The sequence below is a fragment of the Gossypium hirsutum genome, chromosome A07 (assembly GCF_007990345.1).
Source record: "Gossypium hirsutum isolate 1008001.06 chromosome A07, Gossypium_hirsutum_v2.1, whole genome shotgun sequence".
Taxonomy (NCBI): domain Eukaryota; kingdom Viridiplantae; phylum Streptophyta; class Magnoliopsida; order Malvales; family Malvaceae; genus Gossypium; species Gossypium hirsutum.
The window spans coordinates 35216041-35288129 of NC_053430.1; the positions used below are offsets into that span (position 1 = coordinate 35216041).

At 33.4% G+C, this 72089-nt stretch overlaps 3 protein-coding genes and 1 long non-coding RNA gene across 9 annotated transcripts in view; 1 reads left to right on the forward strand and 3 right to left on the reverse strand.

Annotated features, from left to right (window-relative positions):
- Nucleotides 1-26022: 26022 nt before the first annotated feature.
- On the forward strand, nucleotides 26023-26759 carry LOC107955805 (60S ribosomal protein L44-like; the record flags this gene model as incomplete). The annotated part of the gene is made up of 3 exons (XM_016891602.2): nucleotides 26023-26112; nucleotides 26391-26465; nucleotides 26553-26759. Coding segments are annotated over 3 exons (225 nt in total), but the record flags the coding sequence as incomplete, so codon positions are not given.
- A 23585-nt stretch (nucleotides 26760-50344) lies between these two features.
- Nucleotides 50345-52063, reverse strand: LOC107952903 (vestitone reductase). Its single transcript, XM_016888108.2, has 4 exons — nucleotides 51728-52063; nucleotides 51113-51643; nucleotides 50840-51029; nucleotides 50345-50750 (listed from the first exon to the last, which is right to left on the reverse strand). The coding sequence occupies exons 1-4, from the start codon at nucleotides 51846-51848 to the stop codon at nucleotides 50609-50611; spliced, it is 984 nt and encodes a 327-aa protein (XP_016743597.1). The 5' UTR covers nucleotides 51849-52063; the 3' UTR covers nucleotides 50345-50608.
- Nucleotides 52064-57068: 5005 nt separating this feature from the next.
- On the reverse strand, nucleotides 57069-65307 carry LOC107952901 (protein SET DOMAIN GROUP 40). Of its 6 annotated transcripts, XR_001698981.2 has the most exons (6): nucleotides 64862-65293; nucleotides 64517-64657; nucleotides 60998-61063; nucleotides 59244-59331; nucleotides 57987-58060; nucleotides 57069-57299 (listed from the first exon to the last, which is right to left on the reverse strand). XR_001698981.2 is itself a non-coding variant. In XM_041116951.1 (4 exons), exons 1-4 carry the CDS (start codon nucleotides 65015-65017, stop codon nucleotides 59296-59298), a joined length of 393 nt encoding a protein of 130 aa, XP_040972885.1. In that variant the 5' UTR covers nucleotides 65018-65297; the 3' UTR covers nucleotides 59096-59295. The 6 variants fall into 6 exon arrangements, 4 of the variants coding, with proteins under 4 accessions (XP_016743596.1, XP_040972886.1, XP_040972885.1 ...); XR_005930046.1 differs by lacking the exon at nucleotides 57069-57299 and having other exon boundaries at nucleotides 57306-58060; nucleotides 59244-59324; nucleotides 60997-61063; nucleotides 64862-65298; XM_041116951.1 differs by lacking the exons at nucleotides 57069-57299; nucleotides 57987-58060 and having other exon boundaries at nucleotides 59096-59324; nucleotides 60997-61063; nucleotides 64862-65297.
- A 6717-nt stretch (nucleotides 65308-72024) lies between these two features.
- The window catches only part of LOC107956473 (uncharacterized), a 1538-nt gene continuing 1473 nt past the window's right edge, over nucleotides 72025-72089 (reverse strand). The window contains exon 2 of the long non-coding RNA XR_001700115.2: nucleotides 72025-72089. This exon is cut by the window's right edge and continues 199 nt beyond it. This is a non-coding gene — a long non-coding RNA (uncharacterized lncRNA).

Here is a 72089-nt window from a genome sequence, read left to right on the forward strand (position 1 = left end):
GGACTCGACCATTTAGGCAGTATAAGCCGCACGGGCGTGTAGGTGATACGGGTGAACCACACGGACGTGTGAGTCTTAGGCCAAGCCATGTGATCTACACGGACAAGGCTAATTTGGGCTATGTGGGCCACACGGGTGTGTGGGCCCACACGAGCAGGGCACACGGGTGTGTGAGCCTAATTTTCCTAAAATATTCTGTAAGGTTGCATGGGTCGCGTAAGTCGACTGTGACCTGCCTATAGGGTTGGTAAGCGTTATTTAGATTTCATACTATGAATGATTATTGTGTTGTATGTAAAGTAGGTTACAGTAAGCATGTATATCTGCCTGATTTTATATATCTGTTCTGCTATGATGTGATCTGATTTCTATATATAAGCATGCCACGATATTTATGATGTATTGCATTGGGTTGGGTTGTTGTGAAGAGAAAGAAGTCTGAGAGGCGAATAGCCTATTATGGGGTAGTTACGCTGCATATATCTGTTATGTACTGTTTTACAGTACCACTTGGTGTGTAGGGCTGGGTGAGTCGATTTTATCCCCACATGGTGTGTTGGGTTGGACGGAGGTGGTGTGTAGGGTTGGTGGGCATGATTTATGTTCTCTGATATTTGATCTGATCTGCATGCGATATCTGTATGGCTAAGGCTGAATATTTGTATTCTGTTATCTGTTTGTATGCATGCGTTTGGGAGGATATACACACTGAGTTTGCAAAATCTCACCCCTTTATTTATTTTATGTCAAGTAATCCTCAGCAATAGATGGATCGATGTGGCGGAGGGCTCGATGGTGACCACTGTTAGACTCATGGATTTTTTAGTAACGTTTATTTCATCTGTTCCATTTTTTTCCTATATTTATTTTGGGATTTAATTTTTTTAGGAATTGAGCTATTTGTTTTAGGGTTTTTAAATTGTTAAGTTATTGATTTACAAATTATTGATGTTTTAGCTTCTGAGTAAAAGAACGGTTTTCAAATAATTAATGGAATAAGGATTTCCTGATTTCAGTAAAGATAATAATCTGAATGATTTTAACTTACTGCGCTTTTATAAAAGCACTCTCTCATGTAACACCGCCAGAATTGGCCATAACGTCTAGGCCAGGTTTGGGGATATTACATTTAGTGGTATCAGAGCCAGGTTCAAAACTCGACTGTGAATTTTGGGTTTGAAAATTTGGTTTTAGAATGTTTTCAAATACTTTGAATAAGTATGTGGTTCATTGAGTCTCAGGCCCTGATCCTATAAGTTCTCTTAAACTTTAATATATATTATTTGAAGCATGCTTAAAATGAAATATTATCTGTATTTTTCTGAAATTCTATGTATGCATTTGAGACTACTATAGGTAGTACTTTACTAAAAACACTTAGCTAGTGTAAACTGAAACTGTAGTGAGCTTATTACTCGTGATAATTGTCTCTGAAACTCTGATACTATTTTGCATAAAATATCTACTAATAATTATCAAAACTATAAACTGATGTGCATAAAACTTCTAAATATAGATCAATTTGAAATTACGATGAGCACACGTGGTACTAAAGGCCGAGGTAAAGGCCGTAGAGGGATTCGAGCTGAGTTCTTTGCATCTGATACGATGCTGAATCTGGACACTAGCGAGACGTCGGTGTCACCTGTTACTGAGACTGATGCTTAGTCTCAGGACCGTGCAACTGGGGATGACGCATTGTCCCAGGCCATGCTACAAATTTTGGAGAGGGTTACTGGAGCTAATGTTGGATCTGAAAGCCGTGGGTCGGTTACAAAATGACTCCAATCGAATGGGACTGAGATATTTAGGGGCATCGTTAGAGTTTCTCTGAGTGTGGTCGAGTATTGGATGAAGCCCACTGAGCGCATAATGGGTGACTTAGATTTTACTGTTGAGCAGACGCTCAAGGGGGCTGTGTCTCTGCTTCGCGATGAGGCATACCTGTGGTGGTTGACCGTCAAGGAGGGTACTCAACTTGATCGGTTGACTTGGGATTTGTTTAAGACCACCTATCAGAGCAAGTATGTGAGAGCTAGCTATATCGACGCTAGGAGGCGTGAGTTCCTGAATCTTACTCAGGGGGACCGTTCAGTGGCCAAGTATAAGGCTGAATTTTTTAGACTAAGTCGTTATGCGAGGGGTATGGCGATGACTGAGTATGAGCGCTGTGTTCGATTCAATGATGGTCTTCGAGATAGTCTGAGGGTTCTGATAGCTCTTCAAAAAGAGCGGTATTTTTCAGTCTTGGTCGAGAAAGCCAAGATAGTCGAAGAGGTGAAGCACTCTGAACTCCAAAACCGTGAGAAAGAGAAGGTTAAGAGGAATTCTGAGTCTTCTGGTACTGGGTTGAGGCCTAGGAAAAATGCCAGATCTTACGTGCCCGTGAAAATTGGGCCTACTGTTGCACCTACTGAGGTGGCAATTTGTCATCTTTGTAACAGACGCCATTCGGAAGAGTGTTGGAGATCTACTGGAGCTTGTTTAAGGTGTGGGTCGACTGAGCATCGAGTTAAGGATTATCCACTGAGGGGTAACCAGATGCAAGCTCTGATTGCTGAGATAGTGCAGCTGCAAAGAGGGGTACAACAGCCACCTAGGGGTCGAAGACAAGCTAGGGGTGGTAACAGTACGGGCCGAGAACAGAGAGCACCAAGCAGAGGTGCTGGGCCAACTAAGGTAAGGCATCCTACACTTGTCTATGCTGCACGTTGTCGTGAGGATAGAGATGCTCCGGATCATCATGGGTACGTTCTTAATCCTTAATGTACCTTATGTTGCACTGATAGACGTAGGCTCTACTCATTCTTATGTTGCATGTTCGGTGTCTGAGACCTTGGGGATTTTGCAGAAGAGTACTTCTAGTGAGATTTCTGTGGTGAGTCCATTAGGACAGACCATTAGAGTTAGTAAGTTGTTCAGGGACATTCCGTTGGAAGTCCAAGGGACAATATTTTTGGTTGATTTAATGGAACTTTCGTTTGGGGAGTTCGACTTAATTCTTGGTATGGACTGGTTGGTAAAGCATCGTGTAAGTCTAGATTGTGCTGAAAATTGGGTGGTTCTGAGGACTGAGGAGGATAATGTGGTAGTCGTGATTGGAGAACGACGAAATTATCTGAGCAATGTGATATATGCATTAGTGGCAGAGAAGTTGGTAAGGAAAGGATATGAGGCATTTTTGGCCCACATCAGTGTCTCAGATTCTGTGGACTTATCGGTTAAGGACATCCATACTGTGAATGACTTTCCAGATGTTTTTCCAAAGGAACTACTAGGATTGCCTCCGAGCCATGAAGTAGAATTTGGGATTGAGTTGATTCCTAGTACAGCTCCGATGTTTATCGCCCCTTACCGAATGGCACCGAATGAGCTAGGGAAATTGAAGGCTCAAATTCAAAAGCTGTTGGATCGTGGATTTATTCATCCCAGTGTGTCTCCGTGGGGAGCACCTGTTCTGTTCATAAAGAAGAATGACAGTACCATGAGGATGTGTATCGACTACTGTCGATTGAACAAGTTGACGATTAAGAATAAGTACCCACTTCCAAGAATAGACGACTTATTTGATCAGTTCAGAGGGGCTTCAGTGTTCTCTAAGATTGATCTGCGGTCAAGTTATCATCAGTTGAGGGTAAAAGAGGCCGATGTGCACAAGACGGCATTTAGGACTCGTTATGGGCATTACGAGTTTCTAGTCATGCCTTTTGGGTGACTAATGCACCGGTGGCATTCATGGATTTGATGAACTGTGTGTTTCAGCTTTACTTGGATCAGTTTGTGGTAGTGTTCATCGATGACATATTGATGTATTCTAAATCTGAGGGCGAGCACGATGAGCATTTAAGAGAGGTTCTGCAGATCTTTCGTGAGAAACAGTTGTATGTGAAGTTCAGCAAGTGTGAGTTCTGGCTTCAGGAAGCGACGTTTCTGGGTCATGTAGTTTCTGTTGAGGGGATTTGAGTGGATCCTCGTAAGATTGAGGTGGTGTTGGATTGGAAATAGCCAAAAAGTGTGTCAGAAATCTACAGTTTTCTAGGACTGGCAGGATATTACCGACGATTCCTAGAAAGGTTCTCGTTAATCGTAGCACCACTAATTAAGTTATTGTGTGAAGGAGTTCCTTTTGTTTGGACTAACGCACAGCAGGAGAGCTTCGAGAAGCTTAAGACAGTTTTGACTTAGGCTCCAGTTTTGATTCAGCTTGAACCTGGTAGGGACTTCGTGGTTTACAGTGATGCGCCGTATGTGGGTTTGGGTTGCATCTTGATGCAAGACGGTAAGGTGGTTGCCTATACGTCTCGACAGCTTAAGACTCACAAGGCTAATTATCCGATGCATGATTTGGAGTTGGCGGCAGTTGTCTTTGCATTGAAGATTTAGAGGCACTATCTTACGGTAAGAAGTGTACCATCTACACTGATCACAAGAGCCTCAAGTACCTCCTCACCCAGAAGGAGTTAAATCTTAGGCAGCGTCGATGGGTAAAGCCTCTTAAGGATTATGACTGCAGTATTGAGTATCATCCTGGTAAAGCCAATATGGTGGCAGATACGTTAAGTCGTAGGGTGATGACCGATTTGAGGGCAATGTTCCCTTGACTGAGTCTTTATAACGATGGGAGTCTTCTGGTTGAGTTGCAGGTTAAGCCGACGTGGCTGGATCGAATTAAGGATAAGCAGTTAGGAAATGAGTCTCTTCAGTTGCGATTTCGTCAAGTTGAGACTAGGACTACTATTGACTTTGGGATTAATAATGATGGGGTACTGTGTTTTCGAGGTAGGATCTGTGTACCTAATGGTGAGGATTTGCGACTGTCGATTCTGAGGGAAGCGTATAATAGTCCTTACGCTATGCATCCTAGTGGAAATAAGATGTATAAAGATCTTCGAGAGTTGTACTGGTGGGCAGGGTTGAAACGTGAGGTTACCGATTTTGTTGCTCGTTGTTTGACGTGCCAGCAGGTTAAGGTTGAGCATCAGTTACCTTCAGGTTTGTTGCAGCCAATAAAGGTACCGTTGTAGAAATGGGAGAGAGTAACGATGGACTTCGTTAGTGGATTGCCTTTAACACCCACTAAGAAGGATTCTGTTTGGGTCATCGTGGATCGATTGACCAAGTCTGCACATTTTATTCCGGTTAGGATGGACTTCTACTTGCAAAAGTTGGCTAAGCTTTACATTTTCGAGATAGTGAGGTTGCATGGGGTTCCTGTTTCGATCATTTCCAATAGGGATCCTCGTTTTATGTCTCGGTTTTGGCAGAAACTTCATGAAGCTCTAGGTTCTCGTTTGGACATCAGTACTGCTCTTCATCCTCAGACAGATGGTCAGTCGGAGAGGGTGATTCAGATCATGAAGGATATGTTGAGGGGTTGCGTCATGGATTTCCTAGGTAGTTGGGAGGAGTATTTTTCGTTGGCAGAGTTTGCTCATAATAACAGCGATCAGTCTAGTATTCAGATGGCACCGTATGAGGCACTTTATGGTCATAAGTGTCGCACTCCTTTGTACTGGACTAAGTTAGGTAAGCGGCGTGTTCTGGGTCCAGAGTTGGTTTCAGACGCTGAGGATAAGGTCCATTTGATTCGTGACCGACTGAAAGCAACTTCTAATAGACAGGAGTCCTACACGGATTTGAAAAGAAATGACATCGAGTATTCTGTAGGAGACATGGTTTTTCTTAAGGTCTCACCATGGAAGAAGGTTCTGAGATTTGGTCGTAAGGGTAAGTTGAGTCCTCGATTTATTGGGCCGTACCAGATTTTGTAAAGAGTGAGGTAGTTGCATATCAGTTGGAGCTACCTCTAAAGTCGGATCGTATTCATGATGTATTCCACGTATCAATGTTAAGACAGTATCGTTCTGATCCTACTCACATTATGCCTGTGGGGGAGATTGAGGTTAGACAGATCTGACATTCGAGAAGGAGCCGGTTCAGATTTTGGATTGCGATGTTAAAGTACTTCGTAGGAAGTCTATTCCTTTAGTGAATGTGTTGTGGCGAAATCATAGCACTGAGGAGGCTATTTGGGAGCCAGAGGATTCGATGCATCAGCAATATCCTCACCTTTTCTGATCAGGTAAAATTTGAGGACGAATTTTCTTTAAGGGGGTAAAGTTGTAACGCCCCAAATTTTTTTATTTTTGGCTTTTTGTGATTTTCAGGCTTGGAAGTGTCTGAATTTATGGTTCATGTTATTTTGGCTTAAATGTATGTTGGGTTAAGTAATTATAAGCTCTAGGGTGTGTTTGGGAGTTCCTAAGTTCAGGCTATAACTTGGGCTAAATTTAGGTTTTTAATTGAATTAAGTCTGACTTGAGGTCAGTGGGCTTAAAAGAAATTGTTGGTAAAAATTTAACAGAATAGGCCTGCTGGTTTAGTGGTTAGGTGACAAGGGATTACACTCAGGGTCAGGGGTTCGATTCTCTGCAGTGGCGTTAGGATTATTTTTTTTGCTGCAAGTTTTAGTAAGCGTTGGGCTTCATTAGAATTCTGGGTTGTGAGCTTTAAGGGAAAAACCTAGGGTTATCTTTTTGTTTTCTCCTTTGCGGCAAAATAGTTTTTACTTGCCGTCTTCTCTTTTCCCCAAAATTTCCTTTTCTCCTTCTCCTCTCCATTCGTTTTTCTTTCCCTTTCGTTTGGCTTGGTGCTTTGCTAGTAGATTTTGTCGATTTGGGGGGTTCAAGGATATGTGAATCATTAATCGGGGTTCTAAACAGCAAGGAAACATCGTTCTTTATTGAGGGTAAGTAGATCTCGTGTTTTGGGTTTTATCCAATATTAGGTAAATCGATTTAAGTGATTGATTTGGGCTCGATTTTGTCAATCTTAGGCTTTAGAGTGCTCGTGGTTGGATTAACACTGAAAATGAATCAGGTGTGTACTTCGATTGTACAGAAAACGAGTTTCGATGAAAGCCGAAAAACCAGTCTCTCGATGCCATAGGGGCGTGTAGTTTGCACGTGTGGTAGCTTGCGTCACGAGACACGAGCGCGACGGACACAGACGTGTGAGGCTGGCGAGGCCATGTGCGAGGCACAAGCTCGACCATTTGGGTCGTGTAGGCTGCACGGGCATGTGGGTCACATGGATGAACCACACGGGCGTGTGAGTCTTGGGCCAGGCCGTGTGATCTACACAGACAAGGCTAATTTGAGCTATATAGGCCACACGGGCGTGTGGGCCCACACAGACGGGGCACACGGGCGTGTGAGCCCAATTTTCCTAAAATGTTCTGTAAGGTTGCACGGGTCACCTAAGTCGACTGTGACTTGCCTGTAGGGTCGGTAAGCGTTATTTAGATCCCATACTATGAATGATTACTGTGTTGTATGTAAAGCATGTTACAATAAGCATATATATCTGTCTGATCTTATATATCTGTTCTGCTATGATATGATCTGATTTCTGCATATAAGCATGCCATGATATTTATGATGCATTGCATTGGATTGGGTTGTTGTAAAGAGAAGGAAGTCTGAAAGGCGAATAGCTTATTATCGGGCAGTGCCGTTGCATATATCTGTTATGTACTATTTTACAATACCACTTGGTGTGTAGGACTGGATGGGTCGATTTTATCCCTATACTTAGTGTGTAGGGCTGGGTGGGTCGATTTTATCCCCACATGGTGTGTTGGGTTGGACGGAGGTGGTGTGCAGGGTTGGTGGACATGATTTCTATTCTCTGATATCTGATCTGATCTGCATACGATATCTGTATGGCTAAGGCTGAATATCTATATTATGTTATCTATTTGTATGCATGTTGTTTGGGGGGATGTACACACTGAGTTTGCGAAAACTCACCTCTTTATTTATTTTATGCCAGGTAATCCTCAGCAGTAGATGGATCAGTGTGGCGGAGGGCTCAATGGTGACCACTGTTAGACTCATGGAGTTTTGAGTAACGTTTATTTCATCTGTTCCATTTTTTTTCCTATATTTGTTTTGGGATTTAATTTTTTTAGGACTTGAGCTATTTGTTTTGGGGTTTCTAAATTATTAAGTTGTTGATTTACGAATTATTGACATTTTAGCTTCAGCGTAAAAGAATGGTTTTCAAATAATTAATGGAATAAGGATTTCCCGATTTCAGTAAAGATAATAATCTGAATGATTTTAACTTACTGAGCTTTTATAAAAGCACTCTCTCATGTAACGCCGCCAGAATCGGCCATAACATCTAGGCTGGGTCTGAGGTATTACAATACCATAGGGAATTTTATATACATACGCGTACATGTCGACTTACCTATTAAGCCAACATATACATTTTGTAATTTCACATCACTAACAATTCATCAAAATTAGTTATTTATTTGAATTCACGAAAACAAAGCAAATCATGATAGTACAAACTAAAATATAAGTACAAAGTTAAAACCACACTTTCAATTAATCACTCATTCAATTTGTACATGATATGCATTCATTCAATTTAATCCTTATAAAATCTAATATATGATGTGCTTGTATTTCGCGATTTACCTAGTCAAATGTAAAATCAACTTCACAATTATAGTACAATGACCTTTTACAATCATTATTTATTATCAAACCTCAAAGTTAATAACCCTTATGCACGTTTACTTTTCATCAACCATGTAATGCCAATGAGAGAATATCATTTACCCATGTCTCGGGCTATGAATTCCACTATTGTGAATGACACTACATACTGTAGAAGTCGTACACCAAACGCACCAACTTTTGGTTCCTTGTCTATTCAAATTCAGGCTTTTACTTACATCAAAGTGTACGAGCCACGCATACATAGTTTGTTATCCACTCAGGATTTAGGTATGCCTCACTATGAACGTCACAAGTGAATAAATCCATAAACAAATTCAAGATCTATTTTGCTTGGGTCTAGTCTGATGTATTTTTAGTCCAATCAGTCACATCTATGTCTTTATCTTTTGTGAGTCATTCGCTTCGATGCCCAAGATAAAGCATCTCCCCAATTGAACTTGATAGACGACATATTAGCCTTTTAATCAATTTGCTCATTTCTGATTAGATTAAGGACATGATTAGGTTCATCTACTAATATAAGTTGTCTTTCTGTATTACGATCCGACCACGTAATACTACTTAATATTAGTTAAATATTAGATAACTAGTAAGCAACATTTGCTTCTGCTTTTTTTTTTGCGTGCAAAAACCATGTAAGGACATATACAAAGTATTAATGTAATTCAAGAATATTTTATTAACCAATCTGTTAAAAAAATTACAAGTGTACTTAGACGAAAAAATTACACTAAAGCACTAGATCCAACAATAAGTCCTTGTACTCTTTGTAAATTTGAAACTTAGTCCATGTACTTTTATTTTTGGGTTAGTCCTACTATTTAGATATCAAAATTCAGATTCAGTTGTTAGCATTATTAGAATTATTTTATTAAATCCATGTTCATTATAACATCATTTTTTAGTTACATGAAAACCGAGTATTTTTTATTGAAAAATGTGACATCAACAAAATTGATAAAAGAAAATTAACAATGTTAACAATTTGGCTTGATTTTCAAATCTGAAAAGTAGAGAGACTAAATTCTTGAAAATAAAAGTACAGGGACTAAATTTTAAATTTGTGAAAAGTACATAGACTTATCACATATTTTAACATTTATACTACTAAACATTTATTATTAATATATTTCTAATTGTAATAAATATTTATTATTAAAATATTGATATTGAATATTTTTAAATAACATATATGAAGAATATTATTTAACATTATTATTTTTAAAATTTATTATTAAAATAAAATTAAAATATTAAATCATTTATTAAAATAATAAATTATATTAATAATTTATTCTATGATTAAATATAGATAATTAAAAATGTATGTTTAATAATATTGAAAATTATAATATTTAATATGGGAATAAATTATATTAGGATGATCCTAACAAATATAGTTTTTAGGCACAAATAAAATAGTGACACGTCACAACATTTTAAAGATAACAAAGTATTATTATACATACATCTATATCTAAAATCTTCTCCAACTTAATTTAACTTTAACTCAATTACCTCAAATAATTAATTTTAAATTATAAACAAATATCTTTACTTCTTTTGCAAATTTTAATCATTTAGTTTTTTTCTCCCATAAGCTAATTTTTTTATTTTTGCGCAACCAATTTTAAAAAAAAAATTAGCAATTTTTGTGCAATTTTTTCCATGTCATTAACACATAATTTTGGTAATTATTTTACTCTGAACCCCGAACCCAAAATCCTAAACCTTGAACTCGAACCCTAAACCTTGAACCTCAAATCCTAAACTTTAAATTCAAAACCTAGAACCCAAACCCTAAACTCTAACTCAACCCTAAATATTAAACCATAAACTTTAAATCTAGAATCTCAAACCTTAAACCCTAAACTCTAAATCTAAAATATCAAACCTAGAACCCAAAACTTAAAAGCCCAAACCTTAAACTCGAAACTATAACCATAAACCTAAAATCTTAAACCATAAATTTAGAATCTCAAACCTTGAACCCTAAACCATAAGCCCAAACCTTAAACTCAAACCCATAACCTTGAACCCAAACCCTAAATTCCAAACTCATAACTCGTAACCCGAACCCTTAAATCTTTAACCCAAATATTGAACCTTAAATTATAAACCCTAAACATTAGGATTCGAGATTTAAGGTTTACGGGTAAAGGTTTGAGTTCAAAGTTCAAGATTTTGGGTTCAGGGTAAAATAATTATCAAAATTATGTGTTAATGACATGCAAAAATTACACAAAATTTACTAAAGTTTTTTTTTTAGAAATTGGTTGCACAAAAATAAAAAAAATATTAACATATGAAAAAAAACTCACAATGATTAAATTTTGCAAAATAAGAAAAGATGTTTGTTTATAATTTAAAAAATTAATAATTTTAAGTAATTTAATTAAAGTTAAATTAAGTTGGAGAAGATATTAAATATAGATGAGTATATAATAATACTTTGTTATCTTTACAATTTTATGACGTGTCATTATTTTATTGGTGCCTAAAAATTATGCTTTTTACGATCATCCTAATATAATTTATTCTCATTTTATATTAACATTTTATAAATTTTAAATATTTTTAAAAATAAAAATAAAAATTTATTATTAATATAATAATATTAAGCGTGAGTTAAGTTAATTTTTATATAAAAATGAAATCACCCTTAAAAGAGCTTTCTTTTAGAAAATAACTTCTACTTTTCAAAAAGGTATGTCATTTTATAAGAAAAATGGCTTATTTTTTGTTGACCTATAAGTAATTTTCCATTGACCAATCTGTTTTCTATGAAACAAATACAGGGAAATGCAGAAAACGTTTTCTAGAAGTCATTTTCAATAAAATAAACAGAGTCTAAATGAAAATAACGAGACAATGTCCCAAGTTAAATCGATTAATGAATCTTTCGCCATTTCAATTATTGGTGTTTATTAATAATTGGATACCCTATTTAGTTGAGTAAATTTACGGGTTTTATTTAAAATAAATATTCAACTTTTTTGTAGACACCAAAAAATATTGAAAATCATTTTCTTTCAAAATTCATGTTATTATATGTGAAAAATTTAAGGAATCATAATTAAATATTAGATATTACATTTTTAAATTTCAAATTTTAATTTATAATTTCTATTCACGTTTTACGTTGAGTTATTTTTTTTTTAAATATTAGTCAACTTTCAGCTAAAGAGAAGCCAATGGATGATTTTAATCTATAATTTCTATTCACATTTTAAGTTGAATTAATTTTTTTAAAATAAATTATAAACTAAAAATTTAAAAGTTATAATAGCTTTTAAGTTTCTATACTTTCGTATATTTGAAAGTTAGTTCTCATATTTTTATATAAAAGAATTTAGTTCATTTATCTTTTAAATTTAAAAATTCAGATTTAGTTGTTAACACTATTAATATTTTTCTGTTAAATTTTGTGTGACATTTTCAACCTCATTTAGAAAAACATATTAGAACCTAAATAACTAAATTTAATGATTTTAACAATTCTTAAAATTTACATAAATATTTTAACTAGAATAAAATATTTAGAGTCACTAATAACATTATAAAAGTTAAGGTACAAAATTATATATTGTAAAACTATAGAGTTTAAATCTCAAATTTGAGCATAGTATATAGGGACCAAAACTAAAATTTGACTATTGCTATATAATCTCAAAAAACTAAAGGGATCAGAATCGAAATTTAACCATATAAAATTTGTTATGTTGTCAAGACCTACAAAAATAAAAATCTACTTGAAAAATATAAATTAGTAGATAGCAGCAAGTAGGATCGTATCCACATAGACCGGTGTTAATTTTATTTCCTTAAAAGTAAAAATAAAGGGGTTAGAATTGAAAACTAAAACAAAGTAAAAAGAGATCATAAAAAAAATCAACAGTAAAAAACTCTAGCCAAAGATAAAATCTCTGTTTGATTCGTAGATTTGATCATTGACAAAAATATAACTTCAATGCATTTAATAAATTAGTTCTAGTTGCTGACTCAGCATCAGACAAACAATCTCTGATTACCTGTTTGGTAACCAAGAGGTAGTTCATTTGAATTTACTTCCTTAACCGACAAATAATCTTGTAATTTAGTATTCAAGATTTAACTTATCGACAATATTAAGTGTAGCGACGTAAATTTTTTTTGCTTTGGTCGCTAGTTGAGGCGATTATTTGAAAATTTGAAAATGGAATTTTGGTTTTAAAAAGAAAAGGAGTCGCCACCGATCTTTTTTCTAGGTGTGATCAGACACCTAATAAATCTTTTTTTTTTCAAAAAAAAATTATTTTTGAACAACAATGAAGGCCGAATTTGGGTCTACGCGAAAATCCAGAGAAAAATAGGGTTCGGGAGTCGGTTATGCACGAGGAAGGTATTAGTACCCTCGCGACGCCCAAAATTGGTATCTTGTTAAACATGCGTTGTCTTGATTTTCAAAAATGCGAGTTCAATATAACATTTAATCGTGATCCGATTAAAACACGAGAAATTTCAAGTTTTTTTGGTTTTTTTTTGAAGGATGTCCCTTTTTTTAACACGAGCCAACGTGATTCATCCAACATAGCGATGAAATCACAGACTTGATGTTAAAATCGGTACATTACCTTATTTTTAAAATTAAAATGTAAAAAAGTTTCTAAAATGATAGTAAAAAATCTAATAATATTATTGTAAAAAAATGCGAATAATGATGCGAATAATAAAATATATAAAATATAATATATAAAATATTAAAATATCAAAATATTAGAATAATATTAAATAATATTGACAAATAAAAAATAAAATAGAAATAAAAAATTGTACATAATATATATTAGAAATAATAATGATGTTTAAAAAACAATACTATTAATAATACTACATAAATATGTACATATATATTAAAAATAAGTACATAATAATATTAAAAGTATGTACATAATATAGTGTTAAAAATATATACATAATATAGTTATTAAAAATATATATATAAGATAATATAAAAATATATACATGAAATAGTATAAATATATATATAACTAATAATATTAAAAATATATACATAATATATATATATAAAAACATATACAATATATATATTAGAAATGATAATAATATGAAAAAAACTATTAATACACTACATAAATACGTACATGTATATACATATATAAATATTAAGTGAAAATCAATATTAGTACTAATAATATTAATAATAAATATAATAATAATAATAAATATATATATATATGCATATAATAATAAAAAACGAGACATTTAAAAAATATATCTAAATATAATATAATAATAATATAAAGAATAATAGTGATAACAATAATATATATAACATGAATAATATTTAAAGCTAAATGAAACAGAAAAAATAATATAAAATTCAAGATAAATACGAAAAATAAACGAAAAAAGGACTAAAATTAGATTAAAATCGAAGTTTTGGGGTAAATTTAAAATAAAATATAAAAAAGAGGACCCATTTGAACGCGCATGCAATTGCAGAGGGCCAAAAAAGCAATTTACTCGAGCCCTTAAAACGACGTCACTGAAGGGAGGACCAAATCGCAAAGCGCGATAAATTTCAAGGCCAATTTAATAGAAATAAAAACCTGATTGCAAAATATAGGAAAAGCGGAAGGACCGCGCGCTCAATTAGCCCCTAAGAGCAAAAACGCGCGAATCCTGAGTGGGTAGGGTCAGGTCAACCCGATCCAGGGCAAAACAACGTCGTTTTATGCCCTGGATCCCAAGGTCAAAACGGTGTCGTATTGCTTGGGTATTTAAACCCCAAAAACTTTCTTTTTTCTTCATTTCAACAATCTCAAACAAAAAATAACCAGAAAACCTTTCAAAAAAAAAATCTCTCCCCCACCCTTTGAATCCGGCCAAACTCCGATGGGACCTCCGCCACACGTTGCTGTCGCCGGCCACCGTACACGGTGGCAAGAAGTTAAAAAAGTAACGTTTTTTGTTTTTTTTTACTTTAATAATACATATGTATATGTATATTAAAAAAGAGAAAAAAACATAAAAAGAAAGAAAGAAAAAAAGATTCGAAAGAAGAAAAAAAGGATGCTAACCACCTTCTGTCGTTTCTGTATTTTATTCTTGCTTTTGGTTATCCTCTGTTTTAGTGTTATTCTCTACTTTGGTGGTTTGGAGTCACTTGTTTTGTGTTTAAAACTATGGTTTTATATTCATGAATTGCCGAATCCTTTACATTGTTGTTTTTGGTGGCTTTTATAGCCTTTACAATGTCTTTGTTTATTATTTGTTGTCTTTTCTTTTTGATTCCTTGCAGGTGCAAGTGGGCAACGGTGGCGTGTTGCAGGTGGCTGGTGATGCAGAGGGCAATTGGCCGAAAGTCAGGGGGTGGTTGTGGCGCCGCAAGTTAGGGGGCTAGGGTTAGATTTAGGTTTTCTTTTTCTTTTTTTTTTTTTGTTTGTTTCTGATTTTGGGTTTTAGTGTTTGGGGTATTGTTGGGTCAAAATTGTAAGGGGTTAATTTAAGTGTTGGGCTTCTGTTGGGTTTTGATGTAAATGGGTTTAAGTGGGTCTGATAGGTTAAGGGTTTTGGGTTGGTTTGATTCAATTTGGGTTAGGTTAGGTGGGTCAAAATTGGCCTGCAACATTAAGAATGAGAGAGAGTTAATTCTAACCAACAAACTCACATTAGCGAAATTCATTTAAATTAGATCACACATTCACACCACATAAACATAAATTATGACATAAACGAATTATGCAATTCATCACTAGTATTAAAATAAATTAAACAATTAAGAAATTAACTAATCTAATTGATAAGGTAACTCTTCGCAACCACATCTATCTCTCTTTTCTAAATATTCAAGAAATAAGTCCAACAACAATGAAAATTTAAGGAAATAAACAAATCAAATAACAAATTAAAACAGTCTCACCAAATTTTCGAAGTGGCTCCCTTTAGCTATCGTTGAAAATTTTCTTTTATTACACTCGATTTCAAAGGGAAAAAAAAGGACTGAAGCGAGTAAAACCACATTTAAGAGGTCAAATAAAGAGTATAATATCAAATATAATTTTTTTTAAAATACCAAAATAGCTTTAAAATATGAGTTTGGGCAGTCCACTCCAAAAAAAAATATCAAATCGAGAATGTCTCTGTTGGCACGAAAGCACCACCGCTGCAGGGGTGCGGACGTACAAGCCTGCAATCGCGCGTCAAGGCACCAAAACAAACAAGAGGGCCTCAGGCAAGGCTGAGAATCTAATTCCAGGGCACCAAGATTCGCACGCTAGGGGGCTACCCACCAACGCGGGGGCTCCAATACATCGAGCGTGCGTTAGGGTCTTGGGGGGAAATGAGGGAAGGGGCTGCACGGGATGTGGGAGCAAATGAGAGGTTGGGCATGCAGGGGAAGGGGAAACAGAATGGAGGACCGTGGGGTGGTTTTTCTCTTTTTAGTTCAAAACTTATTATTAATATTATTATAAACAACTATATGTATGTAAATATGAATATGAAATGTTTTGTTTGAAAAAATATTAAATAAGAATAAATTATATAATTCCCTTTTTTGTCTTGTTAAATTTTCTAGACTTCGTTGAATGCCTGATTCGCTCCTCTGACTTGATCTTACACACCAAAAATACTAAAAAGAATTTAAAAACGAAAAGACTTTAAATAAAATATAAATAAATAATGCAAATGAGATAAAATTAAAGTGCTATGTAACCTATAGATACATTATACATGCAAAGCAATGAAAACGAAAATTAAAAATAAAATAATATATATTTAACCACGAAGTTGCCTCTCGGTAAACACTTTTATTTAACGTCTTTGGTTAGACGTTATTAAATGTTATTTCATAGTTGAAAGACTCGAATAATGTCATGACTTTTACAGTCAGATATTAGACACAAATTGGAAGTTGAGGCAACTTTGAAGTGTTGATTCCCTTTCGATTCTTTAACCAACCAATTCCATATTTAATTATAATTCTAATACAGTAAAAGTACGTAATTGGGTTGAAGGGATGATGGTTGTTTGACGTAATCTATAGAAAGTGTAAAATGTCTAAACATAAATCAGATATTAAAACCAATATTGTAATATTTGTAACATCTCGAAATATGGCTTAGTCGGAACAGTGGTTTCAAAACCATAAATTTGAGGTCAAAAAATTATTCTAATATTATTTTCTGTGTTATAGCATGATTATATGAGTGCATGAAAATTTTGGTGAATTAATTTTAGCATTTGTGAGCTTCATTGCGAAAAAATGACTAAATCGCATAAAGAGAAAAAGTTTTATTTTACTACCCAAATATGTTAAATAGCTAGAGAACCAAAATTGGAGGTCTTTAAAGTGCAAATAGGTCATTTGGGGAGTGATGGTCGGCCATAGGGACAAGAAAATTTGAAAAGTCAACATTTGGTGGCATTAGGTGACTTGTTTTGGTAATAAAATAAAATAAAGAAAAAGTTGTCATCTTTTTCATTTCTTCTTCTTCTTCCATCGAAAATGGCAAAAAACATAGGGGTTTTGAGAGCTTAAATTTTCAGCCACTTAGTTCCCTTGCAAGTAAGTGATTTTGATGGTCATTTTTTATGATTTTTGTATTTTTGGAACCCTTGTAGTTTAATCTAGCTAATTAGGGGATTATTTTGCAAAATGGTTGAAAGTCTAGGGTTTTTCCATGTGAATATTTATGTTGTTTGCTAAATTTTTATGGAAGAAAATAAGTCATGGTTGTGTAATAAACAACTTTTGTGAAAGGATTTTCATGAAAAACACCTAAATGGACCTTTTTGTAAAGGTTGATAAAAAGGTGATAAGTGTGTGAAATGAATGAAATTGTGGGCTGCTATAAGCCTAAAATAAATTCGGCTAGGCTTGATTAATTAAGAAATTCGATAAAAATCGATTTACGAGCCTAGGGGTAAAATCGTAATTTTATGAAATTCTAGGGGCAAAATGGTCGTTTTGCCAAAGTATAAATTATGGAATGTATTGGTTAATGTGATGATTAAAGTTGTGAATTTTATCATTTTAGATCAAGGAACCGAGATTCGGGCTTAAATTGAAAAGTACGAGGTTATGGACTAAAATGGCATAATTAGCCAAAATTGCATTCGAGGTAAGTCCGTGTGATTAAATAAGCATGATATCCATGTTATTGTTAATATACTTGAAATCTTTCTTGCTATGATTGTATTGAATTTTATGTTGATGATATTGTATATGAGAAAGTGATGCCAAATGTTAATAACATTTATGTGATGATTGAATGCTTGGAAATTTGATGGAATATGATATTCCATTGAAAAGAGTAAGTTGTGCGTAAATATTACAGCTTTATCGTTATTATGTACTGAATGGTTAATTTTGTATGAAATGTTTGAATGTGGCTATGAGAAATGTATGATGAGACTTAACGTGATAAACTCCTGGCTGAACTTTGAGAATAGATTGGATATTCATGCCATGACATTTGGGTGACATGTGTGCTAGTGTAAGACATGTCTGAGACATTCATCGGCCACATTATGAAAGCCAGTGTAAGACCATGTTTGGGACATGGCTCGGCATTGAGATGAGAGCTAGCATAAGACCATGTCTGGGACATGGCATCGGCCTCGAGATATGAAAAGACCATGTCTGGGACATGGCATCGGCACCGACAGATGAGAGCCAGTGTAAGACCATTCTGGGACATGACATCGGCCTCGATATATGAGAGTCAGTGTAAGACCATGTCTAGGACATGGCATCAACTTTGATGTGTGAGCCAGTGTAAGACCATGTCCGGCACATAGTGTCGGCATCTTACCCTATGTTTGAGGCCTATTGAATATCCTATAGTATTCCAAGTGGTTCAACAGGTATTTCAAAGCTTGTGATGAAAGCGAGAAGGTAAGTATATGAGCATGTTGAAAAGGTACAGGTATGTACTCAAAGCTCAAATACTATTATGATCATGAAATGATGCATCTTTGGTAAAGATACAAATAAGTAAGCTATGCCTGTGAGAATGAAATATTGATGACCTTATGATTATGGTTCTATGCTTATGATATAGCGATATGTATTTTTACCATGATGTTTAAAATGGTTCGTAAAGGTGTTATCAGTTTAGTTACCATTATTTTACACTAAACAGTTTTGGGACAACTGCAATAGTTCAACTTGGAAAATACACCAAAAATAATGGAAATGGTGTTAAAGATTGAATGATATATGGAATTAAATATAATCGAGTCTAGTTTCTTATAAAGGAAATAGTGTAAGTAAAGGAATTTCATATTATGAGATATTTGAATTTGTGTGAAACAGAGTGAGAACAATTTTGAAATCCCCTATTCTGATTTGATAAAATCATTTAAAATTTTACAAAAATATTTATGGGTTGTAATTTATATGCTGAAAATTATTAATGAGCCTATTTTCAATAGAAATAGACGGGAACATCATCCAAGTCTCGTATTATGAGATAATTAATTTTTAATGAAAAGGGTTCGAAATTATCAGACAACAAAAAAGGGGTAAATTTAAGGAATAAACTGTACTAATTGGCTGAACCAAAAATTCTAAAAATTTTATGGTAAGAATATATGTGAGTCTAGTTTTTGGAAAAAATAGCGGATCTTAATTTGGAGTTCCGTAGCTCTAGATATAAATAATTTAGTGACTATGAATCGAGGTAACAACTTGGTCTAAACATAATTAAAAGTGCAAATATGGTTGTATTACCTTGAGGAACAAGTTGATAATTGCTTATTATTTTTCATACAGTCTTACTAAGCTATAAAACTTACTCCCTTCCTTTCCTTTTCTTTAGTGTTGTCAAGTTTGCTTGGAATTGGAGATCGTCGGAGGCAGCATCACATTATTAAGTTATCACCTTTGTAATACGGATATATGTTAAGCGTGTTCAAGTCAGCGGCATGTATAGGGAATAGGTTTTTATGATATGTGTTATTATGATTAGCCTAATGTATTGGTATATATTGAGTTATTAGTATATGTGCAAGTGGTGTGTCTCATATTAATTATGGTTTGTGAACCTATCTATCTATGCTATGTTCTAATGCTTGTGATGAGATGATGTGATTATGCTTGTTGGCCATATATGGTTGGTGTTATGAAATATGTGCATGATGAATGTTTTATGACCAATCTAAGTAGTCATGGCCATGAATTAAATGTGTAATATGGGAATAAAGATGTGAAGGATTAAGGGTAACTTAAAGGCTTAGAAAATAGCCTAAATGTTAGCCACACGGGCTGAGACACAGCCATGTGTCTCAACCGTGTGGGGAACACGACCTTAGCATACGAGCGTGTGGTTGGGCGTGTGGTTCAATTTATTCGCTGACATCATAGTCAGAGAGTTACACGGCCTGAGGACACAGGTGTGTCGAAGGCACACGGGCGTCTCACTGTGTCCACACGGGCGTGTGACTTTGTGTCATGGAAAAAAATTTCTATGTTTTCCCAAAACTTTCTAAGGTTCTCAGTTTAGTCCCCAACTACTTTAAATACATGTTTAGGGCTTCTTAGGCCCATGTATGGGACATTATGCATATGTATGAAAAGTTTTGATATGATTGAAATTTTGTAGCCAATTTTTTCATGTTTGTGAAAGATTAAGTCTAGTAATGCGTCATACCCTATTCCGGCATCGAACAGGGGTAAGGGGTGTTAAATTTAGTGATATCAGAGCTATGGTTTAGTCCGTTCTCGGACTAACCTAGCACGTGTAAAAGTCTAGCTATACATGCCACAGATTCGTGATAGTGTGATGTCTCCCAGCGCGAATGAGAACTATCTTGTGTGGACAAGGTACTCTCCAACCGAGCTACACCCGATCACGTAGATAGAGATACGAAGGTATTCAAATAAAGTGCTGTAACACCCCCAACCCTATCCATTGCCGGAATAGGGTACGAGGCATTACCGGAGTTTACTAAATATTTTCAGATAATTTTGAGTCATTTATTATTCATATTTTGAAAATAACCATAATGTTTCTCTATTGGGCCTTCGAAGCCCTAAACATACATTAAAAACCAACCGGAATTAAATCGGGATCATAAAAAAATTTTGCAAAATCTTAAATTATATTTTCATCTAAGTACTTACCATTTCAATGCTCCTTATAATTAAACATGTTACCATTCAATCAATAGCTTGGCACTTGTCTAAGCACCATACAACAACATTGTTAGTATACTTGCACATACTTCATATAAATTCAACAATGATATACCTATTTTCTCAACATATCACACTTAAGTTCAATAATAGTCTCAACTTACATAATATCCTTATATCAACATATCAAAGATAATTATATATGTACATGTCACAAAATATATTATTCTCTTACTATTTCTTCATAAGCATATATCATTCATTTCGTTATATCAATATTTCATGCATCATCATTTCCTTATATCTTATGTATATTTACTTTGGTAATAGTTCGTATTAAACTTAACATAAATTAAATTCCATGTATCTATACTTATTTAATTTATCTATCTTCTTAATTATTTCATACAACTATTTTGTACATATATTTCCATATGACCAATTCTTGTAAACATTTCACACAACCATTTTGTACAACCAATTCATATAACTATTTGTCATCTGGTACATATTACCTGAATATTAGTTGTTCAACAGATATCTTGGCGTCTCTCTTCCACGGTCTTATTTATCTTTGACATGATGCCATAGTGTCTTTCAACTATGGTCTTACTCATTTTCTGTCATGTTGCCATGGTATCTTTCAACCATGGTCTTATTCATTTCATGTCACGCTGCCATGGTATCTTTCAACCATGGTTTTACACATTTCATATCAGGCTGCCATGGTATCTTTCAACCATGGTCTTACACATTTCATATCAGGTTGCCATGGTATCTTTCAACCATGGTCTTACACATTTCATATCAGAGAGCACACTCCCGCGAACCTCATCCTTAAAGTGGGATTACCAGTCTAGGCTAAATCCCCTGTAATATAAACTCATAGAGTATTGTCGGGATTACCAGTCCAGGCTAAATCCCCTGCAATGACAATTACTCTAATGAGCTTGGATCTGAATTACCAGTCTAGGCTAAATTCAGACCCTAATTTGGATTAACCATCCGGGCTAAATCCATTTTTCACATATTCTTCGGGAGGGCTATATCAGGATAGGTCACCCGTCCGGGCTAGATCTTTTTTACCACCAATTCCTTTTCAGAGATCCATCGAAATTTCCTTTCATTCAACCGGAATTTCTTCCCATTTTATCAAATATATCAATGTTTCATCAATTTTCATACAATGAACATTCAAATCATATTCACATCAATAACATATATTTCAAGCATTAAAGAATATAATTCAAGTTACATAAACTTACCTAGCGAAATTGTAGAAATATCAAGATTTAGGGACATTTTGGTAATTTACCATTTTCCCAATTTTCACCCGATATTAAATTGACAATTTCATTCAATTTATTAATTTAGATAATAAAACAATTCATTCCCTTCAATTTGATCATTTTGACATTTTTACAAAATTGCCCCTGAAGTTTTACTTTTATTCAATTTAGTCCTTAAGCCTAAAACATGCAAATTAGCCATGCTAGCTGGATATTCATATATATTTTTCCTTCTCCTCCTCTCCATTCCACATCCTTAATGTATATAACACACTTGTAAGTAACATCATCTATAATTTTTATTATTTACTTTTATGAATATTCAAGCTGTACATTTGTGTCATAGTCACTAAATTATTTATATCTGGAGATATAGAACTCCAAATTAAGATCTGCTAATTTTCCATGAAACTATAATCATATATCTTCTTACCATACAATTTTCAGAATTTTTGGTTTAGTCAATAAGTACATTTTATTCTTTAAAACTACCCCTATTCTGTTGTCTGACAGTTGTGACCCTTCTTCACTAAAAATTAATTATCTTCTCGTACAGAATTCGAATGATATTCCCGTTTATTTATATTGAAACTAGACTCATTCAAGATTCTAAACATATAAATTTAAGCCAATAATTATGTTTATCCAATTGTTTATGATTTTTAAAAGTCAAAACAGGGGAACCCGAAATCATTCTGATGTTGTCTCACAAAATTTATTATATCTCATGATTTACAAATCTATTTCTACGCCATTTCTTCTATGAAAAACTAGACTCAATAAGATTTAATTTCATATTTTTTTCATCTTCTAATTCGATTTATACAATTTATGGTGATTTTTTAAAGTTAGTCTACTGCTGCTGTCCAATATTGTTTTAGTGCAAGTTGTTTATTACCATTTTTCCCTTAAGCTTTAATAAATAACAATTTCGTCCCTACTCAATTAGCCTCTCAATTGAGCTGATTTTTCTCAATTAAAACTTTATTCTATCACTTTAAACTACTCTACAACTTTTGGAAATCATAATTTCAGCACTAGACTTTAATTCCAACATTTCACAATTATGTCCTAAAATCAATTTCCATTAATTTTACTAACTTAATTCATACTCTATTTCTATTCAAGTTCCATCCCAACTCAAATTTAACTACTAAATTTTCAGCTTATTTAACTAGTTTCAAAATTTCCTCAAATTAGCCCTTCAACATAAAACTTATGAATTACTTTACAATTCAATCCTTATTTCATTTCTAACTTGAATTTCTATCAATTTAACCCTTATTTCATCATTTTACTCAATTTAACCCTTATTTCATCATTTTACTCAACATGAACAGTATCTAAAAATCTAATATCTTTCAAAATATCAACTTAATTTCATCAAAATCTTGTCCAAAGCTTCTAAAATATCAAAATTAAGTAAAAAGGGCTCAATTGACTTACCTATTAAACTTCTAAGCTTCACACCTTTGATTTTCCCTTTTCTTCTTTCTTTTCTTTTTTTCTTTCCTTCCTTCCCCTGCTTTTTCGTTTGCTTTGTTTCTTTATTTCTCTCCTTTATTTCTTTTTCCTTTTTTTTCCCTTTTTTTCCCTTTTTTATATATACACACATGTATTTATACTTGAACAATAAGTATTATTTATTTATTCATGTGTATATTATTAGTACATTTGTATCCATTTATAACCATACATTTGTCATTATTTAATATATTTATCATATAAAATCTTATAATATAATTATTTAATTAATAAATATCTATTTAATATCTAATACATGTATTACAAATGTATGTATTTTTATCCATACACTTGTATATTTTATTTACTATACATTTGTCTTTATATTAATTTGTTTATCATATAAATATCTTATAATATAATTATAATAAATTAATTTAATATAATTTATTACTAATATATATATTAATTAAAATCTAAGTAAAAATCTTACACCATGTTTGGTTGGGTGTAATGGCTAATCCATTACACCCCGATTCGGTGGCCCCACCTAATAGCCGTTTGGTTCACCGTTTACCTAGTCGGAGGTTTTGCTATTCCTTGCCTATTCCCTCAGCAGCTGTAATAGGTATTCCTGGGTTTTAGTTTGTAATAGCTATTCACCGTTTTCTTCTTTAATTTTGAGATCAAAATAACCTGCCTTCTTCTCCCCAAAAATTTCCCGTCGATTTCATATCCTCAAATCAAGCCGAATCGATTCACCTTCACGTTTTCACATATTCTTCCAGCCAAATCGATTCGCCTTCATCTTCTTCCAGCCAAAGGTACGCTGACAGCCAAAGGGCTTCACCATTCTTCCGCTTCTTGCAACGACTGAGAAACAGTAGCGGGAAGGGAGGTAATCTTTTTCTGCCCTCATCAAGCTTCATCCTCTCCGACGTTTCCCTTCCATTGATTGCAGAGGTAAACTTAAAACTGATTTTTGCCCTCAGCTCCATCTTCTCATACGTTTTTGCTCTTTTTTTTATCAAGACCCAAAAATTTCATCACTTTCACAGATTTGAACTTCCAGCACCGCCGCCTGCGCCTCTACTACCAGTGAGAATACCTTGTCTCATTTCCTTTAATTTTTACGCTTCAGATGTTTATCTATGTTTCCTGATTAGTGTTTTAAATTTATTTAGTTTAAAATTTCGATTTAGTGCATTCCATTGTTTGAAATTGAGTTAGAATTGTCTTCTAAAGGCTGGGACTGATCTAATTTGCTTTCTGTCACCTGATCAAAATAGCAAAATTCTCTGAGGGACAAGGTTTTAGTAACATAAAAGTAGAAATAATGTTAAAATTCCTGGCATGCATAGTCATATATCATTTAAGTTTCATCTTAGGCCCTAAAGAATGTTAGGTCCTCTCCTCTGACATGCTAAATTATTTCCATTTGATCAACTAGCATAGATGATATATGCTAAATTATTTCCATTTAAGTTTGAATGAATTGCTTCTATTTTGCTTGTTTGTATTCATGTTACTTTGGTTATCCTTTGTTTTGCTTATCCTTTGTTATATTGTATCATAATTCATACATTATGTCGTTTACGTCGATTCGATATATGCCTTACATGTTCATTGCAAGACAGAATCTGTTCCCCGTTTAATATTCGGTTTTGTTTGAAACATATTTGTACCATGGGGTTGCAACGAATATTCTATTTTCGTGTTTAAACCGTTTGCAACAATGCTTTCATTAGAGCAAGTTTTCATGTTTGCTGATAGAGAACAATTTGTAATGCTTTCACTTGATGACTTGTTTATACCGTTGCTCGTACAAATCGTATATCGGTTTTATCTTATCATCTAGTATAGGTTTCAGCTTCTTCTATTGCAGCTTTCAGTTGCATGACCTTAGTCTAGGCCTATAGGGTTCTCACTTTTGTGGCATATTAGGCATGTTTCTATGCTAAGGCTGTTAATTTTCGAACCTGGATGAAGTTGGAAGCTATGAAGCTTTCTACATGTTCACTATGACACTGCACTATGGTCAGTTAGAACCCAATTCTGCTTCTTTGCTTGCTTTATATACAGCTTGAAATCGCAATCAAGTTTTTGTCGTAAAGTTGCACCATATTCATTCTTGTAGAATCAAACCTCTATTCAATAGGCCTAGATGATTATACTTTGTTGCAATGTTATGTCTTAAGGTTTATGTATGCTATCTGGTTTGCTTATCCCATGCAAAAACATGGTCTTATTACATTTCGCAGCATGGGATTCACATTCTGTTGCTTGTTCATGGATTATACTACCTGTTTTTCAACCCGATTCTTATCATTTTCGTTCTTGCATCAATAATCAAATCAGTCTGTTAACATGCTCAGAACCCTTTCAATGCCACACTATGGGGTTGAAATTAATACATAGATATCTTCAGCCTTAGCTTGATGAATACAAGGTTTGCTTAGGTCAATATATTCCCTAATGACGCAATAAATATTGCGTAACTAAGCTCTGCATGATTATTTAATTGGTTATTATTAATTAACAGCCGACTCTCTCTTTTTCTTGTAAATGTTTAATGGCAGTTGGTTAAGAACATCAAATTGGCATTAAAAATGCAGTAGAAATTTGCTTAAAAAAATCAGGTTATGGTGGTCAGACCAAACCAGTGTTCCACAAGAAGGTAATTCCTCTTCACTTTTCTTTTATATCTTGCTTGGTGTTTAGTTATATAACCAAAATATCTAGAATTCTTATGCTGCATCTTCTGATACTAGTTAGTAAAGGATGTTTAGCTATTGCTATTTCTTGATACACCGAGAGAGGATCTAATATCTTATGTTGCATCTTCTGGTACTAGTTAGTACCAAGTGTTAACTCATTTTGTCATTCTGATCATTGCTATTTGTCAAGACTCCTAGCATGTTATATAATATTAATGGCATTGTATGGTTTGAATAGGCCAAGACCACCAAGAAGATTGTGCTGAGGCTGCAATGCCAGGGTTGCAAGCATGTATCCCAGCATCCAATCAAGGTTTGTGCATTGAGAAAAAACCTTTGTTGACCAATGTGTTTGCTTGATGAGCTAATGTGTTGGTGTTTGTGTCTTGTGTTGTTGCAGAGGTGCAAGCATTTTGAAATTGGTGGCGATAAGAAGGGGAAGGGAACATCTCTTTTCTAAATGGTGTTTATTCATTTCATTTCATGTCATGTCATGTTGTTGGGAACTTTTTAAGACAGTATGGAATTCTAGTTTTTCTAATGTATTGTTTTCTGAGGGATATGGTGTTCTTTAAGCACTTAATAGTTAATGGCATCGTTTGATCTATTGTCGCCATTTGTTTTAAATGCTGTATTTTAATTTAATTGTTTTTGGTAACTTCAGTAATCTCTGCTTTACTTTTCATGAACGAGGAATTTAATTCAGCACTCTTGATCTATTTTAGCTCTGGAAATTGAAAGATAAATAAGATCTCAACGCAAAGCAATCTGATTAATTAAGTAAAACAGTTTGATATTTTATTTCTTTTTGCAGAGTTAGATCTTTTTGGAATTTTTTTCTCATTAAAGTTTTTTTTTTGGTTTAATTAAATTTGATAATTTTTCTCCCATTAAAAGTTTAAACTCGGATGTAAATGAAAAACTCTCATTACATAAATATATATATTGATGTATTTTATGGCTAAACAAAATCAGTCCCTTGATTAGTCAAACAATTAATTCGTTTCGTATCCTGTATCTCCAAATAACGTGGGGGGAATTATATATTTTTATTAAATTATATTTAATAATAATTATTTTAAATTATATTTTATAGTATTATGTATTATGATTTTAGTAAATTTTATAGTATCATATATTATGATTTGAGTAAATTCATATAAGAATATTGATTATTAAGAATTTTATTAAATTATATATTTTAATTATAATATATTTAATAATAATTATGTTTAAATATGATTAAATTATTTATTATTGATAATAATAATCTTATTAAAATTTAAATAACAATAACAATAATCATTTACCAAAACAAATTTATGCTAAGGGTATTCTAGTTATTTTAGTTTTTTCCATTATGCTATTACACTTCTATTCCATTCAACCAAACACAAGATTACTACTACGCCTCTATTCCATTACATTCAACCAAACAGTTGATTTGCTATTACACCTCTATTCCATTACACCTCTAATCCATTACACCTCTATTCCTTTACGCCTCTAATCTAATACAGCGAACCAAACGTGTTGTTAGATTTTTATTTTATATGCTGCCTCACTTATGCTAAATGGCATAATTGTCATTTTGGTCCTTTTTATTTTCTTTTAATCTATAATTAAACTTTCACACTTTATTCAATTTAATACTTTTATCCAATTATCCTTAATTAAGCTAAATTCACTTAATTAAACTCTAATTAACCACTCTGAACTTTTTAAATATTTTTGATAAATATTTACGGATCTTTTTTTTTAGTAACGAAGACTCGAAAATACACTTTTCCGATAACCGCAAAATTCGGGTTATTACAAGTGCAGTTATGATGAGTTGAAACTCGGAAAGGTAAGAATAAGAATTCATGAAACGTATATATATATTTGTGATATGAGAAACATGAAATAGAATGTGTACATAGCATAATGAGATTATCTATGGTTGATTGACAATCCCATGGTGTATATGATTGATTTGTTCGACTGAATGCATGTGTTTAGATAACTTACTAAAAATACAGGTAGAACGAATGTTCATGTATAATTATTTGAATGATATGATTGGCAAGCTCGTATAGCTTAAGTAAATGCATTAAATTGTTCGGATAGATTTATATGATTGTAATGACATGCATATGATGATATGCGAAATCAAAGTTTCGATTGTAATGTATATTCATCCATGTTTGTTGATATGTTTGATTAAGTGAATATGATGAGAAAAGTTGTCTCGAATTCATAGAATGTGTGCATAAGTGAATTTGAGTGAATAAGATAATCAGAAAATTGTGAAATACAAATATGAATGATAATTTTTCCTAAAATGAATGACATGATTGTGATGGTGTCGCTATGATGATGAAAATTATGTCATATACATATGTATATAAGAGTCGAGTCAGAGGCCCTACGACCTCACCCCCTTATCAGAGTGGTGTTTTGTGATGGAATTTCGTGAGATTTACATTAAATAAACTCACAAGTGTGAAACCAAATAGTTCAGTGGAGGAATAACTATAAATATGATTAGAGATTGATAATGAGTTGATAAGTAAGTCAGAGCTAGAAAAGTATTAGGTTGACAAAAAGATTATTTGAGTATTGCACTGTCACAGTTAGAGAAGAAATTTACTTTGGTAAATCAAATTACTAAGGTACGAGGCCAAGAAAATGTAATGATTGAGATCTCCTCAGAACTGATCTTCTTTAGTGAAAAGATTAATATGGGATTTGTGATGACAAAAATAGTTAATGAGGAAATATGCATGAAGCTATGATTCTGTTTCTTCTGGATGGTACTCTGTTTCGGTACATATGTATGAACAGGATGTGGTCCTTGTTGTATTTGATTCCAGTGAGTCTGGGTAGTATCCTCTGCTGGATTTCTTTTCTCTGGGGGATCATTAAGATCTTTATTATTTATTTCATCTGGACTATGATTTCAGAAATTCTGTATGTCTTCATATCTTGAAAGTAAATTCTCGAATCTTTGGTCATTCCTGTTGTTAATATGTATCAAACATGGTTCATTGTATGGGATATTCTTGGGTTAGAGTTAAAAGTGTTTATTATGATTATATCTTTAGCCTGATTACGAAAATAAGGTGATATTGATGTAATGTTTTCTAGTTTTGTAAAAAGGGTTGAAATTTACCAACGTATAGATTGTGATAGCTCAAGTCCAGATTGTGTAATAAGTTTCATTTACTGGTAATCTTGATTTCTATTGGGATTAGCAAGAGACTATATGGTCCGGTTAAACAAAACCAGTTCATAAAGAATTTTGATTTGTGCTATGAAAGAATCATAAAAGGGTTGTATGTTCGACTTATTCTGTTATTAGTATGAAGGGATTTCTTGAATTATTAATGATTGATGATTGAGGGCGATTCAGTTGTTCAATCTGTGCAGATTACTTGCTCGAAAGGTTAAATGAGATATTTATGTCCGAGTCTCTTTTCAAGTCTCAGAACAAAATTTCATTTCTTCATGGTAAAAAGATAGGTAGTCTGAAAAAGAATGCATATTTTAGAAGACCATGACATGAGTTAAAATTGTTCTAATTGATAAAGTTATCACTTTCATGGGAAATTAAAATTGTCTATTATATACTAGCAGAGTTTTAAATGGTTGGAAGTGTTGTTAACCGAGGTATTAAATTTAGTTTAGATTAACTCGGGCAGAGAGTTCTCGATTTTTTTCAATGATGTGTCATTAAGTGGATTATAATGTGTTTTGAGACTATAAGACAATGTGATAGTTTAAAATATCCGATGTCATGGATAGAGATCTGAGTCTGAGGTATCATAAGTGTTTGGTTAAGAAAACCCCGTTTACTTTGAGAATGATGGTTACACGGTTGAATTTGTTTGTTGACAAGATCGGTCTTAGCTGAATTCAAGATTGAAAATTGAAATTTCATTACAAGTCTGTACAGTTGAGAAAAGTGTTAGTGAATTGTAAGCTAAACGGGTACAGTGAGGGTTGACATCTGGTTGTAAATTTCAAGTCAGACCTGATGAATGATATTATATTAGAGTAAATATTTGTGTAACAGAAAACCCAGAACCTATACAGAAATAATGCAAGAAAACTCATAGAAATAATGCATTAGTGATCGAGTTTGGGACTCGACATTTCAAATCTTGTGCATGAATATTTGGAGTAATAACATGACTAAAGTCGAATATCAAGTGTCTTCAGTACTACTTCAGCCAGTGTTGGCACCAGAAGGAAGCTGAGAAAGAGTACTATAGAATTCCTATCGAGATAATTCATGTCTCTAGAAAAGAGAAGTGTTATGTGGGTTTATTATTGAGTAATTGACGAGATCTGCAAATTATTTTAGTATGTACAGAATTCTCGTTTAACAGAGTAATTGAATTGCTTGTGTTTGACGTTGTCAGATTTCATATTAAGCTTTGAATGCGTGGTTGTGTTTTGGCACCGCCATTTCATTTTCGGTTTGATCGGTTCAGATTCTTGACAATATGATTTATTTCTGTGTTTCAGAATTTAAAAGTAATTGAGAATTGAATTCGTAAACATTGGGGTCGTACGACGTAATAGAGTATAAGGCCAGTGATTTATTAACTAGCTTCACCATGCGAATTTGAGAAGATTCAAGTGTGTTATGTGTATATGTAAAATGACAGTATGGATCGTACCCTTTGTGTATATAAGTTCTCCGATATAGATTAAGATTAAGATAATGTGTTGTATGATGAAGAACTGCTAATGACTTCGGCACGAAAGATTGAAGTGTTAAGAACTAAAAGTTCAATCTTAGGGGGGTTCTCTAATAATGTTGTGAATAATGGAGCCTATGCGAATACCACCTCATTTTCGATAAGACTTTCGGGGACAAAAGTCCCTAAGGGGAGAATTGTAGTATCCCAAAATAAGGCTTAGTCGGAACAATGGTTTTGAAACCACAAATCCCAGCTCAAGAAATTATTTTAATATTATTTTCTGTGTTATAGTATGATTATATGAGTGCATGAAAATTTTGGTGAATTAATTTTAGCATTTGTGAGTTTAATTGCGAAAAAGGACTAAATCGCATAAAGGGAAAAAGTTTTGTTTTACTACCCAAATATGTTAAATAGCTAAAGAACCAAAATTGGAGGTCTTTAAGGTGCTAATACGCCATTTGGAGAGTGATGGCCGGCCATAAGGACAAGAAAATTTGAAAAGTCAACATTTGGTGGCATTAGGTGACTTTTTTGGTAATAAAATAAAATAAAGAAAAAGTTGTCATCTTTTTCATTTCTTCTTCTTCTTCCACCGAAAATGGCAGCAAAACTGGGGGTTTTGAGAGTTTAAATTTTCAGCCACTTAGTTCCCTTGCAAGTAAGTGATTTTGATGGTCATTTTTTATGATTTTTGTATTTTTGGAACCCTTGTAGTTTAATCTAGCAATTAGGGGATTATTTTGCAAAATGGTTGAAAGTCTAGGGTTTTTCCATGTGAATATTTATGTTGTTTGCTAAATTTTTATGGAAGAAAATAAGTCATGGTTGTGTAATAAACAACTTTTGTGAAAGGATTTTCAAGAAAAACACCTAAATGGACCTTTTTGTAAAGGTTGATAAAAAGGTGATAAGTGTGTGAAATGAATGAAATTGTGGGCTGCTATAAGCCTAAAATAAATTCGGCTAGGTTTGATTAATGAAGAAATTCGATAAAAATCAATTTACGAGCCTAGGGGTAAAATTGTAATTTTGTGAAAGTCTAGGGGCAAAATGGTCTTTTTTCCAAAAGTATAAATTATGGAATGTATTGGTTAATGTGATTATTAAAGTAGTGAATTTTATCATTTTAGATCAAGGAACTGAGATTCGAGCTTAAATCGAAAAGTACGAGATTATGGACTAAAATGGCATAATTAGCCGAAATTGCATTCGAGGTAAGTCTGTGTGATTAAATAAGCATGATATCCAAGTTATTGTTAATATACTTGAAATCTATCTTGCTATGATTGTATTGAATTTTATGTTGATGATATTGTATATGAGAAAGTGATGCCAAATGTTAATAACATTTATGTGATGATTGAATGCTTGGAAATTTGATGGAATATGATATTCCATTGAAACGAGTAAGTTGTGCATAAATATTACAGCTTTATCGTAATTATGTACTGAATGATTAATTTTGCATGAAATGTTTGAATATGGCTATGAGAAATGTATGATGAGACTTAACATGCTAAACTCCCGACTGAACTTTGAGAATAGATTGGATATTCATGCTATGACATTTGGGTGACAGTGTGCTAGTGTAAGACATTTCTGGGACATGCATCGGCCATATTATGAGAGCCATTGTATGACCATGTCTGGGACATGGCATCGACATTGAGATGAGAGCTAGTTTAAAACCATGTCTAGGACATGGCATCGACCTCGAGATATGAAAGCTAGTGTAAGACCATGTCTGGGACATGGCATGGGCTTGATATGTGTCAGTGTAAGACCATGTCTAGGACATGGCATCGGCACCGACAGATGAGAGCCAGTGTAAGACCATTCTGGGACATGACATCGGCCTCGATATATGAGAGACAGTGTAAGACCATGTCTGGGACATAGCATCGATTTTGATGCGTGAGCCAGTGTAAGACCATGTTCGAGACATGGCGTCAACATCTTACCCTATGTTTGAGGCCTATTGAATATCCTATAGTATTCCAAGTGGTTCAAAGGGTAGTTCAAAACTTGTGATGAAAGCGAGAAGGTAAGTATATGAGCATGTTGAAAAGGTACAGGTATGTACTCGAAGCTCAAATACTATTACAATCATGAAATGATGCATCTTTGATAAGGATACAAATAAGTAAGCTATGCCTGTGAGAATGAAATATTGATGACCTTATGATTATGGTTCTATGCTTATGATGTACCGATATGTATTTTTACCATGATGTTTAAAATGGTTTGTAGAGCTGTTATAAGCTTAGTTACCATTATTTTACACTAAATAGTTTTGGGATAACTGCAGTAGTCTAACTTAGAAAATACACCAAAAATAGTGGAAATGGGGTTAAAGATTGAATGAAATATGGAATTAAATGTAATCAGTCTAGTTTCTTATAAAGGAAACGGTATAAGCAAAGGAATTTCATATTATGAGATATTTGAATTTGTGTGAAACAGAGTCAGAACGATTTCGAAATCCCCTGTTTTGATTTGAGAAAATCATTGAAAATTGTACCAAAATAGTTATGGGTTATAATTTATATGATTAGAATTCTTAATGAGTATATTTTCAAGAGAAATAGACGGTAACATCATCCGAGTCCTGTATTATGAGATAATTAATTTTTAGTGAAAAGGGTTAGGAACTATCAAACAGCGAAAAAGGGGTAACTTTAAGGAATAAACTGTACTAATTGGCTAAACCAAAATTCTAAAAATTTTATGGTAAGAATATATGTGAGTATAGTTTCTGGAAAAATTAGCGTATCTTAATTTGGAGTTTCGTAGCTCTAGATATAAATGATTTAGTGACTATGACTCGAGGTAATAGCTTGGTCTGAACATAAGTAAAAGTGCAAATATGGTTGTATTACCTTGAGGAACAAGTTGATAATTGCTTATTATTTTTCATACAGTCTTACTAAGCTATAAAGCTTACTCCCTTCCTTTCCTTTTCTTTAGTGTTGTCAGGTTAGCTTGGAATTGGAGATCGTCGGAGGCAGCATCACATTATTAAGTCATCACCTTTGTAATACGGATATATGTTAAGCGTGTTCAAGTCAGCGGCATGTATAGGGACTAGGTTTTTATGATATGTGTTATTATGATTAGCCTAATGTATTGGTCTATAATGAGTTATTAGTATATGGCCAAGAGGTGTGTCTCATATTGATTATGGTTTGTGAACCTATCTATCTATGCTATGTTCTAATGCTTGTGATGAGATGATGTGATTATGCTTGTTGGCCATATATGGTTGGTGTTATGAAATATGTGCATGATGAATGTTTTATGACCAATCTAAATAGTTATGGCCATGAATTAAATGTGTAATATGGAAATGAAGATGTGAAGGATTAAGGGTAACTTAAAGGCTTGGAAAATAGCCTAAGTGTTGGCCACACGGGCTGAGACACGACCGTGTGTCTCAACCGTGTAGAGGACACGGCCTTAGCACACGAGCGTGTGGCTTAACCGTGTGTTCAACTTATTCTCTGACATCATAGTTAGAGAGATACACAACCTGAGGACACAGGCGTGTCAGAGGCGCACAGGCGTGTCCCTGTGTCCACACGGGCGTGTGACTTTGTGTCATGGAAAAAAAATTTCTATGTTTCCCAAAACTTTTTAAGGTTCTCGGTTTAGTCCCTAACTACTTTCAATACATGTTTAGGGCTTCGTAGGCCAGTGTATGGGACATTATGCATGTGTATGAAAATTTTTGATACGATTGAAATTTTGTAGACGATTTTTGCATTTTTGTGAACGATTAAGTCCGGTAATGTCTCATACCCTATTCTGGCGTCGGACACGGATAGGGGTGTTACAATATTAGTTATAACCCTAAAATTTCTTGAGAGTGCCCTCTTGGGTATTGCCGAATAAAGTATTTTTGTGATAGGAATGAAGTGAAGCAGTGAAAATTTAAAAAGAATTTTAGGATGCGTTTTGACACTACAAAGTAATTGGATGAAAATGTCAATGTTATGGTAGTAATTACAAGAAAATGTAATTTACTGAATAGTTTTGGTAGACTTGAGTAAGTTATATCTTAGTTCCTCATATTGTGTTTGATAGTAAAAATTTCATTTATAAGTTACATAAATTAACTTTTTTAAATATTAATTATTATAGAAAGTTATTTCAGGTTAAAAATTCTAAATAAGTAACAAAAATTAAAATTAAATCATTGTATTCAATATGTTAATCCAAGAAAATAATCGACAATGTGATTACTAATAAAAATAACAAGAAAAATCAACATAATGTGCAATTTTATCCAATTGCTCTAACATTTCATATTTGTTAAGTTATTCCCTTTCTAACATTTAACATATACTCTTTATCTTTACTCATTGGTCCCTCATCAATTTCTTCCTCATCAGAATCAGAATTTGTGTCATTAATATTATCAAGATTTTCTTCTTCCATGTACTCTTTAAAGTATTAATCATCTCAATTCCATTTATGAATGAAGTTATGAAATATGCAACATGTTAACGCGATCTAGTCTAACTTTTTTTATACTATACTAAGGTGGCGGTGTTAATATGAGAAATCTTTTTTTAGAACAGTAAACTTCTTCTCATCCACATTTCGAAGTTTTGAATATCTCAAATTAAAAAGTTTGTGAGTTGTCTTTCTATTCTCCCCAATAGCATCATACCTCATAATATGATGCAAGAAAATCTTTTGTATTTACATCATCAATATCTACTATATAATATTTTTCTACAAATAATAACATATAACAATTTGAATAATTTAGTAAAAAATAAAATAAAATAAATGAAAAGTGATGATTACCATATGTATTTTTTTTGTGAAAAAGAAAATATCAAACTAATTACATAGTGGTATTCTGAAAAAGACAAACATTCAAATTCTTATCCAATTCCATAAATGAGCGCGTCATCGGAAATGGAGCATCGAACACTTGCCAATTATCAGTTCTGATCAAAGCTTGTTTTACTAGATAGTTTGTAACTTGATTTTGATCTCTCGGAATGTACTGCAAAAACCACTACTTTTCTTGAAATAAAATACTTTGGATACGCCTAATTAATGTTGAGTTTGCTTCAGTTGAGGAACTATCAAGTATAGCTTTAACAACTTCCATACTATCAAATTGTATGATAATTTCATCGTGATCCCTTCTTTGAATTAACCTAAGTCTCTCCAAGATACCCCAAAGTTCAGCATTAAAAATAAAACATTTTCCAAGGTAGCAGTTATACCCAAAAATCCAATTTCCATTGGCATCACGAACCACTTCTCTAGCAGCTGTATTTCCAGATCCTAATTGCACTGCTCCATCAGTGTTGAGGAAGATCGGGCCCTCAAATGATTCCTTTTCAGCGGGTGTTTTAAAACTAGCCTTAGACTTTGCTCTCGAGGCTGAGAAGAGCTGATTCGCCCTGTGACACCCCTAATTTGACCCTAGTCGGAAAGTGGTTTCGGGACCACAAAACCGAGTTACAAAAATAATTAATTGTTATATTCTATGCTTATTATTTGTGAATAAGTATGTGTGAAAATTTCATGCTTTAATTTTGTCATTTGGATGTGAAATTTAGCTAAAAAGGGCATATTTGAGAAACTTTAAAAATATGATAGGCAAATGTCCAAGTGATTAAAATGTTAAACTATTAAAGTTGTGGGTTTGCATGTCAAAGTACCCAAAATTTGACTAGTGGCCAGCCATGCTATGGGTTAAAATGTATTATAAACATTTTATGTTAGTGTTTTATGTTAGAATTAATAAAATAAAGAACATGGGTAATAAAATAATAGTGGTTAGTAGGGGAGAAACAAAAAAATGAGCTAGGTTGCTCCTCCATTGCCGTGAATGGAAGGAAGAAGAAGAGGGGAAGTTCGGCCAAGGTGGTTCTTGAGATTAAGGTATGTTCAATGTTGCTTTTGGAGGTTTACACATCCTTTGGAGGGTTAGCCTACTTCTATTTATCTCATGGATGAAATTAGAGTTGTTGGAGAGTTAGGATTCGGCTAAGAGGCTTCAAAATTTTAGTTGATGCCTTGATACTACTAGAATGTTAGCTATATGGATGTGTTAAGTTACTTGAAATGCTAGATAAATTTGAACTCCCTACCAAATTCTTTAGGCAACCCATGTTAGAAATTTCGGTATTGAGATGTCTAGATCTTTCGGCCATTGTAGCTATGGAGGAATAAAGTTTTTGTTTCTTGTTAAATTGGATGAATCTTGTTGTATGAGTGCTTGAACAAACTATGATTAAATGGATGCATAGATTCAAAGTGGGAAGAAATGGGCTATTATATTTGATGCTAATGCCGAATATGAAGATGATGAACTTGAATAAATAATATTCAGCTAGCATGATAAGTTATGAAATATTAAGTAGATGATATAATTGATTGATGAAGTGGCTAATAGGGATTTCTAATGAAATTGTTGCCAAGGCCGAATGTATCATGAAGTAAATAAAAAAATTCTAAATGTGCATTATGTGCTTATATGTGTATTCGGCCAGGGAAGTTTGACATGAAACTTTGATAGGTTTGAGAGATGAAGGACCGAATGAGCTAGAGGTTATGTATGGAAGAATTTTATGCACATGTGTGTGTGTGGCATTAGTAGCTAATGGCATTCGGCATTGTTTAATTAAAATTAGAAATGAATGCTTGAAAGTTAAATAGGTCGCTCTAATGACCAAATATGCTAAAAGCTAATATATGGACAAATGATACGAATGAATTGGTTTTTGAAATGTATATGGTTGTCGTATGTATGTGTTTGATTGAGAAGTAAATTTGTTTGATTTAGCTCAAGAGCCTAGAGGATCAAACTTGGATAAGGGAAAGGAAAAAAGTGATCGAAGAGCCATCGTAATCGTTCGGCAACTTCCGAGGTAAGTTTTAAGTGATTAAACGTTGAGTAAATTCAATCATAATAGGACATAATGAGTTGATTTAATAAGATATGATGTGGCCATGATATGTCTTAAACTCAAATGGTAAGTTCATAAGTGTTTGGACTTGGAAATTTAAGAGCAAATTGTAATAATTTGCTTTGGACAGCGGCAGTAACGTGATTTTAGAAAATCACTATAAATTGTTGGTGTGGAATTATAGGCTGAATAAAATATGTAATCAAAGCTTAGTTAGTCTAGTTTCTTATAAAAGAGACCGTGTAAGGAAAGAAATTGCCTATAAAGAGATATTTAAAGTTGTGCGGGACTGTGTCAGAATGACTCCGAAATCCCCTGTTCTGTTTTTAGAAAATCATTATAAATTGTACAAAAATGGTTATAAGATAAAATTTATATGCTTAGACTCCTTAATGAGTCTAGTTTCAAATGAAATCAAATACAACACATTTTGAATTCTGTAAAATGAGAAATTTGATTCGTAGTGAAGAGTGGTCAGATTAGTCAAATAGTGAAACAGGGGAAACTTTAAGAAAAATCTGGTATTGATTGGCCAAACCTAAAATTCTGGAAATTTTATGGATGGAAGATATACGAGTCTATATTCAGGAAAAATTAATGGCAAGTGATTTGGAGTTTTTTAGCTCCAGTTATAAATAATTTAGTGACCATTACTCAGGAAAACAGCTCGTAGTGAATATGTGATTTTGTTGTAAACATGGATAAAACTTGTTTTAGTTGCTCATAAGCTAGTGATTAAACCCATACTTGAATTCTAAATCGTGATATTGTAAGCTTATGAGTATTCTAATATGAAATGATAGTATGGCGTAAAATTGAATTATTCATTGGAAAGTGATGGATGTAGATTCGGCCAAGACCAAGTCTGTACATGATAGTATATGTGGTATGTGAAGTATATTTGAATAAATGTGAAAGTGTATATATGTGATAAGGCCTAATAGCCGATGTGATGAATGTGAAAGTGTATATATATGTGATAAGGCCTAATGGCCGATGTGATGAATGTGAAAGTGTATATATGTGATAAGGCCGAATGGCCAATGTGATGAATGTGAAAGTGTATATATATGTGATAAGGCCCAATGGCCGATGTGATGAATGTGAAAGTGTATATATATGTGATAAGGCCTAATGGCCGATGTGATGAATGTGAAAGTGTATATATATATATGTGATAAGGCCTAATGGCCGATGTGATGAATGTGAAAGTGTATATATATGTGATAAGGCCTAATGGCCGATGTGATGAATGTGAAAGTGTGTATATGTGATAAGGCCGAATGGCCAATGTGATGAATGTGAAAGTGTATATATATGTGATAAGGCCTAATGGCCGATATGATGAATGTGAAAGTGTATATATGTGATAAGGCCGAATGACCAATGTGATGAATGTGAAAGTGTATATATATGTGATAAGGCCTAATGGCCGATGTGATGAATGTGAAAGTGTATATATGTGATAAGGCCTAATAGCCGATGTGATGAATGTGAAAGTGTATATATGTGATAAGGCCTAATGGCCGATGTGATGAATGTGAAAGTGTATATATGTGATAAGGCCTAATGGCCGATGTGATGAATGTGAAAGTGTATATATGTGATAAGGCCTAATGGCCGATGTGATGAATGTGAAAGTGTATATATGTGACAGGGCCGAGTGGCCAACGTGATGGATGTGAAAGTGTATAAATGTGATAAGTCCCGAAGGGCATTTGTGTCAGTACTATATTCGGGTTAAAACCCCGCAGGCTTTATGCGAGAATATTATCACTGATTAATGTCCGTAAGCTTCATGCTCGTACTATATCCGAGCTCTAAAGACCCGATGACTACGTGTGGAGATTGTGTTCGGGTAAGACCCGATGACTACGTGTGGAGATTATGTCCGGGTAAGACCCGATGACTACGTGTGGAGATTTTGTCCGGGTAAGACCCGATAACTTCGTGTGGAGATTTCGTCTGAGCTAAAGGTCTCACCGATAATCCGAGTAGAGGTTAAAGCTATAAGACTTCGTAATAAGAATTGCTTATAAATATATTCAATGCGAAAGGTTAAACAGGTATGTACTCCAAGTTTATATGTGAGCTTGATTTGCACTAAATCATAAGGTAGTTATGTGATGCATACGAGAGCAATCTATGAGACTATTCCTATGATTATGTGACATTGGATCAGTGTGAGAGGTTATGTGAAATCATACGATATATCTATGTCACATGAGCTCACTTTTATGTGAAAGTTTATCTGCCTATTGTATATGATGAGATGTGCATATTCGGTAAAGGGATATGCCCGAAGGAAAAGTGAAATAAAAATACGAACAACTATGTTATAATTTGATTGTTATCTGTTGACACTGCTTAAAACTTACTAAGCATTGTAATGCTTACTCCGTTTACTTTGTTTCCTCTGTTTTATAGATCTCATTGCGAAGCTACAGGCTCGGGGATCGTCAGCAACTAGTCACACTATCACTATCCACTGCTTGTTACTGTTATGTTTAGAACTATTTTATGGCATGTATGGAATAGACTAATGGCGGAAGAATATTTTTGGTTAATATATATAAGCCATGCGAAAATGGCATCTTTTGAATGTTTACTTAGTGAAGTTTAAATTTTATCTCTGGCTGTGCTTAGTACTTATTTAAATGAATGATCTTTATTTCAAGAAAAAGTTTAAAATTTTCCTGTTCTGACATGAGTTACAAGTCCGGTAATGCCCCTTACCTATTCCGGCGACGGTTACGGGATAGGGGTGTTACACGCCCAACTTGAAGAAACTTGAACCATCTCCATCGAGTTCCAAGATCTTCCTTGAAAGATGGATAAATTGTGGTTCTTCCAAAGGCTCCAAATAAGAAGGCCAAAAAGACAAGCCCAACTGGATCCTTCTTCGTGAACCATGCTATTATCCTGCAAGTTAGCAAGAAGCCAATCCTGAAAATTATTAGAAAAAAGTTCGATAGATGATTACCTGGGACAACTTGGTTCCAAACATCACTAGCAACAGTGCAATCTCTCAAAATATTTAAAGCGTCCTCCAAATGAAAACCACAGATGGGACAAGAAAGGTCAGCTGCTAAACCCCGTCTAACCCGTTCCATATTACTAAGGAGCCTTCCTTGTAGAGCAGTCCAAATGAAAAATCGAACTTGTTGATGACCTGGCAGCTTCTAAACACTCTTCCATTTTTCATCTTTTGGATTCCAATCGCCTTCCTTTTAACATCTTGTAAGCTAATTTGACTGAAAAACCTCCAGCCGAAGTGTGACACCAGGAAATTTTATCAAGACCAGTAGATGGGTGAGGAGGCGGAATGCCTTTAATAAGCTGAATCACATCCTCAAGAAGCCAAACCTGAAAAGATCAAAGTTCCAAGAACCATCCTCAGTGGTCATCTCATTAATGAGGCAATCCGAATCTTGAAAAATATTATTCGGAATATATCGAGTCAAAATCCCGACATTTGGGATCCATTTATCCTTCCAGCAGTAAATTTTATTCCCATCTCCAACAGATCAGAAAATATTTTCACGAAGTAACGGCCTAGCTTTAGAAAGAGACCTCTAAAGGAAAGCACTTCTATCTCGAGTAATGCACTTTGACAGATCCTCCTTCATATGATACTTCAAATGAAGCACGCGAACCCATAAAGCATCCTTATTAGAAGTAATATTGAACCCCAATTTTAAAAGAAAAGATATGTTTTGATCGCTAAGTCTTCTCAGCCCAACACCACCACACCACTTAGGTTGACAAATTGAATCCCACCCTACCAGCAACATCTTTTTTTCTGTTATCCGAAGATCCCCAAATAAACTGCTTCACCAAACTTTCAATCTCATCGCTGATTTTAATAGGAATCATCATAGATTGCATAAAATAGCTAGGAATGGATAAAAGAACCGACTGAGCTAGGGTAACTCGACCAGCAATAGAGAGTTTTTTGGAATCACAATTTTGAAGCTTTCCATGAACCTTTTCAACCACAAAATTCATAGTGCTATTCGTTACCCTTTGATGAAAAAGAGGAACCCCAAGATAACGTCCAAGGTCGTGAACTTTTTGAAATCCAAATAAGGAGCTGATCAAATCAGTTAAAGAATCTTCCACCCTTCTAGAGAAAAAAATGTTTGTCTTTCTAGCATTAATAAGGTGTCCAAAGAAACCACAAAAATGATCCAGAATATCTTTTATGATCTTACCATGCACCAAATCCGCTTTGCTAAAAATAACTAGGTCATTTGCAAAGAAAAAATGTGAAATATACGACCCATGTTGAGAAATTCATATGGGGCTCCACTTATCCGCTGAAATGGTTGAATGAATCGAATGACCAAGCCATTCCATACAAAGTACAAAAAGATAGGGAGAGAGTGAACACCCTTGTCTAATACCTCTGGCAGGTCTGAATTTAGACAAAGGTACACCATTCCACGTAACCTGCATAGTAGAATTCGTAATGAAGGATATTATAACTTTACTAAGATAAAAAGGAATACCTGAAGCTTGGAGAGAAGCATGTATAAAGTCCCATCTCACTTTATCATAGGCTTTCTCCAAATCAATTTTCATCGTCACCCACCTTTTTTTCTGACATCTCATAGTTTGAATTACCTTCTGAGCGATAATAATGCTGTCGGTTATATTCCTACCTGCAATAAAGTCAACCTGTTCCTGCGTAATAATTTTTGGGAAAACAAGCTTAAACTAGTTAGCAATTACCTTCATTACTAGCTTATAAAAGACAAAACAAAGGTTAATTGGACGAACTTGTCCAAAACCTTCAGGATTCGCCACCTTAAGAATAAGAACAATCAGGGTATTATTCAGTTCAGCCTCAATAGAAACCCCATTGAAAACCTTTCTAACCCAATCACAAATTGTCCCCCAAATTTTACTCCACTGATGAAAAAAGAGGGCATGAAATCCTTCACTACCTGAAGCTTTAAGAGGAGCCATGTCAAAAAGGGCGTCTTGAATTTCATCATTAGAAACTGGCTTCCCTAGAAAATAATGTCGTTACGCTCCAGCTGGGGAAACTTACTAAGAGGAAAATCACCGATAGTACTAGGACATTCCCCATAGAGCTTTTGGAAGAAAGAATTTTCCTCAGCTTCAATAGCTTTCGAATCAAAAATCCAATCCCCATCATTATTCCGAATAGCAGTTATGCAATTTCTTTTCCTTCTTTGCAAAGTTCGAGAATGGAATAATTTTGTATTACGGTTGTAACACCCTAAACCCGGCCTAGACGTTATGGCTAAACCTGGCGTGTCACATTGAAGTGTTTTTTGAAAACCTTGTTTTCACTGAAAACCCTTCTTTAAAATAAAAACCTTGAGTAAAATCCCAGCTTGTATTTGTTGCTTTCAAAGCGAGGTGTATTTTAAAAAAAAACTATTCCTTCTTGTATGATAATAATTACTTTGTAAAATCTGTTTTCAGTTGCAGAAGCTTTATTTAAAACAGATGATCTATGAAAACTTGTCATTTAAAAATTAAGTTGCGGAAATGTAATATTTAAAAAAAATAGTTATGGTTTAGGAAAAACCATGTTCTACTTCTAACAAATATAAAGCATAAAAATAATAATAATCCTAATTTGAAATAATAACCAGAGGAAAGGCCTTATTACACCCCAAATCAAAAAAAAATTAAAACCAAAATATTAAAAATTATATAAAAGAATAAGTCTAAACTTTTTACTAGTTGGCCACCTCCGAATCCCTCCATCCGTCGAACCGCCTACTAAGGATCACCTGAAAAATTTAAAAGGAGGGGGAGTGAGTTTCGAAAACTCAGTGTGTACAACCCTCAATGAGTATAAAGCAATCATCAGTCATTTTGGGCCTGAGCCCAATTTAATAACAGTGGCCTTTGGGCCTTAGCCCATATTAGCCTTAGTTGGGCCGAAGCCCACATCGCAATAATATCACAATAATATCATACATGTAATGCTGTGCACCCCACCCCAATAATCCAACCGCTACACACCAACTCTGTCCCCCGGTACACATCATGTGGGGATATAAATATCGACCCACCCATTCGATACACATCAATGGTAGCCTGGTTGCGGTACTACCTTTATTGCAACAAGCTGCTAATCAAATATTGTGCTTAATAGCCATCGGTGGATCTACAGTCGTCAAGCAACCATGCGATCCTCATATACTTCCTCCGTTCCATAATTCCCAACCCATATGCAACCTAAACAGAATATCATGTAAATGCAGCAGGTATACATGTAACATCCATAAATTTTACATTTAACAGGTAGAGGTATTTTAGTCATTTTTTGCCCTTAAGGGCATTTCGGTAATTCCTCTTTATTATGGGTTTATTACCTATCTCGTCCCGTTAACAAGTCCCCGTTGGCTAAAGTGAATAGATATTATGCACCAAGTATGATTCCAACGAATAGGAGGTGAGTCATTAAGACCACTTAAGTACCATGCTTTCCCTAAACCCAATCCTAGACATGCATATACCCCTTGCCACACTTTAACCCTATGACTTGTCCACAGTCACGATTAATTAATTAATTAAGTTTTATGTCTGTTTAAGCAGTTATCAGATACTAGGCTTACAACCCCTTACAAAGCCCAAACAAGTCTACATACATGCATATGGCCCACTAGGCCCAATCTCATTCATATGGCCCATTAGGCCAAAATCACATTCATATGGCCCATTAGGCCCAAATCACGTTCATATTGCCCATCTAGCCCGAATCAATTCCAAGCCATGTAACCAACATGACTAGTTCATCACTTATTACCAAATCAAAAAATTCGCTTATTTTGGGCCCACGACCCGTCGGACCAATTTAGCTCATTCTGGCCCAGATGGCCTAAGTATGGCCCAGATCCATGAGATCGCTTATGGGGCCTCTGCCAACGTATCAATTTCCCCATTACGAGTGTTCACGCACTCACAAGACTATCATAGCCAGACTTTTGACTTTTCGGCATTTCGGGATTTGCCGATCTAACGTGTGTGCAATGTATGTGCAGACCTTCGGCTTTATATCAAGCTATCATAGGGTAGAAGTACACACCTTATCACCTGGAGTACTAAGTATTCATAATCGGCCAAACCTATATTCAATATTATACTCCATTAGTCACATTCCATTAATTAAAAATAAATCCACTACTGACCGAAGAACAACCTATACTTGCCTTGACTAGATTGATGGCAGCGATCTGCCTTCGTAACTCAAAATCTGACGTAGTCCCCCTTCTGCATCCAGGCGGAAAGTCCCTAACGGCTGATACCTTCGTCGCTTAAACTTGGGAGCCTCTATCCCAACCTCTCTGCTAAAACCCCATTTTTCCATCAACTAATATTTAGCCAGCGATCACACTCATGAATGAGAAGGAGAAAGAGAAATAAATAGAGAAACCATAGGTTAACGAAAGTAATGGTATTGGAAAAGATAAAGAAAAATCGGCTTTTAAGAGTGTAGAAACGAAAGAACTTAGAAATATTTAACAAAAGTCGAAGAAGATCTAATTCACTTATCTATCGCGAGATCGCTTGCCAACAGAAAATCAGCCCTCAAAGTGTATGAATCGGCTCTTAAATGAAAATGGAGCAACCGGCTAAGTTAAAGAAAGAAGAGGTTGATTTGATTAAAATAGAAGAAAAGATCAAGAGTTTGGCTTAAAGAAAAGAGGAGATGAAGGATTTGAAATTACTCAGGTATTTGCAAAAAAAAAAAAAACAAAAGAGTCAATAAGTTGAAAGAAATTTCCCCTAAGAATATGCAACTGAAGCACACAAAAACAACAAATGCCCTTACTTGCCCATACGACACACGTATATATACTAAAAAAAAATACAAATCTACACTCCCCAATCGACTTAAACTCATCAAGTTAAATTCCCTTCAATTTCTCCAATTTTATCAACATCATATCCACACTTAATCGTTATCCTTATCTCCACCGTAACCTTGATTTTAGCCAACAATTGCATTCAAATTGCTTCCACCGAATGGCAATCCTTCCTTACGTTGCATAGGAAAAATTGAATTCCCTTTTGAGCATGAAACCACTCGAACTCCAGCCCTCCAACTTCCTAACACACTGCTGGCCACTGCACTGCCACATATCTTGTGCTACCATTCGATCAAAATTAACTATAAGGCTTATATGCCTAAGTCTCAGTTTCCTTAAAGAGTAAAAATTTAAAACTTTTCCAGGCTTGGGATTCGAACCTGCAACCTTTCAAATCCATAGCATGCTTCTCGCCATTGCCCGAGGGCACTCTTGTGCCATATTTCCACCAAACATATTTATAAGGCCTAAACACTAGCTTCCTTACTAATCATATGCGCAATAAAAATTTTCGCCGAGGCCAAGACTTGAACCCTAGACTTCCTACTTGCTACCAACACCTTTTGCCACTAAGCCAAGCGTTTCCTTGTGTCAGATTTTACCAGGCCTTATTAATAAGCCTTCCACCTAATGCTCAGGGTCTTTTAAAAAAAAATTCAAAATTTTGCTAAAGCCCTAGATCGAACCCAGGACTTTTTCCACACTACCAACCCTTCCTAAATCACTTCACAATTAAACTAAACATACAATTATAAAATATTTAAACACATTTAAGTTATTTAAGCCGCCTTCTAACCGATACCAAACTCAATGCCCATTACTTCTAGGCCCAAAGTTCAGGGTGTTACAACGGTCTCCCAAGTGCAGCCAATCACATCTCGTTTTTTGCTTCCAAAGGAGTTCCTCATGATGTAAAACATTCTCAAGCTCCTGTCTAAGAATCAAATCCACCCGAGTTAACCAATTTGAACCAGAGAGATCCATTCTACTCTGAATATTAGCAATTTTACGCACAAGGTCTCTTTTTGGTAGTGATATACCCGTAAACCTACTTATTCCACTATTTTAAATTAAGAGTAAGCTTAAATAAAGAATTAGCCATGTCTCCAGTGAAAGACCAATTAGCATTCATAAAATTATCAAAATCAGAATGTTCAGTCCAACCTGCCAAGAAACGAAAGGGTTTCCCTCTAGGTAAAATAACCTCTGGATTTTGATTTAAAAGAAGAGGACGGTGGTCAGATTTGATCTTAGGTAAGTGAGTGACCAAGCTATTGGGGAAAGTACGAATCCACGCTTTATTACCCAGTGCGCGATCCAACCTTTCAAAAAGTGCCCTCCGATGCCAAGTAAAAGGAGAACCTCTAAAGCTCAAATCATGCAGCTCAGCTTTCTCCACAAAATCACGAAATTGGGGACATCTCCTACCATTAGTAAGACCACCAAACTTTTCAGAAGAAGAAAGAATTGTATTGAAATCGCCAATAGCAATCCATGGAAAATGGCCTGACGAAATCGAAAATCTTAAGACATCCCAAAGGTCTTTTCGTTTTTTCCGATTAAGGCTAGCATAAACGAAAGAAATAAAAAACGGACGTGTAAAGGACATAGGCCAAACTTTAATTAGAATAAATTGAAGATGACTACAAACAACCTCCACACGAAAAGAATCTTTCCTCCCAATCTAAATACCTCCAGAGAAGCCAATCGCCTCAACTCGATGGGAGTAATGGAACCCTAACTTTGCAATAATGCAATCAGCTTTAGCCCCACTGAATCTTGTCTCAAGCAAGCAAACTATATCCGGTTTATGTTCCAAATTATATTCCCGAAAAATTCAAGAGAATTTAACACTAGCACAACCCTGATAATTCCAAAAAAAAATAGTTAAATTCTTAATAAAAACAGAATGCTAGAAAACATACCAATATTACTGAGGGACTAAATCCCCAGCCACGTGTAAGTCTGCTACTCCCGCATCCTCAGTACCCTTATGACTAGATTTCGAGTAGAAAGAATATTCGTCAACACCTCCATGGTCTCTGTTATAGGAATTCGTGCACTACCAGAAGATTTAAAACGACTCCCACGTCCCCAAAAGCATTAGAATTTTTGTGGCTACCACGGTTTTTATTAATTTTTATGTCACCCTTACTAATAATAAAATTGGATTTGTCCACACTCGAACCTGAAACTAAAGTGATACCCAACTTCTCTACTGACCGGTCTCCAGATTTAGCCTGTTGATCAACAATAATATTTTCCTTAAAAGACACCGCAGAATGTTTCCCGGGATCAAGGGCACCTTCAGAAATTTGGATATCAACTGTTTCAGACACTTCGAAAGCTGAATTAAAATGAGCCTTAACCCTTTCTAAATTACCAGAAATTAAATTATTCGTAGCACCAAAATTTAAAGAATTTTGGTTAACACCTTCCACGCCCAAACCCATTAAATCAGAATTATTCTGTTTGTTACCTGCATGCACAAACGAAAAAGAAAAATTGGCATCCTCATCAAAAAAAAAGAAAGAAAGAAATATTGGCATTAGAATTGAAAATTGGGCCTTTATTGTTCTCGCCATTATTCTCCATCTCCATAGGCCTTTTCCCCCAAAAATTATCCAAATTAAAATTATTTTCCTGGCCCAAAACATTTGCTTCCAAGCTATCCAAAGAGGAAACCGTAGCAGGCCTTGAAGATTTACTACGGCCCGAAATCTTCCCACGGCCTGCTTCAAAATAAGGCCCATATTTTTTAGAAACACTCTCATTAGCCCTACCCTTAAAACTCCCAACACCAACAGCCTCCCTTTCCTTCACTGTCTCCTGCGTAAAATCTTCAACAGCTGCCCTTAAAACACTCCACAAATCTCCAACCTGATTAAGTGCCAAAAATCTAAATCCAAAAGACTCATTGCCGGATTTTTCTGCGCCACTAGCCTGAAGACCGAGTTGACCAAGCCTCACCTTGCGCTCCACTAGCATCCATGGCCCGAAATCCGGTCTCTTGTCGCCACCAGTTCTGCCTCTATTGTCACCTTGAGCTTCAACCACCACGTTCGTCGGTTGTCCCTGACTTTGATCAGCCACAACCATCGGACAAAGCTCTTTAGTATGGCCATATCTACCACATGAGAAACATACCGTCGGGAAAGCCTCCTACTCAACTTGTTGGCCGGTGCCGTCCACCATTACCTGCGAAATCAAGGGTTTGTCAAGATTAATAAAAACGACGAGACAAGCGAACCGACCTCTAGTTCTATTGTCGGTTTGAAAATCAAGCTTGACAACTTTTCCAATGAGTCCGCCAATAACTTCAATAATTTTCCGATTGTACAGGTATCCCGGAAGCCCCTGCAATAGGATCCAGGCCAACACCACCTGGGATATGGCTGCAAAGGATTAAAGTCTTTAGTTCATGGTTGGATGGTAAGATATTGTTTGTAGATAATCCAAGGGCCTTGAGTTAAAACTTGTTGTAATCACCAATATCCTGAAATTTCACCAAAAAATAACCATTTACAGTATCCATAAGATGAAAAGATTTAACGGGTTTCCAGAGGCTAAGGATACGGTTATGGAGAGCATTGTAGCCAATATTACGCCCTAAAAGCTTGAGGACAATCGTTAAATCCATTTCTTTGAACAGAATATTCTTAATCCGTTCCGAGAAAGCAATAGAGGGCATCCCGTCAACCATGTCCGTACTCACGTTCCCTTCCAAAAAATCGAAATTGTTATCACGTCCCTCAGAGGAGCCATTACGGTCTGGTTCAGAACGAGAGGCTTCTCCCAAAAGCATATCCTTCCCTGTCAGTTTTGGAGACAAATCTGGATCTACAGCCATCACAGCAATCTCCTTTTCCACTCCCTCCTTGAATCTAACTTTCTTTGTGTTCTGATCCTCATCGGAGCAAAGTACACCATCGACACTAACATCGGAATCAGCCATGTCTAAATTCTTGATGTCTGCTTTTACAAAATCCATATGTAATTTTTTAACCTATTTTGAGATGCCTATCAATGCAATTTTTTATTATAGCTTTTGTAAACTTAATTTGTAGCTTACTTACTAAAGGTATTTTAATAGCAAATCAACTTTATAAATTTTTTTTATATAAAAAAAGTTATAACTTTTATAACACTTATGGACGGATTATTGAGGTAAAAACAACGGCAGAGGCAAGAAACTTAGCTCACTGGGAACTCTGGATGCCTGCAGAAAGAATTTCAGCCCTCTTTTGGAACACTTGCATCTCCCTTCTTGCATTACGATGGATATTCAAGTAGGAAAAATATGTTTATATCATTGGATAGTCAAGTTCGGTCCCTGTAGTTTCATCATCACAGTGCATATTCTCTTAACGGAATCAGTAAAAACTTTGTGATTATCAACTGGAGACAACGACTAGCTTGTACCTAATGCCAGACCCAATGGTGAGGGGACGAAAGGACCAACCACAAAAGTAGGAATCACTGGTCCATGAAGCTATGAACCCTGTACCTTCGCGTCACACAAATGATTCCTTTTCGCCCTTTCCATCTCTATATTATATTTCTCCCTTAAAAAGTTCTATCTATAAGAGTATTTGCATCAGATATTAATACCCAAATTTGAAATATTCCCTTCATTTGTTTCCATCAACTGAATATATTCCTCTATAATAAAAAGAAAGTAATTACAGGCACAGTGATGGGTTCAGATGACGAGCAAGAAACTGCATACAATTATCTCCGAAACAAACTAACATGTATGAAGTCCATGAAAACACAAGCATTCAAACATGAAAAATGCAGAAAAATAAATTTAAATTTTCATGTAATTAGAGCAAAAGAATCCTATAATCTTCAAAAGAAGTATTGCATCAGCATCATCTATTGATTGCATCGTATCAGGGCCCCTTTGTCCCTGTAATGAAACAATGAGTTAACATCATTCCTACAGATTCCATATCGTGTTTATGCTTACTAGAAAAGGCCTTTCTCCTTGCAGCTTTTAATAGCTCCATCATACATATCCTCAACCACATACTTGAATCTGAAACCCAAATCCAAGAGCTTCTTTGATGACAAACCAGGCAATTTAGCACCTTCAATTCCTTCCAGGGTGCTGCATGACAAGGATTAAAAGCTTTTCTTTTACTCCAAACATTAACATAACATGAGCTGTAATTAAAATAAAAAAAAAATTCTACTCACTCTACAATTGGGAATTCCGGATGGTTAGTTGAAAGAATTTCAACTATCTTTGGAGCAGTAACCGTATCAGAGGAACAATTATACCTTCCTTTTGCCTCAGGATGCTCAAGCAGGAAGATGAATGCCCTTGCCAAATCATCCATATGCACCATTGCAAGATTGAGAAGAAGAATATTGTTTTTCCTACTCCCTGAACAGATAATCAATAGGATAAACTACATCTGTATGTTAAACTGATTCATGGTAAGCAAGAAAAACAAGTTCAACATATACCTAGGATGGGAGACAATGCGGTGCGCACTGGACCATGCATCTTGGGACAGATGAAGGGACCCAGAACCATAGGAGGAATGATGGAAACCAAATCCAATCCATGTTGTGCTGCAAATTCAAGAACTGCTTTTTCTGTTGAAGTCTTGGTTATGGCATAAGAACTCACGTATGACTTAACTTCTGATCGAATGTAATCCACATCACTCCAATAACTCTCGTCCATAATCTCCACATTCTTGATCTTGTTGAAATATACGGCGGTAATACTAGAAGTGTATACAACTTTCTTCACTGTGTTTGATCTCAAGCATGTCTTCAAGATGCCTAATGTTCCATCGATTGATCTTTGGGTCACAACTGCTTCGGGTTCGTTGTCCTGGAAATCCATGGGAGCAGCAACATGGAAAACTCCTTTGCATCCCTCAATGGCAGTACCAAAACTCTCGGGATCATTAAGATCTGCTGTGAAGATTTTAAGCCTTTCATTTGCTCCTGGTAGGTTGGTGAGGAAGCTAAGGTCTCTATTGTTACCTGCTACAATGCAGAAACTGAGATAAAAAAAGAAAAAAGAAGGTAACTTTACTAAATTAAAATTGGGCGTTTACAGATCTTGACCTGGGTCAGCTCTAACAGTGGTATGAACAGAGTAACCGAGCTCAAGAAGCAGTTTGATCAACCAGGAGCCAACGTAACCGGTCCCTCCAGTCACGCACACTGTTCCTTTATCTCCTTCCATATCTCTTACTTTCCAGGGGAATTGGTGGTATTCTTAATTATCGCTTCAGTGGAATTATTTGTTTTGACTTTGAAATGCGAAGTTACTCTAGCACTCTGACCAACTTTATCAATATTCTGGTGACTGATTGGTTGGCGTCGGTGGAGTGTCTTTCACCACCGGACTTTTCTTTGTCAGAAATGGATGCGTCCGCAATGACAATTCATGCTTAAATTGGATTATTATATCATCATATGTATTTTTTTTTATTTAATCATCAGCTTCAATTTTTAAGGAATAATAAATAATTTCTATATTTCATATTGATCTCTAAACTTATATTTCATTAATTAAGTTTGTATTTTTCAACTAACACTATTAATTTTTCTGACATAATCAAATAGTAACCTCTTAAAATGTTAAATAAAACTTTAATTTATATATTTTTATTTTTTAAAATTTATGTTTATCACATAGCGTTTTAAAAAATTACCACATGACACTTTTAAATTGATTAGTAATATAATAAAATATAAATTAATAATGTTAATAAAAAAATACCAACTTAATTAACGAAATATAGATTCATAAATAAGATAAAAAATAAAAAAAACCAACAAAATGTAAATAAACAAATTTAAAAACCAAATTAGATATTATCTAATTTTTTAACAACCATAACCGGTTCTAGAAGATGAAATGTCACTAATAACTTTTCGCCCTTATTAGGATCCCTAGACACGCTCTAGTTGCCACCAAAGCTTAAAAACAGAATCATCAGTCACGCCCAACAAAACCCAATTTTCAATAAATTTCTTTCTTTATTATTATTTTTTTACATTTCATTCTTTTGCATCTTAATCGAGAACCCATTACTTATCATATATGCATTGTCTCTTTTTTTTTTTCTTTTTTTTTATCATTTATAAATTGTTTTTGTTCGAAATTGTCACGACGCTGCGCTCAACTTAAAATTAAATAAAATGGTGATAAAATCATTCAAAAAATTTTATTTATTTAAATTGCATGTGTTACAGCTACATTTGGAATATTTTATTCATGAATTGTGTGTTTTCTTTTTATATAATATATGAATGAAGCTAATGTAAGCTAAATTATTGGCATTTAACTGGTGTTAGGATTGATCCGATCAACCAATAACTAAAAAAATAGTAGAATAAATTGAGAAATTAAACATATAAATTTAACGTAAAAAATCCCTCCAAAGAGGTTAAAAAACCACGAGAAAAGATAATTTTACTATAATGGCAAAAGAACAAAGAGTACAAAAAATAGAGATAAAAACTAAACCCCGAAAACCCAAAAATAAAAAAAACCCTCAAAACGTAAACACAAAATTCTCTAAATATGTTATGAGGTCTAATATCGAATGGGTGTATTTTCTAAGGTTGTAAAAGAGCTTATTTATAGGCTAAATTCATAGGTCAAATAATAATAAAATAATCTAAACTAATTAGTGTTTGATTGAAAGAAATAAACAAAGTTTAACTGAAAGATTATTTTTCAAATTTGATTGAAAATAGGAGTCATATTTAACAAATCTTCACCTTGACTCATATTTCCACAACATCATCTTTGCCAAAGCCTGCCACAAGCCTATCTTGAACTATGCAGGGAATTAACTGAGTCAAATTTGTGCTTAGAAATTGGAAGACTTCTAGCATTCGACTTGTACACTACCAAATCAAAACTAACCCGAGTCTAATTTTGACGAACACAGTGCCCTAACTTTTGAAAACTTGTACCCAAAAGAGAACCTCACTTCAACGAAACGATCATATCTTTTCCCTCCATGACCAAGTTGCCTCAGCTCCAAACGAGTTGACTTCGACTCCATAACGGACAAGGGACATCCGATTTCACCGGTCACTGTAGAACCGTCCAGAATATAAAGACTGTCAATTGTTTTACCTTTTAACAAAACGAGAGCTCCACGAGATACTTTAATGTTGCTCGACTTGATGTTGATTCTGCATCCTTTCAAGTCTAAAATACTCAATGAGATGAGATTCTTTCGTAAATCAGGTACATACCTGACATCTGAGAGTGTCATAACCGTTCCATTGTGTATCCTAATTTTAACAGTACCAATACATTTACCTTACTAGATGAATCGTTTCCCATGCGCATAACTCTACCTTCAACCGAACTGTATGTGGAGAACCATTCTCTATTTGGACATATGTGGAAAGAACATCCCGAATCTAGGATCCACTCAGACGTGAGCTTAGACTTATCACTTGTTGACACTAACAAGAAATCATCACCATTTTCATCGGCCAAATTAGCACCAGCTACATTTTCCTCGTTACTCTTGTAGTTCTTTTATTTCGCAGTTTATAACAATCTGCTTTGACGTGACCTAACTTTTTACAATAGCGACACCTTTTGTCTCGTTTCTTTGATGCTACCAAAACAGAAGCTTGCCTATCTGTCTTGCTATCCAAATGAAACTCATTGTCAAGTTTGTCTCTACTCAACAAATGACCCTTCACATGTTCAAAAGAGAGTATGTCACTGTCATAAATCAGGGTCTCCTTGAAAGACTTGTATGAAGGGGGTAAAGAGCACAATAATAGCATAGCATGATCTCCATCATCAATATGAACCTCAACATTTTTTAAATCATTTAAAAGAGTAATGAATTGACTGATATGATCTCTAAGAAGCTCACATTCGTTCATGCAAAACGTAAATAGACGTTGTTTCAACATTAAACGGTTAGCCAGAGACTTAGTCGCATAAAGAGTTTCTAACCTTTTCCACAAGGCGGAGAGGTTTTCTCCATCAATACCTTCTGCAATACCATATTCACGAGGCACAACTGGATTGCAGACAAAGCCTTTTCATCAAGCTCTTCCTATTCTGTTTTATTTAGATTCTCAGGCTTTTTCCCGGTAACAACCTTTTTCAAGCCGGATTGAACTAAAATTGCCATCATCCGAACTTGCCATAGATTGAAATTTGTCTCACCATCAAACTTCTCAATTTTAAACCTTGTTGTTGCCATCTCTGAATGAGATGATCTATGAAAATTGAGCTAGCTCTGATACCAATTATTAGGATCAAACCGATTAAGTAATAAGTAAAAAAATAGCAGAATAAATTGAGAAATTGAACACACAAATTTAATGTGGAAAAACCCCTCCAAAAAGGATAAAAAAACCACGGGCAAAGATAATTTTACTATAATGGAAAAAGAACGAAGAGTACAAAAGATGGAGATAAAAACTAAACCCCGAAAACCCGAAAATAAAAAACTCTCAAAACGTAAACACAAAATTTTCTAAATATGTTATGAGGTCTAATATTGAATAGGTGTATTTTTTAATATTGTAAAAGAGCCTATTTATAGGCTAAATTCATAGGTCAAATAATAATAAAATAATCTAAACTAATTAGTGTTTGATAGAAACAAATAAACAGAGTTTAACTGAAAGATTATTTCTCAAATTTGACTGAAAATAGGAGTCATATTTAACAATTGGGTTCTAACCTAGGCTTTCGCTAATAATTTATGAGGTTGATGAATAACTTATAAATAAATATAATATATATTAATTTTGTTATATCAAGAAGAGACACTGTTATCTGAAAAGACGGTTGTTTGCTCCTTGTCCAAACTTGATATTCCAATATAGTTTGAAACAAGATTGTTTTATAAAGGTAATTAAAGATAATATAGTTAAAAGAAAATTAAATACTCGAAATTTGTTAACATAGTTCGGATAATAATTTTACTTTGTAGAGCCTTACTTAATGAATGATTTATTCAACAATAGATCCAAAAATTTATTGGCTAGAGCTCAATCTACCTTTACAACTAGAAGCAATTGCAGTCTCAATAGATATCCCCAACTTGGTACAATTGCAAATGCAAGAGTTTAATGTAATACTGGGGATGAAGTGGTTGTCTACTCACCATGCATTCATTGATTGCAAATGAAAGAGGATAGTGTTTCATTCTCTCGAACAACACGAATTTATTTATATGAGCAGACATGTCAATTCTCCACTTCGAGTGGTGTCAATCTTAACTATTATGCAATCATTGAAAAAGGGTTGTCAAGGCTATCTGGCTTATGAAAAGGACACATAAGTGGATCTAAGCTTATGATTAGAAGATATCTCGATTGCCAAGGATTTTTTTGATGTATTTCCCGAAGACTTACTTGGTTTACCACCTGTAGTAGTGGAGCTAAGGGACTGGTAAGGGCCTCAGCCCTCTTAAAATGGAAAATTTTTCATTTAGGCTTTTTATAATTTATAAAATTTTAAATTAGTAATGGTAAAATTGCATTTTGACCCCCCCCCAAATGAAAAAAGTTGAAATAAAGATATGGACTATTAAAATAGTGAAAATGTAATTTTACTATCATAAAGATATACAATTTAATTATGCCGCCTCAAAAAAATTTTGACTTCGCCACTGACCACCGAATTGGGAAATAGAATTTGAAATTGAATTAATTCTTAAAACTCAACCAATAGCAAAGCCTCCATATTGTAACACCATTCACCTAGGTTAAACCGGGTTAATGTTACATTTGGCACTAAGTCACTTAAATATCAAATATACTTTTTATACTTAATGTTATTCTTATTAAGCTCAACTTAAGCTTTTTGAATCATTTCCAAACATTTAATAATATATTTAACCCTCAAAATATATAAGATTAACATCCAAAATATCATATTTTCATTTTCATTACAAAATACCATGTAATTTCCTAACATTGTCATTAATTATTACTTAAACATATCATAAACACCTAATGTACATGCCATTTTATGTCCAAAATCATATATAAAAAGAGTTTTGAAACTTTTTAAGAGTTGATGTGATTCTCATAAAAAGGTATTCCACGTACTACTTTCTTTCACCTACGTGTTTGTTTATGTAACACCCAAACCGAACCCGATTATCAGATCATAGTATTATGTGTCACAACTTAAAAACCCAATGAATTTGACAAAAATACTTGAAAATTTTAAAGCTTTGTGGTCTCAACATATACCCCAAGTTTGGTGTAAACCCCATTATAACAATAACAAAACAATCAAATCAATTTCATACAAACATTTGGCGGAAGTCTTATAAAATATGATAGAGTTATATAAATTTCAAGATGGGTCATTTCTCATACAAAAGTTTCAAGTGCATCACTGGCAGTTAAACATCATTCAAAACAGTTTGGCTTATACGCCTAAAAGATGATCTAGTAAACCATAGTAAATAAGATTTAATATATATTTCAGAAGTTCACAAAATATCTCAAAAAACAATGTTTTAGTGAACGACGTAAATTATTACAAAGTTGGTTACAAACAAGTCTACATGCCATCCTACCAAAATGTCATGCATGATACAGAAATAGACAAGTGTCTCACTACCAACAATAACTCTAGCATAGTCCCCTTCTACAGAACCTCTTTCTTCAATCAACACACCTGGGAAGGAAAGATTAACAGAATAAGTTCAAACTTAGTGAGTTCCATTTATAAAGGTAACACAAACGATATATAGGGATACTACTGGTAGGCAAACATTACTCATAACAATACTCAACCTTTCAGAAAGGTTTATACATACTAAACATAATACATCCAATAACGTTCATAGTTCTTAGGTGGACTCTATCTATCAACTTAACACGACTCATAGGCAAACACTATCTGCCCGTTTAACCATAACCTAATACAATAAGCATGTTTTGCACATGACTTATACTCGTGCCAATCTCAGACCCAGAATTTAGAATCAAAATTATATCAATTAGTCATATTCATATGCATATACTCAACCCCTTAACTCCTCACATGATTTTTGTTTAGCTGAACATGTTTTCTCGTGATCTGCCAATTCGATTTACAATATAGCTGCCCTACCAGAGGCATTACAAATATATCTCATTTTCCTTCATCACATATCATATTTCACATATAGATCGTATTGGGTTTGTGCAGTAAGGAGGTTATTTTTCATCGAAACATGAACTGACACTACTCACGTTGACAATACTGGTTTAACATCACAAAACCATACACCACACCTTACGTTATTGAGAGGGAACACTTAACTTACACAAATTATACCGCAAGAGAATTTATAACACATGTAAGTAAGAAGGAACTCACCAGAAAGCCTACTACATTAATATACTCAGCAAGTCACTTGCCCTCATTGTTTAGACCTTCGTTAGCTTCTTAAGCTAAAAGAGAGATAAATATAACTATCAAATCATTAAACTATTAAAATTTAACATACATGCATAAATCAGTAGCATGTAACCTAAAATTAGGAAGTTTCCTTCCTCACAAGCAGTTCTAAAACTATGCATGCTTTATTGTAAATAAATAAATTCCTTCAATAATAACCTAAGGGTTTACCAGGAATTACCAATAAATTGATACTAACAATGGCGTCAACTAGATATTGGAAGCTCCTCGTTAATGATTCCAACTTAGAAATTTATAAATATTTAGTGAAGAACGCAAGGAAGAAGAAGAAGCAGAAGCAAAAACGTAAAAACATGCTAGCTAGATATCCTTATATAGCAAAGACATCAAAGAACAAAACTTAATAGAAGTTAGAGGATCCTATGATCACTTTAGAAGTTTGAAAAGAAAATAATTAAAAATCTAATCATCTACAGTACCTTAGTTTAGTTCTAAATAGGTCTCAACTAAACTCCAACTTTACTAACCGAGCCATCATAATATATTAAACACGAAAAGAAATCTATCGAGCTGCAACTAATGAGCTCGCCCAAAACATTTAGGGTTGGCGGATAGCTTAATAGAAGAGTCCGCAAATTGAAACAATTGAAATGTGCAAGTGTACAAAATTGTATCAAGTAATAAAATAATAAGTATTTCAATGTATCATCTCCACAGAGACTGAACAAGTAAATATTTGTGAAAATTATAACTTAAACAAATTGGTGAAGGTAAAATAATGTGAGTTGAAAATGTGATGTAATTAAATAAAGTGAATTAACTATCTAATTTAGTAAAATAAAATTATCTAAGTATGAAATTAAACACATAAAATTAGGCAAGTCTTAAGAGTTTATCACAATGGCATATAAGTGTTAGAACAACCATCCTTCCTAGGTTAGAACAACCATCCGCTAAAGTTTGCGGCGTTTATCTAAAAAAACGTCGCTAAAGGTCATAAAATTTTAAAAAAAAATTATAAAAAGTCATGAAAAATATAAAAAAAATTAAAATTCATTATCAAAATATTGAAAAGAAGAATAACATCTATGATATAAATATATATCCCACCAAATAAAAAGTTTATCAATAACAATCAAACAAAATACCGGACTTATCATACTACACCAGAAATCTAACAAAATACAAATAGAACAAAATAATGATAGAATGTACACTTTAAGATCAGCAATTAGCTCAAACAAGTCGTCACTATGCATGAATTCAGCTAATCCTGGACCATGCATCCAACAAAAACTCAAACCTGAGAAAAAAGAAACAAAAGTTAATGAATGACACATATAACGTCAAATTAATAATAAAATATGCAATTAACAAGTCAACATTAACGCCACATATAACATCAAATTGCACAACTTAATATACTCAATACATTAGCATAAATAACATCATGTTGAACAATGAGTTTAACACATTCGAATAGATCAATTTTAAGCTCACTAATGGTTAATTTAGCATGGGAACAGCATATAAATGTTTTGCATTTACAGCATGGTTTAATCAACTTCAAGCAGGAAATTAAATGCTGCAAATTTCTAGTATTCAAAGTCATATATGGACAGCATTCAACTTCAAGCAGGAAACAATAATTAAAACTACCATTTTTTTCAGACACCTTTTTTTTCTTAATTTAGGTTCTCTTATTTAGTAAATCATAATAAACAGCATAAAACAACAAAAAGATAACTCACAGACCACATCAATAAATTTCAAACACATATATTCTAGGATTCAATTATACAAAGATTTGCAAGAAAATGTTGTTAAATCAAAGGGAAATACACAATCGAAAAAAATAAAACACATAACAGGAAATAAACTATCAAAAAAATGACAACATCCAAAGATTTAAAAAAGACAAATATAAGAAGTGTTTCATAAGGCTGAACACCGAAAAGTATAACAAAAACACTAAAAAAAAGAAGCATAAATCTGATGGATTATAGAATGAGTTATGCTTTGTGGATAAGTGATCTTCAAAACCAAACCAACAATAATTTTAATTGATTAAAAAAATATATGCACTTAAATAGATTTGATTGTTTTTATTTTTATTAATAAAGTCAATATTATCTGGTTTATTTCATATTTATTGTTATTTAAAAAAATTATATATAATATTTATAAATATTAAATATAAAATATTAATCAATAATATAAAATACTTTTTAATAAGCCTTGCAAATACAATCTAGCACTAAACAATTTCAAAATGAACAAGTAAAAAAAGTGTTCCATAAATTAAACAATAAGATCATCCCATACTATCCATAATTCGAAAATTTTAAAAATATGCCTTAAATCCTTCTACTATTAAAAATTTTAGAATTTAGTCCATATATTTTTCCGAATTCAAAATTTAAGTCCAACTATTAACGTTGTTTTAAAATCTAAAAAATAGATAAACTAAATTCTTGAAAATAAAAGTATAGGGAGTAAATTTCAAAATTTAAAAGCGTACATGGGCTTATGACATATTTTAATCTTCTACAAATCCAAAATAAAGAATAAAATATTTAACTTTAAATCTAAAATTATATTTTAAAATTCATTTTTTTATCTACCGATATACCATACTTCGGTCGGTAAAGGCGAAATCAATCGGTAATCACTCATATAATTAGTACCAACTGCATTTTATACTGGAATAACATTGACTACATTTAAAAATTGCTGAAATCCAGACTCAATATTAAGTCACGCAAATAATAGTGGCTAGTTGATTAATAAATTTGACTATTATGTAGGATGGACCTAAATAATTAAGGAGATCAAAAAAATATCATTTATGTTGTTTAATTAATAAGCATAAATTTAATATGCAAAAGGAAATGAAGACATAAAGTAAGAAATGCAGTTCCCTTTTCATGTGTCAAGACAATGAGAGAACAGTGCAGGAGATAACAAACCTGGTTGGCGTAACTGATACCCATGTTTGCCCAAGCACGCACATAGTTTGGCTTCAAATCTAGTGCCTAAAGATCCAAGACATAGACCAAAAGACTAAATTCAATAGTGCTGAAAATATGGCCACCACAGGCAAAGGGAAGTTTATCATCAAATAATTTTAAATGGACAATCTCAGTAACAGAGGCTAAACAAATCAAACTGCATATGCAAGATCTGAATGCATTAAAAAAGGCATTTTGGAAGAGATGATCAAGGGTATATGTAAATTGAGGAAGTGCATAATCAATGTAATACCCCATACCCGTACTTGAGATCCGGGATAGGATACGAGGCATTACCGAAATTTTCAGAATAATTTCAATTAATTTATATTATTTAGTATTCATTTTCATGTTTCATGTAACATCCTTTTCATGTATTCAATTTATTTGGTTTAGCCAATTAGTACAGTTTATTCATTTAAGTTTCCCTTGTTTCGCTATCCAACAGTTCTGACCTCTCTTCACTAAAAATTAATTATATCAGAGTACAAAACTCGGATAATGTTCCCATTGATTTCTATTGAAAATAGACTCATTAAGGATTCTAAGCATATAAATTTGAGACTCTAATTAATTTTCTCCAATTTTTTGTAATTTTCCAAAGTCAAAACAGGGGAATCCGAATTCATTCTAACCTTGTCTCACAAAATTCATTATATCTCATAATTTACAAATCCATTGCTTACAACGTTTCTTATATGAAAAACTAGACTCAATAAGCTTTAATTTCATATTTTATTCATCTTCTAATTCGATTTTTAAAATTTATGGTTATTTTTCAAAGTTAGTCTACTTCTGCTGTCCAATATTGTTTTAGTTCAAGATGTTTATTACCATTTTTCCTCTAAATTTCAAAGGTCATACAAGTCAGTCCTTGCTCAATTAGCCCATCTATTAAGCTAATTTTTCTCAATTAAAATTTTATTCCATCATTCTAAACTATTACACAATCTTTGAAAATCAGAATTTTAACACTAAACCTTAATTCACAACTTTTTCACAATTAGGTCCTAAAATCAATTTCTATTGAAATTACTTGATAAAATCATCAAACAACAAAATCAAAGCTTCAAATTCATTTTATTTCATCATAAACAGCTAACACTTATCAATGATAGCTTTTAATTTTGTTCATAAAATCAAAAACTAATGAATTAAACACTTGGACCTAATTGTAAAAGTCACAAAAACATAAAAATCTCAAAGAAAAGGGTAAGAATTGAACTCACATATGTCAAAGTATGAAAAACCAGCAGCTTTCAGACCTCCCATGGCGTTTTTGCTGAAGAAAAATGATGATATCTCTAGATTTTTCAAATTTGTCTTGTTTTATATGTTTAATTTGCAAAATTTCCCATTTTGCCCTTGTTTCTCCTTGTCTTTTTTGCTGATTTTCTTGCCCAACCGTCCAGCCCATACAATTTGAGTCCAATTGCCTTTTAAATCCTTCCTTTTTAATCACTTAAACTATTTAATCACAATTTAATAAATTTTGCACTATTTTCAATTTAGTCCTTTTTAATTAATTGACTAACCAAACGTTAAAATTTTCTAACGAAACTTTAATGCTAACTTAGTAACACTCCATAAATATTTATAAAAATATTTATGGCTCGGTTTATAAATCCGAGGTCTCGATACCTCGTTTTCAACCAAATTTACCTGATTAATTCTTTTAAAATCGCAAAATTCACTAATTAAAAATAATTATTTTAAGTTTGCGCTTGGCCTATAATTATTATTTGTTAAAATTTCTAAAATTACTCGTCGAATTTAGTGATCTCGAATCACTGTTTCCGACACCACTGAAAAATTTGGCTATTACAATCAAATCATCTAAATCAACCAATAGCTTCAACAAATCAAATAACTAATTACATGGAGCTGAATAGAAGAGCTAGTTTGTCTTCTAAGGTCCAACTAGGTGCAACATGTTATTTGGAGCATCTTTTTAGCAGCCTAAGGTTACAAAGATAGAGCAAGTAAATAATTCAACCCTATAAGAGAGCTGTATAACACACCAATGCATCACTTTACCATTGAAAGATAAGAAAGAAGAGAAATAGAAGAAAAGATGATGCAACCCATATGAGTTTGGCACACAGAAGATTGACATGTTGGGTTATCACATGTATGGCAGAAAAGACTTTGATTAACACCAGAATATAACAATAACATTTCCAAAATGTAATGTTAGGGATAAGCTTCTAGTATTCTTAAGGAAAATTATATCCTATCACCATATGTAAAACTCTAAGTCCCAAATATAATCACTGCAGTCATGGAAATCATATGCAAAAAGACACCCTTGTAATCACAGCATTCACAACATAAGCAAACTATCCCACAGTAACATTAGAGGAAGCGCCTTACACTCAAACCAAGATTGCAATATCAAGGCATTGTTCCAAAAGAAAAAAACTAACCAAAAAAACAAAGAATTATACCCTAGTGTACTTACATATGCATAATTATATATATACATATGCCAAAGGGACACATCAAGAATGCAATTCATTAACGCTGAACATAAATGTAACTGTACTAGTCAACGGCATCATGCATTCAATAATTCAGTTAAAAATAGCATTTGTTTTTCTAAAAAATAAAATAAAATAAGCAGCATTCTTTAGTTAAAGAAAAATAACAGTAAAAATTAATTCACTTTATCGCAGTCGATATTCATGAATTTGTTCCTAAAGTTAAATATCATAACTCCAATGAAATCAGAATATTACGATGCATCTGCAAATGAGTTGAAAATCGTCAAGTTGTGTCATCCTTGAATTATCCAAACAAAAAGAAAGCCAAAAATGAGAATGAAATTCATAAATTCCATTGAAATCACCATTAAAAAAACAATTGACACCAAATCATAAGCCAAAGTGTACACGAATTGATTCGCAATTAACCTAGAAACATACTTCACATATATACAACAGAAAAAAAAAAGGTAGCCATATGATCTAGCTTGTCGCATGATATGAAGCTGCAGCTATTATCCATCGCTTAATTTGATCAAATAGTTATAGAAACAGATATGTATATATATAATTATTAGAGAAGAATGTACTGATAAGACTTTTCTTTGGGTGATGTCGTAACCATCCATACAGATACGTTAAAGCAGCAGTCTGTTCCAATTCTGAACTTTTCAAATAGTATTATTTGTTTGACACTCCAAAATTTTGATCTCATCTTACTAAGAAATGTTTGCATAAATAACATATATTTCTGGAAGTCTGCGGTATTTTGTCCTGAGCAATAATCTGAACCTTTTTCAAAGCAATGATATGTAGAAAAATGTTAAGTAGAGACACGAGAAGATAAATTAGGAACCCATGTATGCTTGTTTATCCAGACATTTATCCATACGCATGCGTGTGAAATGTGCATAACAGTCTAAGTTGAAGTTGTCCAACATAAGTAAAAACCGAAAAAGAAAAACCCAGAGAAGCATAAACACTGTGAACTTACAGTCCCAGTAGCCCAAATCCAAGCCCTGAAAGTGAGAAGTGGAGGCTTAAGCTTAAGTTCCTTCATGAGAGTGAAGGCTTGTTCCCACTCGTATTTAGCTTTTGTGACAGCTTTTTGAGCAGCCCAGATGGCATAATCCACCTAAGAACGAGATAAATAGCAAGGTTAGAAAGAAAAAAAAAGAAAAAAAGAAATACAAGTGAAGCAAATGTGAGAAAGCAAAAGCATTTCAAGTTCACCGAAAGCGGCGAGTATGGAATAACTACGAGGCAAGTGTAGAAAATAAGGGTGCAATGGAGAAGCCTTTCCTTTATTGATTTCATATAACAAACAAACAGTGAATACCTGCCTTGTAAATGAAAATAGACAAATTGCTTTAGTCCAGTCATTGTGTTTGGTTGAAACGCAGATTAAAACATATATCGAATACTGAAACACAAAAGCAAACTTGGGTAGAAGAGTGAGAATGATGGGCTTTGAGTGCAAGAGACAAAGTTTCATCTCTTGAAAGAAGAGAGTCAGTTGTGATTAAGGCAGATTTTGGAACTTTAGGAAGCAACTCTCTTTTGCTAATCGGCCGGAGAGCGGCCACACCTCTTCCTCCGGCGTCGGGGAAGCAAGAGACACCCAGACAACGGAGACGCTGCTGTTGGGGAGTTTCTTTATTGAATAGGGCAACAGAGGGGGGAGATTTGGGGTGTTTTGAGGATACTGATTTTAGGGGAAAAAATTAGGGGTTTTCGTGTCGGGCAAGAGAAAAAGAAAACATTTTAGGAAGGAAAACAATCCCGTTTAATAGTTATGTTTTTTTGCGGCGTTTTTTAAACCCTTAAATCTCCCATTGAATTTTATTTAAAATACATCATATTTATAAATACTTAACTAAATTTACTTAAACCTAATGATATTGTTTTAATTTTTTTTATAAATATATACATGTTATTTTCATTTAATATTTATTAATTTTTTAAATATAAACAAGTTAAATATTTTTAATTCTTATTTTTTTTCTATTAGTCATTGAATTAATGTAAGTTTTGGCTTTAGTCATTTTACTTTAATTTTGTTATTTTTAGTCATTGTAATTTTGAAATTTTGAAATTGTAGTATTAATTAAATGGTAGCTATTAAATTCATTAGGTTTTGCTATTTCTAAAATCTAATGTAACAAACATATTACTCACAAAAAGTCAGTTACGGATTTAACGGTTGTCATTTGTGTCAAAATTAAAATTTCAAAATTCGAAAAGTATAGGGACCAATAATGATCTAATTAGATAACATAAAATCAACCTACAACTTTACGCACAATACCAAGACTAATAGCAGAATTTAACCAAACATATATAATTGCTATCATTTGAGTGATCATGACTAAAATTTTAAATTTTAAAAAGTACAAAAGATAAAATTGATTGATTTGAAAAATACAAGGCCTAAAACTAATCAAATTAAAATATAATGACTAAATTTTAAGTTTAAATTTTACTTAAATAAATTAAGTGTAAAGGAATTAATTTGAATTGAATTGTTTTTAATATATCAAAATATTTTTAGATTAAATCTTAAACCATTTAATATATATATAGAGTTTACCTATTATCTCTTAAATAATTTAAACTATAATCATAAGTTTAATATATTCAAATTAATATTATCTTTTTTACAATTATATAATAAATCATTTAATATATAATTAAAAAATGCTAATTAATCTAAACCCTAAACCTCTTAACCCCTATCCCATAAACACTAAACCCTAAACCCTAAACCCTAAACGCTTACACCTTAAACTCTAACCCTAAACCCTAAACCATAATCTCTAAACCCATAATTCATCTTAAACCTTCAAATACTAATTAACTCCTAAACCTTAAACCTTAAACCATATATCTTAAACCATAAACCTTAAACTATAATGATAATTAATTCAATATTTTAAATTTAATACTATCTCTTTTTACGATTATATAAGAAAATATTTGATATATTGTATAACCATAATTTTTAATAATTATTGTTTTAGGGGTTATAGATTAGTGTTTATGATTTTTTTAGGGTTTAAGGTTTTTAGCGGCATTTTAGCAAAAAAAGCCACTATTGCTCTGTTTTTAGCGGCGCCGCTATTGCTCTGTATTTTACTTGCGGCGTTTTTTGATAAAACGCCACTAAAAATGCCGCTAAAGCCCTATTTTCCTGTAGTGATTACAGATTTAATTCCTTCATAATTAAATATTACACCATACAAATATTATGTCAATTAATTAAAAACTTGTTCAGATTAATTAATTAATTCATACATTCATTCACATTAATCATGCAACAGAAACTTAATCATGATTTTACTTGTATGAATAAAAAGATAAAAAATCATAGAACATCTCTTAACAAAATTAAATAACTAAGGAAATTAGATCATTCCAACACAAATGAATTTAAGCAATCATGATATTATTGAAAATCAAATGCTTAATTGACATCATGTTTATGAATTGAACAAAACAAAAGATTGAAAAGGGAAGAGAAAACTCTAGTCGATTTTGGAAATTCTTGAGGCATAAACCGTTTGCTCCTTCCTTCGTTTTTCTAGATTGCTATCACAACTAAGCAATTTAATCCCAACAAAGTTGACTAAGGCTGCTCCCAAGGCTATGAAAAGGCTCTTTTTTAAGAGAGAGAAATAGATAATGAGAAGGAAAAGAAAAAGCTAGTGGAAAGAAGAGAGAATGAGATTAATGTTTGATGAGTGAATGAGTGATTATGAGAGGCACTTGAGGGCTCTAATTATACTAATAGGTAAGGGATAAAAATAGCAATTAGATACCATTCACTCCCTCAAATGGCCAGCCATGCTAAGTCAGAGGGAGGTTGGGATAGCTTTGTTATTTTTGGGTTGTGGCTAAAAATAGAAGGCATAAAAAGGGGAGGGGTTGGAACGACATTAAGAGAACTTTAAGGGGATGTTTTGAAATTATTTTTATTAGCTTTTGGGAGCTAATTTTGGACAAGGCTGGACGATTTTGGGCTACTCCTTGGGCTTGTCCATCTTCCTTCTTTAATTGGTCAACTTGGGCTATTTCTTCCGCATCAAGTTGTCCAATGTTATCAAACAAAATTTAACTGGACCAAACAATTTTTAGAAAGCCCCAGAACATAATTTTGATTTTCCATGACTGTTAAATCATTAGCTAATTCTCCAAAAATTCCCCATCAATTAATTCTTCTAAGATGACTACTAAGCTGATTTTTCTTTCATTGCTCAAAGTTGTCCAAAATTGGTCGAATTATGTAAATTTATTATAAAAATAAATAAAATCCAAAATGTATCATAAATTAAGTTCAATTTAATTATTTTATTATAAGAGCATAAAATATGATAAAAATTACTTAGAATTTGCATGAATTAATGTTCAAAAGGTGCTGAAAAAGTCTATATATTTTAGTCTTTCCACACCCCCAAACTTAATTCATTATTTGTCTCAAGTAATGCTCAAATTGCAAAAGAAGTTTAAGAAAATCACCCTTGAAATTTTTCTTCAAAAATTATTTTTCCCACAATTATGAGTTTAATGCAATTATGCTCAAGGAAAAAAAACTGAAATTATGCAACTTAAGTATAGATATTGTTAAATTATTCTCAATTATTATCATGATAGCAAGAATTTAGACTAAATGCTTTCTCTTAGTAAATATATACTAAATTCATACCAGTTAACTTTTATTTCCTTATTTAAGACTAAGTTGCAATCCCTAAGTTTAATTATGTCTTCATATGTTAAGTTTAGCAAATTCTCTCAACTAATGTAGTCTGCATAGAAATTTGAATAAATAGGTCTTTTAAATAGGTTGTAACGTGGCTTGGCTAGGGTAGGTAAAAGATAGATAATTTTAAGCTAAAACCCTAGACTCAGCTTGCATCAGACCTTCAGAATAAATACCCCCAAATTCACCAACTATTTTTGAACTTGAATACACATGCTCCTTGTGCATCTCTATACCTTTCCCCAAACTTATTTTCAAGAATATTCTAAATAAACTGAGTCTAGTGTTTCGGGCAATTTAAGAATAAATATTAAAGAAGGGATGGCTTATTAATGCAAGGTTCATATAAAATCAGGCCATATAGTCTTAAAGTTGGTTTCAAGGGATAAATATTCATTAAGGTTGGCTTGAAAAGCTCAAACGGTCCAAAAAAAAAGTTTTCCTAAATCATTTTTAAAGTTCCATGCCTCATAGGATTTCGCCTCAAGAAATTACGAAGTCAATTCTAAAGACTTAAACCTTCATGCATGCATAACTTTTCTAAGGAATTAAAAATCTCCTGGTTTGATTTATATATTTTACTAAGATTAACATTTATGTCATAATTCAACTAACATAACAATTATTGAGATAATAGAACTTTATTTATACTAAAGTTTAGCATAATTACAAAAATTTAAATTTTTTTAGCAAAATTTAACTTAATCACAATTTGATATGAAAAATGAATTCTTGAAAATAACAATTCAATTTTTGGTCCCCCAACTTAAGATGAACAATATCTCTATAGTTAAAACAATAGATAGAAGGAACAAAAATAGAGAAGTGAATAAATACTATACACCAGGTAAGATCCCAAGAAAAGGAGGTGAGTCAAGTTTGATTGCTTAAATACCAAGCCTTTCTTAGACAGATCCAATCCTAAACATGTACATATCTATTGCCACACTTCTTATTTTTCAAGAATTTTTCTTAAATAAAGTGAAAATTGTTTAATTTTATTAATGATTTCAACTTATGATTTTATTATGCGAGAAACAGAATTATCTTAAAAGAAATTAAAACTACAAACTTAAAATATCCTAAAAAGAAAAATAAAGGAAAGGAAAGACCCCCCTTTTTAATTTATTTGTAGACCTTTTAAAATGCGACCTATCTTTTACTTCATCATTCTTGTTCTTGCTTGAGTCACCTTGTTCCTTCCTTACCGTTGGAGTTCATGGTTCGAATATAAAGTCTGGAAATTCTGGCAAAAAAATAAACGGGTTACGAAATATTTTCTTAAATGCATCTCTGAATGAATCATTCCATATTTTTCTATATCTCCAAAAAGCTTGTTATTGCCATTGCATGTGTTGGTATATGTCCATTACATTCGATTGGTCATTCCGTGGAATGGTGCTTGATGAAGGGGCTTTAAATGTCGGAGTTACCATCTCTGGTTCATGAATTGCTTCAGTCTGTTCTGCCAAGTTAGGAACTTCAATTGGATGCACTGGTTTTGGTTTTGCAGGAATTCCCTCTTTTTCAATGTCATTGATCGGTTCACACTGCTTCTGAAGGATAGCATCTCCTACTATTCTGAAAAGGTCCCAATCACTAATTGTTCTTTGATTATACCTTTCCATCTCTACAATTGGACAGATACAAGCTTTCATACACAGTATTATGATCATCAAAGGGAAATATGATGAGTTAAAATGTCTTATAACACAGTCTCAAATTTCTTTTAGGATAATATTTCCTACATTAATAGTCTTTGTTATCATAATGGAATATAACAAAGCCATTCATTCCATAGAAACTGTGGTACCATGTGAGATAGGCATTAAACTAAAATAGACGAAATAAAACTATACATTCACTAAAGGTGTCAATTGATCTTTATGATAATATGACTCTCATATCTTGATGCAGAACATTTAGAACCGGGAATTGTTAGTTTTTGTAGAATTTCTTGGAACATCTCCTTTTCAACATTCTTCATTATAGATGAGTAATCCTCGTCTTCAAAGTCAGGTAAGTTAAAGAAATCATTAATAGCGTTCAAATTAAAAGGTACCGTAACTCCTCGGACAATTACTTATATTGCAGTAGATGAGGTCAAATTTGCATAGAATTCTAGAACTAACTTAGGATTTGAGGTCGGTTTCTAATCACAAAACACTTCCCAATTTAATGCTTCAGCAATTTTTTGAATGTTCTCCATGAAGTTCGTGTGATTACTTTCTCCCAAATTAAATCCTTTTTTTTTCTGGAAGCATTTGTTACTTTTTGAATATGTTCTCGTATCTTGCCTTTGCTTTATTGGAATGGAACTTGTTTTGTGATTCTTCGATTTGAACAAAAGATCGAGTTCTTTTTCGAGACATATTGCAATTAATAACAACCTAAAAAAAACAACACAAATAGTAATATTCCACTTTTTTAGCAAATATTCAACATATTTAATTTTAATAAAAAAGATGAAATAAATTTAAGTAATGGAAAATTTGATAACAAGTTGATTACTACCTTTGTAACAAGCAAATAAGAAATTTCCATAGGACATGGTGTAACACCCCTAACCCGTGTCCGTCGCCGAACTAAGGTTACGAGGTATTACCAAACAAAACACAGTTCAAAACAGACATTCTTTACAAATCATAGGCCCAGTAATGTATTCTCCCTTATAAAATTTTTCGAAATAAATTGATAAACCAACCTCTTATTCATACAAGTCAAAATCATTTATTCGAATCACATATCTAACCACACATATCACGCCTTATCGAACATTCTCTTATATGAACTATATTTCAATATCTAACCATTTCAATTACGTTTGCTAATTCAAAACTTTCAAGCCAAGCCATCAAATATCAAAACCAAACTAAATAACAAACGTAATATTTAATAAAAATTATACATACACCTGTTAAACTAATTTAGCCATATCTCACAGTTTAATAACCATTTGCACATAAAACGTTAGGTAACTTTATACATGACCAACTAAGTTTTTTTACATCATCCAACCATGTGCATAACACCCTAAAACCAAAAGTCATTTCTAAATTCAGTTACCAAATCATAGCATTTTAAACATTATAACCTTATGTACATTTTACTAAATCAAATTTAACCATTTTCGAATACAAATGCCAAGTCATAAAATATCTAATTTGCAAGCTAAATAGCATATCTAACATGTTATATTCAACCACACACATGAACCCCATACCTAATTCGCATGCGAATTATCATGCCTATAATTCATATACACAACCAATTAATATTTTCAATAATCAATCATTCAATTAACCTCCATATCAATTAGATCATATACATTCTTTGTCATTAAAAAATCGAGCCTAAATAGTCAAATACCATAGCCGAACATATAACTACCTATATATATAACACATTTTATAACCATCATTGAATCAATGATTTGACCTTTTTAAAACGAAACTACAAGCAAACATTAAATAGGCATATGTATTCATATCTCAAATGTCCAACAATTTAAAAAAAATAACCTTTCGGTTATCAAATTTAACTCAATAAATCATAACATCTCCATCACCCAGTCTATAAGATAAACATAGTATCTCATATCTTAACATCAAAACAATATGTCATTTATAGATATTCAAATGACCCCTTTTACCAAACCATATTATACCACTTTTCATGCCACCAAAGTAAGTTAATTAATAAGCCGAATATATACCCTACTTACCACTTCTCATTGCCAAATCATATAACCAACATCACAACATATTTACCATAAATCATACCTCTCAATTAAGCTTATAACATGACCAAA

Bases quoted from the DNA above. Each gene is read 5' to 3' on its own strand.
- LOC107952903 (XM_016888108.2), bottom strand. From the start codon at position 51,848: ATGGAAGGAGATAAAGGAACAGTGTGCGTGACTGGAGGGACCGGTTAC. The intron at 51,644-51,727 runs GTCAAGATCTGT...GCATTGTAGCAG, and splicing joins CACTGTTAGAGCTGACCCAG to GTAACAATAGAGACCTTAGC. The intron at 50,751-50,839 runs GTGAGTAGAATT...CTTGTCATGCAG, and splicing joins CCGGAATTCCCAATTGTAGA to CACCCTGGAAGGAATTGAAG.
- LOC107952901 (XM_041116951.1), bottom strand. From the start codon at position 65,017: ATGAAACTTTGTCTCTTGCACTCAAAGCCCATCATTCTCACTCTTCTA. The intron at 61,064-64,516 runs GTAAGTTCACAG...TTGGATCTTTAG, and splicing joins GGATTTGGGCTACTGGGACT to GCACTAGATTTGAAGCCAAA. The intron at 59,325-60,996 runs TTTGTTATCTCC...CTCAGGTTTGAG, and splicing joins TATCAGTTACGCCAACCAGG to TTTTTGTTGGATGCATGGTC.